This window comes from Triturus cristatus, chromosome 4_1, assembly GCF_964204655.1.
Source record: "Triturus cristatus chromosome 4_1, aTriCri1.1, whole genome shotgun sequence".
NCBI lineage: Eukaryota > Metazoa > Chordata > Amphibia > Caudata > Salamandridae > Triturus > Triturus cristatus.
Window position 1 is genome coordinate 141,022,101 of NC_140585.1, and position 71,870 is coordinate 141,093,970.

Genomic DNA, 71,870 nt, shown 5'->3' on the forward strand with positions numbered 1-71,870 from the left:
TTGGAGACGGGCCTGAAGTTGTTGAGATTGTTTGGGTCAGCGTCTGCTTTTTTCAGTAAGGGTGTTACTTGACCGATTTTGAGGCAGTCAGGCATGATTCCAGTTTTCAGGGAGCTGTTTATAATCTTTGACCAGAGTGGGGCTAGGGAGAGTTTGAGTTTTTTAGCCAGTTGGGCCGGGAGGGGGTCTTCAACATGTGGAGAGGGTGTGGATCCGGTGGTTAATTCAATAATTTCAGCTTCGGTGATGGGTTCGAAGGTTTCCCAGTTGTTTGCGGATTGACTGAGTGGGTTCATGTCTTCTCTATCGAGGGGCAGACCTTCATTGGGGTGTCGGAGGCGATCCTCTAGAGAGAGCTCAATGTTTAATATTTTTTCATCAAAGAAATTGGCAAATTTGTCACATAGGTCTTTGGAGGCCGGAATTGAGAGGGTGGTGGTTTGGATGTTTTCTGCCTAATGATATTGAAGAGTTCTTGGGGCGATTTTTAGCATTTTTTAGAGCACCACAGAAGAAGGTGGATTTTTCATTTTTGATGTGCTTTTTATATTTGCTACGTTCCTTTTTGAGTTGATCGAGGTGGGATGTCGAAGGGTTGTTGCGCCAAAGTCTTTCTGCGGCTTAGTTTTCTTCTTTCCGAGTTTAGGTCACTGTTGAACCACGATCTTGATGGAATGTTCTTGATTTGTTTTTATTTCAAGGGAGCTATTTGGTCCAGCATGGCGGTCATAGACGCATTGTACTATGAGGTAAGTTATGTTGTGGACCTGTCGCATGTGATAGCGGGGAGTGTACTTAACCTTTCTTCTAGTTCTTCGAGGGGGATCTGGCCCAGATTTCTTCTACAGTGAAAGTGTTCATTCATGTGAGGCAGTTGCTGGGTCTTTTGATTAATATGGAAAAGAATGATATGGTGGTCTGACCAGTCAACAGGTAGGGTACAGTCAATGGTGATTGAGTCTTCGTGAGCTATGATGGCGTCTAGGATTGAGACTTTGTTGTGGGTTTGTTCGGTGCAGTGTTGGGTCAGATTGTTATTGTGAAGGAGCTAATTTAAAGATTGTATCAGCGGGTTGTTTACCTCATTCCAGTGAAGGTTTAGGTCTCCTAGTATTAGGTTGTTCGCTTCTGAGAGTGAGCAGTGTGTTATTAAGTCGGCAAGATGTTCTCCAAATGCAGGAGTGTTGCCTGGTAGATGGTAGAGGAGGTGGCACTGAAGCGTTTTGTTGTCTGATGTCTTGATGGTGGCGGTTAGGTATTTCAATTAGTTGTATTTGAAGGAGTCTGTTTCTGTTATAGAGATGTTACTTTTATGTATGATTGCGGTCCCCCCACCTTGCTGGTTCTTTCTGTCTTTATTAATGATTGAGAACCCTGGGGGACAAGCATATCGAAGATGGGGAGTCAGGATTCGTTCCACCAGGTTTCTGTGATGAACGTGATGTCTATGTCGTGGGTTAGGATGGCTTCTGCCAGTTCTGCTGCGTGTTTGTTTGCAGATCTGCAGTTAATGAGCATGCAGTTAGTCGTCCTCTTGTTGTTGAGTTTCTCATTAGGGGGAGCCATGGGAATATTGGAGAGATGAGCTGGAGGTCTCACCGTTCGTGGGGCGGTATTGTCTCTACCGAATCCAGTGATTACTTGGATCACGGAGCTGGGGGCGACAGTAGGAGTTGTTTCATAGGATTCTGCGAGATCCCTTGCCTCTTTCATGGGCATTACGGCGCTAGTTCTTTTGGGTCTGTGCGGCTGGTCCCTGAGGGGGGTTGTGTTCCAACTGAGTCGTTGGGTATGTGTGTTTTTGAGGATGCCTGCGTGTGTGAGGGGTGGGCATTGGGAAGTGTGAGTGGTGCAGTTAGATAAGATGTTATTGATGCCCTGTATTACTATTTCTAGCTGGTATTCCAGTTGTGCCAATCTATGGGCTGTATTAATGGTGGAAGGTGTAGGGTAGTTAGTTCCCGGTGTGTCCAGAGCTTGGCCATCTATGGATGGGGGGCGCTTGACTGTGTTCCGGGATGGGAAGATCTTATCTGTGTGGGTGTGGCTCCTTGTGCTTCTGATATCTATGAGGTTCTTGGGGGAGAGTGTGGGGGTGAGTTGTGGCAGATTGTTTCGGGAATTGTGTGTCGACTTCAATGGGTTTAGTGCAGTTAGGGGGTTCGTAGCTGTTGTCTGCGGGCCGGTGTCCTTGGTTACAAGCTGGGAGTAGTGTCGAGTGGGGGGAGGGGAGGGGAGACGCTTGAAGAGGACTGAAGTGTATCATCTTGGACGAGCCATGTGTTTGCCGTGGCTAATAGGGATGGGTTGTACGTGTTGGGGGAGGAGTTGGAGGGGATGGTGGGGCTGGGGGAGATCGTTTGGTGGGTTGGGTTTAGTTCGAAGGATTGTTTTGATAGTTTATAAATAAGGCGCAGCCCCTATCGCCACCACAACGTCGATAAAAGTGACATAGTGGTGGAGATAGGGGCTCGTACATATGGCTCAAAATGCATCCGAACTGAAGCCTTCTCCATGCGTGTCCTTGGGAGGCTTTGGGATAAGTACTGGACTTCAGTCTTTGGAAGCTCCCACACATGAGCTGGAAACCCACTCTCAGGGGCATACGTACAACAGAATGTAGGAGCGCGGTGTTACGTCACAATTGATAACGCCGTGCTCCGACATTCTGGAAATGCAGAGATGTGCCATATTAACACTAATGCGGTGCACCCCTGCGTTTCCCCTAGCGCTGGTGCTAAAATAACCTGTCTAGTGCAAAGTCAGACACCCTTGCAATATAACGCAGGTACACTTGCACCATAGTGCAAGGGTGCCTGCGTTGCAGGGAATGATTGTTTATGTGCAGGAAGGAAAACCTTCCTGCACATGAACAATCACTAAGGACGATTTGTGACTTCTATATGTGCTGCATAATGCAGCACATATAGAAGTTGCAACTCGTCATTTTCTAATGATTGTTTATGTGCAGAAAGGGACACCTTCCTGCACATGAACAATCTCTTATGGTGATTTGTTCTTTCTTTGTGCGCTGCAGAATGCAGCACACATAGACACAGCAAAAAGAAGGAGAAATTAATCATTTCTCCTCGTTGTGCCAGGTTAAGTCCAGGTATTCCCTGGTCGTGGAACTTCTACTGCAACACCCATTGCTCTCCCCTTTCACGCTAAGTGCTGCGTGAAAGGGGGCCTTATTCACAAGGCAGCGTTAAGCCACATTAAGTGGTTTAATGCTGCATTGTAAATAAGGCAAAGGGGCTATCGCCACCAGAACCTCAAAAAAGTGACATTTTGGTGGCGATAAGCCCTTGAAAATAAGTGCCTCAGTGTTTCAAAACTGGAACTGGGAGCACATTTACGCTCCCAAATATATTTCTTTTGCAGTTAGCACTTGGCCCACTGCCATTAGAGTGCTTTACATAAGGAACAGATTAAATTTAATTTTTTGGCAAAAAGTTTTGGTGAAATTGTCATCACCCTTCATATGTTGGGTCGTTACCAACAAAGAGCAGAAATAAAATAAAAAGGCTTTTTTAATTTGTATCCGTTAACACTTTATTAAAGCCTTTCTTTTACACACTGCTTTCCCGTCTGTGTGTCTCCTTGTAAGTTATATGGTGTGAAGGGCGCGTGGAGTCAGGTCCACACTGTGCGGGTTACTGTTGTGCAGCCACAGGAGAAAGGTGTCCACACAGGCATAGGAATTATAAAACACCTGTGTGTAACGTCACGTGCAGCCCAGCACCACCTAAAGAATAATGTATAGATGTCCGTAGGCCACAGAGACCAGGAGAATGAAAACAGGAAGGGAGGGGTCATCTGAGAGATACAAAGGGCTTCAGTTCTCAAGACAAGACCTAGAATAATATAAAACAAACTTAGTAAATACACCAAGATTTGAACTCGGATCGATGGATTCAGAGTCTAGAGTGCTAACCATTACACCACGGAACTATCCACGCAGAGTACATCTATTCCACCTGATTCTATTGCTTGTCGGCATATGTCAAAATTCTCAAAACAAAGACAGCGCAAATAACTAAGAAATAATTAAGTGTTTAAAATTTTCAAAGAATCTATGACCTTTGATGCTTTAAAAAGTCCGGGGAGGACCTGGCCTGGCAGTTCGGGTTGAACTGTTCCCATTGGGCACAGGGTCAAGACTGATTTGCATATGGCTGGGTCCAAACTGGAATGGAATGGTGATTAAAAAAAATGATGGATTTAGGCCCAGATCTCTGTACTGGGGTGAATGTATGACATTGTTCTGCATTCTGTCCATCAATTATTCTTTTTAAAAAAGTCTGTTTGGCACAGTCCCTTGACTAGCCACAAGAATTGGTACAATGCTAAGAAACTGTGGACACTGGAAAAACAATATCGGGAAAGTGCTAGACACGGCAAACAGCAGCTGCATCCCTCAGACGAGATAAAACACAAACTTCATAAAACTTAACCTCCTAGAAGCCTTCAGCATGAGATTAATGTCATAAAACAGACTCTGAAATCACATCTTCCATAGTGAAGAGAGCCATCCGGGCTCTACTATACATTGTTTCACTCACATGCACTCCTCGGGGCAGGCTCGTCCCGAGGAGATAAATAAACGACGGGAGACTGCTCGGGATCTTCCCGCCACCACCAAGATACGAGGGGGTGTGTCATTATTCCAGCGCTGCGCAGGGCCTCAGTATAGTAGGCTGCGGCGCGCTACATTGGCGATGAGGCCGGTCGAACTCCGGTGCTTCACAAGATGTACCTGCGGTGCAGCTGGCACCATCCCGTGCCTCTCCGACTCCCAAGTGGCAGTGTCGCCCCCCCTCGTGAGCCTGTCGTCGACGTCCTGGGGTTGCCTTTCATGGCCCCCAGCGCTGGTCTCCCCGCCGCACCCTCACGCTGGCACTGTGAAGGAGTGAGACAGCCACTGCCATCGCCGCCTGAGCAGTGAGGAACGTGGAGGAGAGCGCTGCCGCAGGACCACGCCCTGCTCAACTGCCACGTCTGGAGCACTTCCTGCACTCCACAGTACAGTCACACACGCTCCCTGAGGCCATGAGGGAGCGCGCTGAAGACGTCCGTCAGCTGCTGCCACGGTGCAGAGCCACATGTGCAGGTGAGTCACCAGGGAGCTCCTGGGATGATGGGAAACATAAATCTCTTCCACCCACACCTACACTGGGCCTAAAAAAATAAATAAAAGAGGAAAAGTCAAGGGGGAAAAAAACTGCCTCATCCTCCATACCAAGACTCTGGGGAGTCCCAGCACTCCTGAAGGAAGGCCCCATCAACAACTGGCTCCCCAAGCCCTGCCAGGCATATGCCCCCACACTGAGCCACGTCAGACCTCTAGGCCCAGAGTGCAGAGAGTGTGACCTACCTGCCTGGCTCACAAGAGAGACTGTGACATTGCAACTGTGCACACGCGCATTAGAGCCATGAGCACACCGCCCCAGCAGGTGCAGCAGACCCGCAGGCTGATGCGGGTGAACCATGGAGAGGTGCCAACGCCCACCTCAAGAGCACAGCCACGTGGCCGTCTCCCCAAGGCCTTCCTTCAGTGAAACTGCTGACACCACCACAGCGGGCTGCATTGGAAGGCATTGATAGGACGCCTGAACCATTACTTTAAAGGTATGAGGAAAACAGATGGGACAGTGAAAAGGTCGCTGCTCATATACTATGGTGGCGCTGAACTCTATGACCTGTTTGAAACGCCCGACACTGGGGATGATGATGACTATGAAGCAGTTGTCGCTGCGCTCAACAGGCATTTTTTCTCCCAGCTCAACCCCGACTTTGAGTGATTCAAGCTACGACAGGTGAAGCTGGCGGACACTGAGTCAGTGGACATGTTTTACGCACGGCTGCAAAGGCTAGCGAGCAAGTGCACCTTTGTCGATCAGAGAGAAGAGATACACGCTCAAGTGATCCAAGGGTGCTGCTTAGTGCTACTGCGAAAATTAATTTTACGACAACCCGGAATATCCTTAGACGAGATCCTTCTCCTGGCCAAATCCCACGAGCTCTCAGATGCTCGAGCTGACGAAAAGGAGGCTGCCCTGTACAGAAGCGCCACCGCGTCCCAAACTCCCAGGTTTGCACCCATCAAAGAAGAGTGGGTCGAAGCCATACAACGGTGCCCGGATACCATATGCCCCTCTTCGTGGCCACCACCGAGCGGAATGTGTGGCAACTGTGGCACAGAACACCCACCTGCAGGAGACCTGCTCCTGATGTGGAAAGCCTAAAAACTTTGCCAAGGTGTGTCGGAGCAGCCAAACTCAGCAAGCCTATGCCAGACCTCAGGGAGCGACGCAACAGTTGCGACAGTTGTCACTCGGCAACTCACAGGCACAAGAGGACAGCCCTCCACAAGAGCGCAGCTTCGCCCTGGAATACGACGACGATAATGTGTTCATCATATCGTTCGTCAGCCGGTCGGATAAGCACAGACTACATCCACCGATGTGCTCCATCAAAGTAGAAGGATCCACCTTTCAAGCGTTAATTGACACGGGTGCATCCGTAAACGTTATGGATTCAGATCAATATGAGCACCTGTCTCCATGACCCCCGCTCGCACCTACGAAAGCCAGGATATACACGTATGGAGGGACTCATCCACTTCCCCTCAGAGGGGTAATCGAAGCAACAGTCACTAGTGACAAACACACCACAGCGACCCGTTTTCACATTACAGAAGGGAAGAAAGGAACCCTTCTCAGCTGCCACACAGTGGAAGACCTGGGCCCGGTTTTCTTTGCCAATTAGGTACATGACTCTCACGCCAAAACCATCCTGCAAGAGTTCCCTAAGCTGTTCAAGGGTTTGGGAAAGCTGAAAGGGAAGCAGTTCAAACTCCACATCGACACCACGGTCAGACTGACCGCCCTGAGACATCGGAGAGTGCCGTTCAATCTCCATCCCCAGGTGGAAGTGGAGTTGAAGAAACTGGATGACCTCGACATCATAGAGACGGTGTCTGGCCCAACTCCGTGGGTGTCTCCGCTGGTCGTTGCACCGAAACCAAAACAACCAGGAGCCATCAGACTATGCGTGGACATGAGGCTTCCGAATCAAGCGGTCAACAGGGAGTATCATCTCACGCCCATTGTGAGACCTGGCACCATTGTCATGGGTCTCCCTTCCATTTTTTGCTGTTGCCTCCTGTGTTTTTGCTATATGTTTTGCTGGTCTAGATGCTTTGGGTACTGTGCCACTGCTATTCAGTGCCACAGGGCAAGTCCTCCCTATGTTAAAGTGATGTCATGGATTAGTGACTCCATGATTGGCTAATTTGGTTTACTTGTCAGACCCTTGTCCAGTGCACCATGTGTTCCCAGGGCCTGTAAATCAAATGCTGCTGATGGGCTTGCAGCACTGATTGTGCCACCCACCGGAGCAGCTTGTAAACTATGGCTCAGGCCTTGCAACGCAAAGCCTGTGTGCAGTCCAGTACTGCCATGTTGACTTGGTAAGTGCACCCTTTACCAGTCCCTAAACCTTCCCTTTTCTACATGTTAGCCCACACTAAGGTAGGCCCAAGGGCAGGGTGCATTGTATGTAAAAGGTAGGACATGCCCTGATGTGTGTGGCATGTCCTGATAGTGAATTACAGCCATTTTTGTTTTTCACTATTGCAAGGCTACCTGTCCCCATGTTCTGCATTCTGTCCATCAACTGTTGTTTTTGCATTTGTCACCCCGAGTGGGAAGGGTATGCCCAGACATGGGTCCCTTGCTCTCCATGCCACTGGAATCAAGCTATCCTGGCTGAAGAGGGGTGAAATCCCGAAACCGGTCCTAGGATGCTTGTTTCTAGTCCAGGGAGGACCTGGCTTGGCAGTTCGGGCTGGACTGTACCCATGAGGCACAGGGTCAAGACTGATTTGCATATGGCTGGGTTCAAACTGGAACGGCATGGTGAGCAAAAAAACGATGGATTTAGGCCCAGATCTCTGTACCGGGGTGAATGTATGACATTGTTCTGCATTCTGTCCATCAACTGTTGTTTTTGCATTTGTCACCCCGAGTGGGAAGGGTATGCCCAGACATGTGTCCCTTGCTCTTCATGCCACTGGAATCAAGCTATCCTGGCTGAAGAGGGGTGAAACCCCGAAACCGGTCCTAGGATGCTTGTTTCCAGTCCAGGGAGGATCTGGCTTGGCAGTTTGGGCTGGACTGTACCCATGAGGCACAGAGTCAAGACTGATTTGCATAAGGCTGGGTTCAAACTGAAACGGCATGGTGAGCAAAAAAAGATGGATTTAGGCCCAGATCTCTGTACTGGGGTGAATGTATGACATTGTTCTGCATTCTGTCCATCAACTGTTATTTTTGCATTTGTCACCCCGAGTGGAAAGGGTATGCCCAGACGTGGGTCCCTTGCTCTCCATGCCACTGGAATCAAGCTATCCTGGCTGAAGAGGGGTGAAACCCCGAAACAGGTCCTAGGATGCTTGTTTCCAGTCCAGAGAGGACCTGGCTTGGCAGTTCGGGCTGGACTGTACCCATGAGGCACAGGGTCAAGACTGATTTGCATATGGCTGGGTTCAAACTGGAACGGCATGGTGAGCAAAAAAACGATGGATTTAGGCCCAGATCTCTGTACTGGGGTGAATGTATGACATTGTTCTGCATTCTGTACATCAACTGTTGTTTTTGCACCTGTCCCCATAGGCCAGAATGAGAAGAATGATCATAACATCTTATAATCCTAACTGACCCAGGGAACATGTTAGAAAAACGAGTTTAGTATGCCTGAACTCAGAATGATAAAATACATTTTTTAGTAAAGTTGGTTTTAAAATTCTGTGTTTGAAAATACCACTTTTAGAAAGTAGGTATTTTCTTACCTAACCATCCAGCCGGCCTCTGCTAAGTTGTGTATTGCATGTCTGGTTTGTGAGTGACAGGGACTAGGGTGACACCAGGAGACAGGGTGAGTCAGCACTAGGCTGAATAGACCTATCTGCATTGGGAGTGGTGGGAGGAATAGCACCTGGGCCTGAATAGGGCTGCACCTGCCTTCCACAATGCTGGCTCCACCTCCTGTGGTGCGTCTGATGACCCTGGCCCACACTGACAAAGGAAGAAGTTGTGCACTGACAGAATGCACCCAGAACTGGTTTGGACTGGGTACAGACACTCTCTGCCTTCAGAGACAAAGGATTTGTGTGTATAAAAAGGGGGACCCAGACCCCAGAACTTTAGATGACTTCTGGGAATCAAGACAAGCCTTTGCTGAGAAGAGCAAGAAAGCTGAAGGAGGAGACTACCCCTGTGCTGTGTGTTTGGGGGTTGGCCTGCAGTGGTTGCTTCGTTGCCAAAGAAAGGAGAAAAGGACTGAGTGTGCTTTCATCATCTTGAGCAAGATTGCCAAGGGCTTGAACTGTGCTTGCCTCCTGCCTGAAGTCTCAGGGATACAAGACTTCACCCCCAGCTCCCCCCTGAATTGCTTGCTGGGAATAGAATTGCCTGCTGTTGTGCTGGGCCTTCTAAGAGACTGCGTGTTGCTGGGAGCTGGAAGCGCAACTCAACGAAGAAGAAGCGTGTCGCCACTGCCGCAGTTGTCATCGCATCGCCGCATAAGCGTGCCGCCGCTGCCGCAGTCACCATCGCATTGCGAAGCGCATTGCATCACTGGAGAAGGGTGCCGCGCTGCAGAGGTCGTCGTTGCATCACCTGAGAATCATGTCGCAGGGCCTGTCATGGCTCAGAAGTTCACCAAGTCGCCGCACGGCCATCGGGCGTGCACGCATCGCATCTACGTTGTTGCACCATAACCAAGATGCCATTTTGTCGCATCGCACCGGAGTGTCATCGCATCTGATCGCAGTAAGAAACCGGCGTGTCCACTCCCCACACAGTAAGGAAGTAAGCCTCAACTCCCCTGTGCAGCGGTAAGGAACCAACGTATCCACTCCCCTGAGTGTAAGGAACGGCACATCGCCTTCCTTCGACCCTTTTGTTTGTTTGCGTTACGCATCCCAGGTACTTTGAGAGTAAAGTGTCGCATTTACAATCTAAAGTCAACTAAGCTATTTCTACCATTTTAAATACTTATTTTGAATACTGTATTGTGGATTTTTGTCATTTGGTCTTGTGTTAAGTCTAGTAAAGATTACTTATTTCTGTAAACCTGTGTGGTGTCCATCTGTAGTGTTTTCACTGTATTACTGTATGTGTTCACAAATGCTTTACACACTGCCTCTGAGATAAGCCTGCCTACTCGTGCCAAGCTACCAAGGGGGTGAACAGGGGTTATTTTAGGAGTGTAGCCCCTTACCCTGACTAGACGCAAGGGTCCCTATTTGGACAAAGGTGCCGAACATTGCCAACTAGAGACCCCTAAATCTAACATTGGTGGTCAGCGGTGAGGATTTGGACTTCCATTTGTGACTCGTATACAGTGATTGGTGTACACTACTAGTGAGTGCAGACCATAATGCGAGCACATACATTTTGGTAGATTTTTTTCCTTGGAACTTCTTTTCCATTTTTGATTCTTGAGAACTGCCAGTCTTTTTACCATGAGTAAGCCAACGTCCATTGCGTCTGTAGACATTGAATTGGAAGAAGAGAGGATTGATACCTACACTGCGCCAAACCTCAAGGCTCTGTGCAAGAAATTTAAAATCTCTTTGAAAGGCCTCATCAGGAAAGAGGAATACCAAAAGACGCTGAGGGCATGGGTAGAATCTAGGAATGTCAGTGAGCATCCTGAAGAGCCTGTGGAGGAGGCAGAGAATTTAGATGGGCAGCTTGAGGGGCCATTGCGCCCAACCGCGGAGAAAGTACCTTCCACGGTGGGCAGCAGTGTTTCTTCCAAAGTTTTCACAAGTCCCCAGCACACGTAAATATAAAATTATGACGTTTTAGATTTGTATAGTGACAAACACAATAGGCCAAACAATTCGAAGGGTCATGAGTCAGATCTTCTTCTTTTCTTTATTCAAGAAGCCTTCTTAAGAAACTTCACAGCCAACACGTGTTTCGTCGTATAGGGAAAATAATGGTCCCACGACTTCCTCAAGGCTAGTTCCTCGTATCCTTTGTATTTGATATGTGGTCCGGACCACACAGGGTTCTATTCACGGACGGTGTAAACTAAAAAACTCTCGTTGCATTTTCACGCAAGACGTCGACTCCAAAATTGAACTTTCGGTACGAGTCCCTATTGTCGGTACACCGTCCTCCCAAGTGAAAAAGCGTGACTAAGCCGAGTGCAGCCGTCCGTATTCTGAGTGTAACCATCTGTGATGCATCCTGGGCACTGGAGCGTGGACCGGGCAGTGGGAAGAAGCGGCATGGAACGGCGGAGGGTCTAAGAATAGATGCATCACAGACGGTTACACTCGGAATACGGACGGCTGCACTCGGCTTAGTCACGCTTTTTCACTTGGGAGGACGGAGTACCGACAATAGGGACTCGTACCGAAAGTTCAATTTTGGAGTCGACGTCTTGCGTGAAAATGCAACGAGAGTTTTTTAGTTTACACCGTCCGTGAATAGAACCCTGTGTGGTCCGGAATTTGTACCACATATCAAATACAAAGGATACGAGGAACTAGCCTTGAGGAAGTCGTGGGACCATTATTTTCCCTATACGACGAAACACGTGTTGGCTGTGAAGTTTCTTAAGAAGGCTTCTTGAATAAAGAAAAGAAGAAGATCTGACTCATGACCCTTCGAATTGTTTGGCCTATTGTGTTTGTCACTAAACAAATCTAAAACGTCATCATTTTATATTTACGTGTGCTGGGGATTTGTGAAAATTTATGCTGGTTTTTTTCCTCCCTTTGTAGAGTGTGTGGTTCTCTACACCCTTCAGCACCGTCGTAGGAATAGAGAACAAAAGACTAGTGTTAATCTTTTGCGGCGCCAAAACACCTATGACTAATACCACGTAGCTAAGTGTTTCTTCCAAAGGCCTGTCCCCAAGAGAGATGGCAGACAGGGAGAGAGAGAGAGTGCATAAGTTGGAGCTAGGCAAGCTCAAAATAGATGGTCAGAAGGACATGGAGAGCAAGAAAATAGAGGTTGGGATGGAATTAGAGACGAAGAAGAAAATGCATTTTGAACATGAGAGAGTGTTGAGGAAATTGGAACTCAAAGCCAAACGTTTGAAGGGTCCTCCCTCTGGTGGCAGTGCCCTACCAGTGCCTGTAGAAGCAAGGGCCTACATCCTCAAATAAGTAGTTAAGGATTTTCACAAACAAGAGGATATTGGTCAATGGTTTAGGGCTTATGAAGCTGCAATGTTGGCCCACCGGTTCCCTGATAAGGATTGGGGAGTGGGGTTGTGGGACCGCTTTGTTAGTGATGGGCGGGACACCTTGTTAGATTTACCTACAGAGGAGCAGGTGTCCTATGCCCACATGAAGTGAGCCCTAATGTCCAGATATGGTTTGACCACAGAGTTGTACAGACAAAGGTTTAGGAATTGCAAGAAACTGGAGTCTACCACATGGGTGGAATATGTGTTGACATTTTTTATTACGTTTTACAATAAAATACATGGTAAAACAAAATAGATAAAAGCAATGAATTGTTAATAAATACTTAAGAAATATTATAGGAGTAAAAGGTAAAATTGAATACATAGTAATTGTGGTACATACGGACGTATAAATACGGAATATATAAGTAGTCATATTGTATATTAATAATTAAATAAATAGATAAATAGTGAAAAATGAAAAGAATAAGAAATTGATATAGCATATATTATTAATAGATAAAATATAAATGAATCAAGTATAAGTATGAGACAGTGACTTTATATAAGCTCATCATAATAATAATAGGGAAAAGTCCTATTATAGAAATACTCACCTTTCAAGAGTTTAGGACACAATAGTTTGGAAAAGCATAGTGAGATAATATAAGAAAGGAAAAGGAGAAAAAGAAAATAAGAGGAAGATAGCAAACTTGAAGAATAATTGTGGAGGAGCGGAGCCAGAGTAAGGAGAGGGAGGGAAGAGGAATAGAAGGGAAGGGAGGGATTGGTAAAGGAATATGGAAAGATGAAAGGAAGAAGAAATAAAGCAAGTAATGATGGGAAAAACTTAATGTACAAAGATGTAAAACAGTGAATTAGCCTACTTGACTGGTTGCGTTAGGAGAAACAGAGGAGTTAGCAGTATCATCAACTTCAGCTTTTAGGAAAGGAGACCAGGTCTGGAGAAAGATATCAGCTTGATCCTGGAGGTTATAGATCGTGCGTTCATGTAAAGCCGTCTGTATCATTGCCACTAACCATTCTTCCTGTGAGGGTGGGGATGATGACTTCCAATGGCGCAGAACAAAAATTTTAGCTGTAGCCAACGCAATATGGAAGAGACAGATTTGTGGTTTAGAGAGCTTTGGAGAATGACGTAAATCATGTAAAAGAATGTTGGCAGGTGTGAATGGTAGATGTAATGGTATTGTGGAATGCAAGGTTTTACTAACAAAGGTCCACAAAACCCTTATCCTTGGGCATTCACAAATAATATGAGTTGTGTCACAACCAGAGGCGGAACAACTCCAACAATCGGTATGCGAAAGTAAACCAGCTTTATGCAATTTAACCGGTGACCAGTGCCAGTCATGGAGAATTTTAAATATACAAGCCTTGCTTCACGGACTCCTTTATGTAAACCCTCCAATATCTGTTCCAATTCAGTAGCTGTATAAGAATTAGATCAACGGGATAGCCATTTAATTTGAAGCTTATGAGAGAGGGTTTGTGAAAATAGGTGAAGCGTAAAGGTTTTATAAAGGCCAGAAGTCACTCCTTTATGTATCCCCCATATATTTAAGTAGGATAATATTGGAGATACTTGAAGCAACCAAGGGGGAGATCCCAAATGTTTCTTCAAACATTGTTGGAGTAGAAGGTATTTAGAAGAATGTTGTATAGGAAGATTAAATATCTCCCTTAATTGTGAGAAGAATTTGAAGTCGCCATTATGAAGAAGTATATCTGGGGAGTGGATACCAGCTGCTTGCCACAAAGGGCAAGATAAAGTGTGACCATTAATACGTATACCTGAATTATTCCACAAGGGACTTCTTGACATGGATACGTGAGTTTGAATCTAATAAACGATGTCCTCTTTGCCAGGATTTATTCATAACTGATAAAATCGGGTTTTTGGGATCAGAACGACTAGTGCCATTGCCATACAAAAGAGAGAGACCTGAGTCCACGGATAAAAGATGGCGCTCAATAGAAACCCATTGTGGAATATCTTTGATTCCCGGCAAGAAGTAAGAGAATTGAGAGATGTGCAATGCAAGGGAATAGTGTTCAATAGATGGTAGAACCATTCCTCCATATAATTCGTAGGCCTTTAATTTTGCCATTGCAAGGCGTGGCCTAGCTGAACCCCACAAAAAGATCTTCATTTTGGAATCTATTGATCGAAGCATAGCTAAAGGGATCTGAAGGGGAAGCGTGCCTCAAATATAGATGACATGCGGAAGAGTGACCATTTTGATAGCTTGAACTCTGCCCCAAAGAGATAACCCTAAAGTTTTCCATTTTTCAAAATCACGCTGCATTTGAGAAAGTAGAGGAGCTAAATTGTCTGTAACCATGTTTTCCAAACCCTTATTAACTAAAATCCCTAGGTACTTAAGGCGTGAAGATTGCCAATGAAAAGGAAAGCCGTATACAGCTGCCTTTGTAGTTCCATCAGAGATGGGTAGAGCCTCACTCTTGTCCCAATTAATTTTAAAGCCTGAGAAAGAGCAGAAGTCATTAATGATTTGAAGGCGGGACGGAAGCGATCGAGGAAGATTTGTAAGAGTAAGTAGAATATCATCTGCCTAGATGTAGATTTTAGAAAGTCCAATGGGAGGGGAACACCTATCATTTCAGCAGATTGGCGAATTGCGGCAGCCAGTAGCTCCATTGCTAAAAGAAAAAGAACAAGGGATAGAGGGCAATCCTGGCGCATTCCTCTCCGATTTGGAAATGCATCAGATAGAAAACCACCGCAATTCACCTGAGCAGAGGAATTGTCATATAATAAGCGTACTTTAGTTATGAATTGCTCACCTAATCCAAACTGTTGCATTATTGTGAAAAGGTTTTCCCACTCCATGAGATCAAACGCTTTTTCTGCATCAAGTGAAAGGGCAAATGCATCTTCTGAAAGGTGTTTAGCGGACCACAATGTATGGGCTAACGTATGGAGATGATTCCGAGATGAACGCCCCGGGACAAAGCCCACTTGAGTACGGTGTATTAGAGAACATAAGACTTTGCGGAGACGAGAGGCTAGGATGCTGGCTAATATTTTGATATCACAATTTAATAATGAGATGGGACGATAGCTACTCCATAGCAGAGGATCTTTACCAGGATTAGGTAGCACGGGGATAACTGCCTTGTTAGAAAGAGGTCACAATGAAGATCCATTATCTGCCTCCTGAAATGCAGCATGCAATGTATCAATAATATTGTGTCCTGCCCATCTATAGAATTCAGCAGGGAATCCATCCTCCCCAGGAGCTTTATGGTAAGGTAGGGCAGAGAGGGCTTTAGAGATCTCATTGCTGGTGATTTCACCTTCAAGTAGAGCTCTACCATCATCAGAGAGATGGGTAAGATCCACCCTTGCAAGAAAAGAAGACATCTTATCTAGATCTATTTGGTTGCCTGGGTTATATAGGGATTGATAAAAAGAGGCGAATTCATTGACAATCTCTTGAGGTCTTGTGAGTATGTTACTTTGTGTTGATCGGATAGCTGGGATGGCCATTGCTTCCTTCCTTTGACGCAATTGTTCAGCTAACAACCTCCCGGCCTTTTCCCCCTGTTCGTAATGCTGCCCCTTCATTCTCTGCAAAACATATTCAGCTATAGAGATAAAAAGACTGTTTAGGGACATAGTAATTTAGGATTATGAAAGGTTGGAGTTGATGCGTACAGGCGAGAGTAAGATTGAATATCTTGTTCTAACTTTGTTTGTCGTGCAGCATTCTACGTATTAGCGAGCGCTGCATCACACGTTAACTAGCCCATAATAGTGGCTTTAGCTGCAGCCCAAATAATCCTGCTGGAAGTTACAGAACCCTGGTTAATGGAAAGATAGTCTTGGAGATGGGATTGCAATTGGAGTTTACCCTTGGGTGTCCTATGTCGTTGGATGTTCATACTCCATGGTTTGGCCGAGAGAATCCTTGATCTAAAGATAGAAGGATAGGAGAATGATCAGACAAAGCTGCTTCCAAGATGTGAGACTTCGTGACCAATTGAACCCGTTTATGTGATGTCAAAAAGTAATCTAAGCGAGAAAATGTGCCATGGGTGGGAGAGAAGAATGTGTACTCTGTGTCTGTTGGATGACTAAGACGCCAATGATAAACTAATCCGTTATCTGAAAGTAGATCATTTAATATAGCTCTATCTGCCGCATTTCCTTTGTCTAACAGACCTGTTTTGTCTAGAATAGGGTCTCGTACCAGATTCCAATCCCCACCAATGAGATATTGTGAGGCATCAATCTCTGTTAGTAGGCGGTTCAACTGGAGGAAGAATGATTTTTTAGTGCCTGTCGGTGCTTAAACTGATCCTAAGCAGATGTAAGAATGCCCAATATGCAATTTGGCAAACACATAGCGGCCATCAGAATCCAACCATGTTTTGGAGATCGTAACTGGAAGTGATTTGCGAATAAGGATTGCAACTCCACACTTGCGGATAGGGCTAGTATCTGTGGGTTGACCTTTTCGGATGCTGCTGTGAATGACCTTCCTACCCAATCCCTACAGAGTTTATCAGATTCTAGTGCATCTAGATGTGTTTCTTGTAATAAAGCTATATCTACATGTTTGGATTGGAGATAAGAAAGTACTTTTTTCCTTTTAATGTAGTGGGTGAGGTCATGGACATTCCATGTTATGGTAGATAGAGGGTGAGTGCTCGTCATGCTGAAATACTGTCAAAATGCATTAATAGTTCAGGAATCAATATACTTGTCAAAGTTAAAAGAGCGATAAATTAGTGAGAATACAATGAGAGGATAGAGGGAAGAATAGAAAGGGGGTACTCTGGCTTACAATGAAGACAGCAGTATGTTGATATTAGAAGACAATCAAGAAGAGAGAGAACATAGTCTAGATAAATATTAAAGTAGAAACAATGCAACAAGTTATGTGGGGGTATAGAATGAGGCTGAAATGGAAAGGAGAGTAGGAATGGGACAGGACTGGGGACTCTGAACTTTTAACCGTGGGTCTGGGCTCACTGGAGCAACGCCGTGGGGTGGGCCCCATCAGAAAGTGAGATAATTAGTAGGGTTAATAGTGATTTCAAGAGAGAAGCCTATGATAGCACATTAATCCGTCTGAGAAAGACAAAATAAGATAATATAACGTAAATAATATGACCGTAAATAAAGAGAAAGATATTCATTTCATGGGCTATTCTGAAGGAATGTTCATTATATGTATAAATAGAGATGAGAGAATAGTAAGTCAATATAAGTGAGATATTGTGAATATAAAAATGAATAATTAAATAAAATATAATAGAATATGGCCTAAAGTGGTACAGTATAACATATAATATTAAGAGTAACAAATAAAAGACCTACTAGGGTAGAACATTAGAGGTGCAAAATATAAGCATATAATGAGCTATGGTATATTGAAAAAGGTTTAAGCCTGATTGTCCTGTGGTAGAATGTGAGTTGTATATAGTATTAGATTGGTGAAAGAAGATCCTAAGGTGAACTAAAACCCACTCTTAATCAACAATATAAATATTAGATCGAATATTATAGATTAATACAAGACATTGCAGCCTAGAATAGTAGAATGTACCAGAGCATATTGGAAACAGCAGATAATAAGCCTGAGGAAGAAAAACATTGTGAAAACAGAATTGCATGAATATAAAATAGAGTATTATGATCTACTATGGCATACTAAGTAGGATTTGAACAGTGTTTCATGCAAGAATATGTATGCCGGTTGTTCACAATAACGAGGAAGCAAAACGTTAGTACAAGATATAGAAATACAATCTACTATGGTATACTAATCAAAACTTGAATATCATTCCATGTGAGAGTATACAATATGGTCATAGTACTCATATGATTGAAAAGGATCAAGAGCCAAATCAAGGCCTTGATATAACTGTAGCTGTAGTTGATGACAGGAAATTGAGTGACAAATATTTCAGCACACTAAGTTTCCAAGAGTGGATTAAAAGAAATGTCAACTTTGGAAGAATGTCACAAAGAAAAGCGCTAGTATTTTGGACTTTGATGTGCTCCGGAAGCCCAAATAAATGGATGTTGTCCCTTCTACTGCGATCTTCCAAATCGATTATTTTGCTACGAAGAAATAGGAGATCTTGGTCTCTGTTTTGTAATGAATCAAGACGGTTCTCCATCACCACCATTCGAGAGTCAAGTCCTTCAACTTTAGTATGAAATCCCGCAATGTCTGCTCTAATTGACTTTGTCTCTGCAGCTAAAGATGTAATAGTAATATCCATGCCTTCCAATCGACAGCTGACTCCTGAAATTTCATGCAATATGCGTTCCATGGTCTCTGTTGGTATGCTTTCAGCATCAGGAGGTGCAACCTGTGGCGAGCTAGTTACAGTAGAAGTACTTCCTTTCACAGGCATAGTATTAGATTTTTTGAGGACTTCCGCAAAGAGTGGTTGTTTAGGTAGCTTGTTCCGGTACTTATTAGTAGACATTCGACTTGTACTGCAATCAACACTTGTAGATAATGCAAATGCGGCGTTTTGTGCTCAAATGTGAGTATAAAAGACAGTTTTATGCCCTGTAACAAATTTAAGAGGTATAATTTCAGAGATTTGGTGCTAGTTTCTCACTGAGTAGTTTAAAATTACAGTTTTTAGTTTGGATTCACATAACTGCTGGCGTAGTTCACTGTAAAAATGAGGATTAGTAAACAAATACTGAAGAAAGACAGTGGGTCCTGTTTATGAAGGGCAGGGAGCAAAAAGGACCTTTGTAACACATTAAATAGTTACACACCCATTGTATGCGAGGATTAGCTGTATACACCTGTCATTAATAACCTTGTCGCAATTTCATGAGGAAAAACATCAGGTTATATTTTCATCTCATAAATAAATAATATCAGGAGAGTGGTATATATCCTGAAGAGTGAATAAATAAATAATACGTTGCTTACCTCTTCCTAGAGCCCTGGGCACTGTAGTAAAACATAAGCACAAGTATAGTAAAAGCGCAGGACTTTTGAAAAGGAATGAGGCAAGTTTAAGTTGAAAGAGCTGATTTACAAGAGAAGAATATTCCTGTCGTGGACACAGATATGGTAAAGTTCCCCGTCCTGAAGCAAAATTATGAAAATGCCGGTAATAGAGAACTGAAATTTCCACAGGGAACATGGAATTGAAAAGGGTAAATCATTATTAATATCGTTGCTTCCCTCCTCCTATATTTCCAAGCGCTAAACTTTATAATGTATTCTGTGTGAGAAACAGCGCGGGTTTTTCAGGAGGAGTGAGGCAAGTTTGAAGTTAGCACATATTTTAAATTATCCGCCGAATTAATACTGTGGAGAAACGGGAACTTTGGACTCCAATTCCCATGAGGAGCGTTGTTTTATGCCAGTAGGTGGTGCGGCCTCGGCTGAGATGGGAGGCGCAGCCTCGACAAAGGCAGGATGCGCGGCTTCGGCAAGCGCGGTACGTGAGGAGCCGGGAATGATCAAGGCCGCCGGAGGCTCACCGTTGGTGCAGGATTACGGTGAGAATCTTCAGTGATAGTTGTCGGAAAGCCACCTAAAGTTGCTACCGCGACTTCATAACCTGGTTGGCACGAAAGAAGGAACCCTCTTAATACAGGGAAGCAAGCTTCTTTCTTCAGGGGCCTCCCCCACAGCGGAGCTCGCCCTTCATGCGGCCATCTTCCTTGGTGGCCAGACCACGCCCTCCACCCCCCCTCCCCCCCCCATGGGTGGAATATGTGTCTCTCTTTTGCAGAGCATTGGATGGTTGGGTGAAGTGTAGCAAAGTGGATAATTTTGAGGTGCTCTATGATTTGTTTGCATGGTAGCACCTGTCCAATAATTGTTTTCCAGAGCTACGCCAGCACCTGATTGATAGTAAGCTTGCTGAGGAGGCGGACCAATGGGTGAGCACCTGGGTCCACAAGGGTCATGTGGAAGACTTTGCAAAAGGTAGGCAGGGTCACCAGCAGAGGAGTGGGGGGGACAAGGGTAAACAGAGGGAGTTCCAGAAAGGGCCCCAAAGTAATCCCCATGGGAACCAAGGGAAGTGTTCCCAGCCTCCCCCTGAGAAGAAGGCAGGGGCCCGACAGATAAGCCTGTTCACATGGGGCCCAAGACCTGTTTTAAGTGTGGTCTAGTGGGCCATGCTCTTATGATGCTAGAAGTCCCCTGTATGGGAAAACCACACCCAGTGGTGCACCACCCCGGCAGATGGCTAGTGTAGCCCTGGGGGAGGAGATGGGTGCCCAAGGTGGGTGGGGTCCCGCAGAGATGTCCCTTGTCTCTTTAAGAGACTCTGCGATGGTCCCCAGGACCCAGCTGCCTGATAACACTATGAAAAACCGACAGTGGGTGACCATCAATGGCCAGAGGGTGGAGACTCTGAGAGACACAGGAGCCACTGTGACAGCTGCCAGTTGTTGGCTGGTGTCTAAGGAGCAGGTAATCCCCCATGTGTACTTCCCTGTAGTTGCCGCAGACAACTCAGAGAGCCACTGTGAGGTGGCCCAGGTTCCCTTTGAGTGGGGGGGTAGGGGGGGGCTCTCAGGTACCCTTCAAGTAGCTGTGAGGCCAGCCATGCCTGTTGACTGTCTGTTGCGCAATGACTTAGAAAGTTCACCTTGGGCTAAGGTGGAGAGAAAATCTCATTTGGAGATGTTGGGTCTGCCTGAGTGGGCGTGCGTGACCACTCGGTCAATGGCAGCCAATAGGGCTGTTCAAGAGGACCTGGAGCCTGAGAGAGTGGCCCAGGTACCTGCCTTAAAGAGAAGAGGTAGGGGGCATGGGACACCGGCCCCTGAAGTTCCCACGGTCCAGGAGGAGGCAGACCTTGAGGGGGATGCCCTGGAACCTACAGGGGAGCAAATTGCTGAACTGGGAGACCTGCCTGAGCTGACCCATTGGCAGCAAGAAGGAGGTCCCTCCCGGGAAGAGTTTTGTGAGAAGTAGAAAAAGTGCTCTTCTCTTCAGGGTTTGCAGCAACAGGCCACAAACCAGGCAGCAGGTGATCAGTCTGGATCATATTGGATTTACTGGGAGAATGCTCTCCTATATAGTGAGCCTAAGGTTGCTGAGCCTGGGTCAGGCCATGTGCTGGTGGTACCCCAGCGCTTCAGAGCCTTCCTACTGGGGCTGGCTCATGATGTGCCTTTAGCAGGACATTTGGGGCAGGTCAAGACCTTTGAAAGGCTTGTCACCCACTTTTATTGACCCCAAATGTGCAAGAGTTCAGGCACTCATTCCAGGACCTGCCAGACTTTCCAGGTAAGTGGAAAGAGTGGGAGGAAGCACAAGGCTCCTCTCCAGCTATTCCCTGTGGTCAGCACCCCCTTTGAAAGGGTGGGCATTGACATCGTGGGGCCTCTGGATCCCAGGACAGCCATGGGCAACAGGTTCCACCATGCCACCCGGTACCCGGAAGCCATTCCTGTCCGGTCGATGACGGCCCCCGCGGTGAGTCGTGCGTTGATGGGGATTTTCTCCTGTGTGGGGTTCGCCAGAGAGGTGGTGTCAGACCGTGGTAAAAACTTCATTTCCAAGTATATGAAGCCCCTGTGGCAGGAGTGCGGTGTAACATACAAGTTCACCACTCCTTACCACCCCTAAGGTAATGGGCTGGTGAGATTCAACCGGACCCTTAAAGGCATGATTATGGGTCTTGAGGAAGGCATAAGTGGGACGTCCTCTTGCCATGCCTTCTCTTTGCTTACCGAGAGGTGCCACAGAAATCCCTAGGGTTCAGCCCCTTTGAACTTCTCTATGGACACCCGGTAAGAGGACCTCTGAGTTTGGTAAAGGAAGGCTGGGAGGAAACTCCCAGGAACCCTCCCCAGGATGTATATAGCTACATGCTGGCCTTCAGAAACCAAACCCGGCGTTTCAGGCAACTCGCTCAGGCAAATCTGGAACCCAGCCAGGAGGAGATGAAGCAGTTGTATGATCAGAATGGCACTCTGATTGGGCTTCAGCCTTGTCAGAAAGTGTGAGTCATGGCCCCTGAGGAGCCCTGTGCGCTCCAAGATAAGTGGACCGGACCCTTTGAGGTGGTGGAGCGCAAGAGTGATATCACCTACTTAGTGGACTTGCAGTCTACTAGGAACCCTTTGCAGGTCCTGCATGTAAACCGTCTGAAGTCCCACTTGGAGAGGTCCAAAGTGGGCATGCTCCTAGCCACAGATGCTGGAATGGAGGAGGAGACTGAGCCTCTTCCTGACATCCTGTGTGTCAAGGAGAAAGATGGGTCAGTGGAGGGTGTGAACCTCTCTCACTTCCTGACCACTGAGCAGCAGGGGGATCGTCGCCAACCGCTGGGACAATTTCCTGACCTGCTCTCTCTGACCCCATCAGTAGGAGGTTACTTCCACGGGAACAGAGGTGGAGTGCGATTGAGCTTGAGGCATTTGCCGTGGTCTGGGCACTGAAGAAGTTGAGACCATACTTGTTTTGTACTCACTTCTGGGTTCAGACAGACCACAGGCCCCTCAGATGGTTGATGCAGATGAGGGGTGAGAATCCAAAGCTGTTGAGGTGGTCCATTTCCCTACAGGAGATGGACTTCACAGTTGAACACCGCCCTGGTACAGAAGACACCAATGCTGATGGTCTGTTCAGATTTTTCCACCTTAGTGATGAGAGCTCCCAAGAGGTAGGGTGGTTCTCCCCACATATCAGCTGGAGGGGACACGTGTTAGACCTGGAACCATTGGCGTGGGTCTCCCTTCCATTTTTTGCTGTTGCCTCCTGTGTTTTTGCTATATGTTTTGCTGGTCCAGATTCTTTGGGCACTGTGCCACTGCTATTCAGTGCCACATTGCAAGTGCTCCCTATGTTAAAGTGATGTAATGGATTAGTGACTCCATGATTGGCTTATTTGGTTTACTTGTCAGACCCTAGTCCAGTACACCATATGTGCCCAGGGCCTGTAAATCAAATGCTGCTGGTGGGCTTGCAGCACTGATGGTGCCACACACCGGAGCAGCTTGTGAATTTTGGCTCAGGCCTGCCATCGCAGAGCCTGTGTGTAGTCCAGTACTGCCATGTTGACTTGGTAAGTGCACCCACTTACCAGTCCCTTAACCTTCTCTTTTCTACATGTTAGCCACCTGTAAGTTAGGCACAAGGGTAGGGTGCATTGTATGTAAAAAGGTAGGACATGCCCTGATGTGTATGGCATGTCCTGATGGTGAATTACAGCCATTTTCGTTTTTCACTATTGCAAAGCTACCTGTCCCCATAGGCCAGAATGGGCAGTTTGATTATAACATCTTATAATCCTAACTGACCCAGGGAACATAGTAGAAAAATGAATTTAGTATGCCTGAACTCAGAATGATAAAATACATATTTTAGTAAAGTTGGTTTTAACATTCTGTGTTTGAAAATACCACTTTTAGAAAGTAGGTATTTTCTTACCTTACCATCCAGCCTGCCTCTGCTAGGTTGTGTATTGCATGTCTGGTTTGTGAGTGACAGGGGCTGGGGTGGCTCCAGGAGACAGGGTGAGTCAGCACCAGGCTGCATAGACCTATCTGCATTGGGAGTGGTGGGAGGAGTAGCACCTGGGCCTGAATAGGGCTGCGCCTGCCTTCCACAATGCTGGCTCCACCTCCTGCGGTGCGTCTGATGACCCTGGCCCACACTGACAAAAGAAGAAGTTGTGCACTGGCAGAATGCTCCCAGAATTGGTTTGGACTAGGTAAAGAGACTCTCTGGCTTGAGAGACCAAGGATTGGTGTGTATAAATAGGGGGACCCAGACCCCAGAACTTTAGATCACTTCTGGGAACCAAGACAAACCTTTGCTGAGGAGAAGAACCAGGAAGCTGAAGGAGGAGACTATCCCTGTGCTGTGTGTTTGGGGGTTCACCTGCAGTGCCTGCTTCATTGCCAAAGAAAGGAGAAAATGACTGAGTGTGCTTTAATCATCTTGAATAAGTTCTCAAGGGCTTGAACTGTGCTTGCCTCCTGCCTGAAGTCTCAGGGATACAAGACTTCACCCCCAGCTCCCCCCTGAATTCTCTTGCTGGGATTGAAGTGCCTGCTATTGTGCTAGGCCTTCTAAGAGACTGTGTGTCACTGGGAGCTGGAAGCACGTCTCAACGAAAAAGAAGCATGTCGCCGCTGCAGCAGTTGTTGTCGCATCACCACATAAGCGTGCTGCCGCTGTCACCATCGCATCGCCGAACCGTGTCGCATCACCGGAGAAGCGTGCCGCCGCCACAGAGTTCGTTGTCACATCACCAGAGAAGCGTGTCGCAGGGCCTGCCGCCGCTCACAAGTTCACCGACTCGCCGCACGGCCGTTGGGCATGCACGCATCGCATCTACGTTATCGCACCGTAACCAAGACGCCATATTGTCACATCGCACCGTCGCGTTATCGCATCAGATTGCAGTAAGAAACTGGCGCATCAACTCCCCACTCAGTAAGGAAGCGAGCCTCAACTCCCTTGTGCAGCATTAAGGAACCAACGCATCCACTCCCCTGAGTGCAAGGAACGGCGCATCACCTTCCCTGCGACCCTTTTGTTTCTTTTGCGTTACGCATCCCAGGCACTTTGAGAGTAAAGTGTCACATTTACAATCTAAAGTGAACTAAGCTATTTCTACCATTTTAAAGACGTATTTTGATTACCGTATTGTGGATTTTTGTCGTTTGGTCTTGTGTTAAGTCTAGTAAAGATTACTTATTTTTGTAAACCTGTGTGGTGTCCATCTGTAGTGTTTCCAGTGTATTACTGTATGTGTTCACAAATGCTTTACACACTGCCTCTGAGATAAGCCTGCCTGCTTGTGCCAAGCTACCAAGGGGGTGAACAGGGGTTATTTTAGGCGTGTAGCCCTTTACCCTGACTAGACGCAAGGGTCTCTATTTGGACAAAGGTGCCAACCATTGCCAACTAGAGACCCCCAAATCTAACACCCACCATTGATGACATAGTGGCTGACCTAAACGTCGCCATGTGGTTTTCAAAACTGGACTTGAGCGCTGGATACTACCAGCTCGAACTAGAGCCGGAGAGTAGGTACATTACCACGTTCTCTACCCACGTGGGCCTCCGGAGATATAAGAGGCTGAGCTTCAGGATTTCATCAGCTACAGATGTTTTCCAAAACGCTATCAAAGAAGCTTTGTCTGACCTACAGGGCATAATCAATCTAAGTGACAACATCCTAGTGTTTTCGAACACCCTGTTAGATCACCACACTCACCTCCGAGCCACCCTTCAACGACTAGAAGACTGCGGCCTGACTCTCCACAAGGCAATGTGTTCCTTCTATCAGGAGTCCATAGACTTTTTCGGTTACATCTTCACACGCGAAGGGCTGAAGGTGGACCCCAAGAAAGCGATGGCCATCTGGGTAGCCAGCACACCAAAGACACCCACAGAAGACCGCAGCTCCCTTGGAATGGCCACCTAATGTGGCAGATTCATACCGAATCTGGCCTCCCTGTTTGAACCCCTCCACGCCCTCACTCATAGTGACCACCCCTGGGAGTGTACCACGGCGGTAAATATAGTGTTCAACACCATCAAGTCAGCGCTGATGGACAAAACAGCAATGGCGTCCTTCCACCCAGGGCGACGCACAGAATTGGTTGTGGATGCCAGCCCCGTTGGCCTGGGGGCGGTCCTCCTCCTGGAGCACAACCGGGAGACATGGGTGCCGGTTGCCTATGCCAGTCAGGCCTTATCAGACACTGAAACAAGGTATGCCCAGATAGAAAGAGAAGCCCTTGCAATAAAGTGGGCATGCCAGCATTTCCAGCTGTGCCTTTACAGACAAGAGTTCCAAGTGGTAACGGACCACAAGCCATTGCTTCCACTATTTGTGGGGTCATCGAGATTGGCACCCCCCAGGATCGAAAGGTGGGCCATACAGCTGCAAGCGTACAACTTCAAGGTTTCAATCCACCCAGGGGCACAAAATCCAATGAACTATCTCTCCAGACATACAGAGACAACGGCCGCCCAATGCCCAACCCCTGATGTCGCCTATTCGGAAGCCTTCGTCAAAATGAACACCTATGAAGCGTGTCCCAAAGCAATGGCACTGGAAGAAATCGGGCTGGCAATTGCCAACGATGAAACACTAGCAAGAGTCAAAAGCGCTCTGATGGACAATGGGTGGGCACTCTTCCTGGATGGTGCCCAGGCGCTCATTGCCGAAGAAAGCCATGCCCGACGTGTCATTCTCATCCCAAAAGCGCTGCAAGAAAGGATCATAATGTTAGCACTTGTTGGGCACCAGGGGATGGCGAAAACCAAAGCACACCTGCGAAACAAGGTATGGTTCCCAGGCATGTATACCACGGTGCAGGACAAGATATGGCATTGTCATTCATGCACAATCACCGGCAGTGACCCCGCACCTGCACCAGTCATCACTGAAGAGGCGAGCGAAATCACCTGGTCCAAAATTAGCATCGATTTTGGAAGCTTCCCGGATGGTCGTACTTCGCTGGTGTTAGTGGGCTCATTTTCAAAGTTCCTGATTGTAGAAGTGGTCGCATCGACGGCGTTCACACATGTGAAAAGGTCGCTAGACAGAATCTTTGCATTCATGGACCTACTGGATGAGGTCCAGTCCAACAATGAACGGGAGTTCCAGGAGTACCTTGAGAAGAAGGTAATTCGACACCAGAGGATCACTCCACTGTAGCCACAGGCAAACGGAGAGGCAGAACGTTTCATGCGGACCCTCAACCGGGCCCTGCACATTGCTGTGGATCAAGGAGAAGATGCCGTGCTGAACCAGTTCTTGGATGCTTACAGACAGACCCCTCACAGCACCACCCCCTGTGCACCATCCCATCTGCTCTGTAAGAGATCCCCACGGGATAGCATTCCGACGGATCCGGTGTAGGAGCCTCTGGAGTGCGACAGCGCGGCCATTCAAGCCAGGAGGACAGAGACGAATCAGAACACAAGAGGAGCCAGAGGAGCTAAAGCGCCACAGGTGAAGGTGGGAGATCGTGTGGTGGTCAAAGACAGATACCCTGGTTGGAAGTTCCGGACGTCATACGAACCGGAAGTGTGGACTGTGGTTCACGTTCAAGGAACAATGATCCCCGCACAAAGAGGACAACAGGTAGTTACCCGGAACGTCACCTGTTTTAAAAAAGCGTATGGGTCAAATACCAACCCAGAAGATTTTGACGAGTCAGGCGAGACCACGAGTCACACTGACATCAGTTCACCAAGCCCAACAGCCTTCCCACAGGAATGCCATAGAGCGGGATATGGTGTGACTGCCCCGTCTCGGAGAGGTCCAACCAGGGCCTCGTGACTGTGCCATCAGAAAATGTTCCGGCTGAAGCAGAGACTAGTTCCAACTCCCGGAACCACAAGTATGGTCTCCGGCTGAACCCTGTGCCAAGCCAGAAGTTCAAGGATTTTGTGTGCTCGTCCCAGTGAGCATGCAGACCATGATGGACAAGTGATAAAGAAATGGAGGGATGTAGAGAGCCGTCCTGGCTCTACTATACATTGCTTCACTCCCATGAACTCCTTGGGGCGGGCTCGTCCCGAGGAAATAAATAAATGACAGGAGACCGCTCGGGGTCTCTCCACCGCCACCAAGATACGAAGTGGTGCGTCTTTATTCCAGCGCTGGTCAGGGCCTCAGTATAGTACACTGCTCCGTGCTACACATAGCATGGGCATAGCAGGAATTAAAATGAGTATTTTCCACGGTGAGACCACTGTAAACTGGTGCCTTCTTTTTATGCACCAAGTTACTTATACAATCTGTACATTTTGTTGTGCATTAAAAGACAAACAATGAATACCCCTTCATAGTATTAATCTGTTTGTTTCTCCAGGTCGTTAATACTACAGCAGCTGTGCAGCAAGGGCTGGGGTGGGAACATGAGCTGTGGGGTCGGTGTAAACCTCAAAGGGCTTTAGACTGATGGAAGTAGAAGACGAAGCAAGGGAGATTTACGAGGCCTTTGGGCGCATTTAGGTTTAGAAGGGAAAAAAAAAGCAAAAAATGTCAGAGTACTGAAAAAAGTATCTTCCCAAACCGGGAGTCGAACCCGGGCCGCCTGGGTGAAAACCAGGAATCCTAACCGCTAGACCATATGGGAAACTGTCTGTAACAGGCACAGCTCAATGTCTTTGCGAGGTGTCTGTCCAGTCTGTACACTTCAAGTCACACTGCCACCTTCAGGCTCTGACCATCAATGGGGTAACGGACACCCCACTTCTGACAAACCAGAAGGAATGAGAGGTCATGATTTGTGCACAACCTGCTCATATCTCATTATTTACAACTCTGGAACTTCTCCAGACACAGAGCCCGGGGCCAGAGGACAGCAGCAGCCCCAGCATTGCCTCTTACCGCCCCCCCCCTCCCTCCCAGCAAGACAAAGCCACGCCCTCGTCCAGGACACCCCTCCACTCCTGTGTCTCCTCACCAGGCTGAGGGCCCCACAGACCCCTCTCCAGTTACCTTCCAGCTTCTTCCTGGATTCACACCCCCCTGCACCTTTCACAGGCCCCAGGCTACCTCCAGGGGGTCTAGTTACATCCCACTCCCCTCTGCACCTGTTCAGGCCTCAGGCTGCCCTCCAGGGGCTCTAGTCACACCCTCTCCTCGTACTATCAGCACCGACCCCAGTCCTGACACTCGATTGGTTCACACAGAGGACCAGCTCAGGTGCACCCTGGCTTTTTCCCATGTATCTTCAAATGCACAGGGTGACCGCCAGGGGGCAGCACCACCACAGCTCTCACAGCCCACTGGGCCCAAGTGGATGAAATGGAACACGAAGAGGTTTCCGGTTTCCAAAGAGGTTCTTGGGAACTTATATCAACAAGGGCTTTATCTCTGCTTTTTTGGCTTTAAAAGCCAAAAAAGCAGAGATAAAACTAGCACCCTATCAACAACAGGGTGCTAACACGCAAATTTGCATGTTAGCACCCTTTTACTCTACGCTTCCCCTTGCATCTCTAATGAGATGCAAAGGGGGCGTTCCAGAGTAAAATAATAGGAGAAATGTCGCTAAGCGACATTTCTCCTATTATCAAGAATGTCGCTAACCCTGTTAGAGACAAAAAAAGCAGCGCTAACCGCGGTTAACGCTGCTTTTTTACGTCTGGTATTTTTCTGACTTAGCCATGATATCCTATGGAAGGAGGATATCATGGCTAAGTTTGTCTGTCCCTATCAACAAGGTAACGTGAGATTATCGCTGGGTTTCCAGCGATAATCTCACGTTAGCCTGTTAGCGTGAGAATTTTTATCGCTATTGAGATAAGCGTTGCTAATAGCACGCTATCTCAGCGATAAAAGTTCACGCTAGCCGGCGATAATTATCCTAGCGCTAAGTGCGCTTAGAGATAATTATCGCCGGTTGTTGTTGATATGCCCCTCAGTTATTTATAGCCGTCCCAAAAAGTCTCCGATGCTAGATTGAGTCCTTCAGCCAGCAGCCCTCTCACCAGAGGGACAGAAACAGAATAATTCAGAGAGTATTTTCGGATTGCGCAGGGAGGAGCAAGTGCAGAGCTGAAGTGGTTCTGCTGTTTCCCCCCTAATCAGACATACGTTGTTTAAGGCAGTAAACACACATTGTAGGCAGTCGCTGTCGTGTTTTCCGTTTCTGACTTCATGCCAATTTAAAACACCCAAGTGGAGGAAACTCTAAAAATAATGTACAGTGAGACTGCACCGGGGGCAGGCAAGTGAGACAGCAAAATCTGTAACTTCTGATTGCCCATGGGCTCCACAGACTGGATGTGTGGCGCGTGCGTCATCACGCTGGGCCCGCAGCATTATCATACATATCCACACCAGGTCCCGCTCCAGGATTTGTTCGCTGGATGGGCCATGAAGAAGCATGGGTGGGCGATGAAGAGGAAGGGGTAGGCAGGGCTTAAAGTGGGCCGGGACCTGGCGGTGCTCAGCACTGACAGTTCTAAAAAGCAGGTGCTGCTGAGACGAGTCTCTATCGGGCTCTCCATTTTTACCCTCACCCTCGGACTGAGTGAAAAAATAGAAATCTTAACCCTTCAGCAGTGCCACCCTTCACTGCCTTTGAGGTAACTTCAAAGAGACTCGTTCTAGTTCTTTCACAGTCTCATCATTTCAGAACTGAAGCCTTTTCAATATTCTAAACGACATAGTTGTTGCTTATTTATCTTATGCGACAATCATTGACAAAGTCAATAGTGCTGGCTTATTGTAGGTGTATTGTTACTTGTTGTAGTATATATCTGGATGCAATGACAGATTTTTAGCTTATGCGTTTTTAAGCCACACTATTAACTGCTTCGGCCACGCCCCTTGGAGAGACCCCCAGTGTTTTCATTCCACTTAGAGCCCTGGGGGTAGCAGTACGTATTTCAGAGATTTTATATTTTAGGTGTTGCATAAGTGCTCTTTCGACATTCTTAACACAATAACCACCAACCAAAGAACTGCATGCTTGGTTTTCTCAGAGGCGATTCTGGCTTTGGGAAGGGGCGGGACTTTGACATGCAGGTGAGAATGCTAAGACTGAAGCCTGCTCCTGGTCAAGTGCAGGAAAATAAACTTTTCTGCTGCTTCACAGGGTCACTTTACAACTTTGCATGTTTTTAACAACGTTGGCAGCTTTATACGTTGAAAAGCATTGAAGTTTAACAAATACAATAAATCAGCCCAGATCATAACTTTGCTGTATATCTATATCAATATCATGTTTTGGCGCTTTTATTGCACAACGTACAATAGTATAACATTTCAGAGAACTGTGAAATATGAAAATATTTCATAGTGACCTGTGAAATATGTTTTTTGTTATCATCATGGCATTTTCCAAAGAACTTGGTAGAGCTTCAGCATTATCAGGGTAACTAGGTGTAAGGAGCTTGGAGGACAGTCGCGGCTCGCATGACTTGCGGGTGGCGTGGTTGGTGAGGGGGTCGCGCGTGGGTTTGCTCGGGGGGAGGAGGGGGATTTAAAAATAAATGTAAAAAAATTACTTACCGGGTCCCGCGCCGCCTCCGCTGCTGGCCGAGTCCTGCTGCAGTGCTGGAACAGGAACAAGGCAGCCTCCCTCACCTCCCCTAAGCCAATCACAACACTGCAATGGCAGTGTTGTGATTGCCGTGGCCTCTAGGGAGGCCATTTTCTCTATGTAGGCTGCATGCAAATAGTGTCTTGGTATACTGCTGTGTGGAAGGGACACTGTGCAGCCCTGCAGTGAGGGTCAGGCTCTACAGTTCCGCAGTGAGGTCTCTACAGTGCAGTAATAATGGCCGTCGGTCTGTGCAGTGCTGCTATCATGAGGGTGTCTTGGTATACTGCTGTTTGGAGTGACACTGTGCAGCCCTGCAGTGAGGGTCAGGCTCTACAGTTCCGCAGTGAGGTCTCTACAGTGCAGTAATAATGGCCGTCGGTCTGTGCAGTGCTGCTATCATGAGGGTGTCTTGGTATACTGCTGTTTGGAGTGACACTGTGCAGCCCTGCAGTGAGGGTCAGGCTCTACAGTTCCGCAGTGAGGTCTCTACAGTGCAGTAATAATGGCCGTCGGTCTGTGCAGTGCTGCTATCATGAGGGTGTCTTGGTATACTGCTGTTTGGAGTGACACTGTGCAGCCCTGCAGTGAGGGTCAGGCTCTACAGTTCCGCAGTGAGGTCTCTACAGTGCAGTAATAATGGCCGTCGGTCTGTGCAGTGCTGCTATCATGAGGGTGTCTTGGTATACTGCTGTTTGGAGTGACACTGTGCAGCCCTGCAGTGAGGGTCAGGCTCTACAGTTCCGCAGTGAGGTCTCTACAGTGCAGTAATAATGGCCGTCGGTCTGTGCAGTGCTGCTATCATGAGGGTGTCTTGGTATACTGCTGTTTGGAGTGACACTGTGCAGCCCTGCAGTGAGGGTCAGGCTCTACAGTTCCGCAGTGAGGTCTCTACAGTGCAGTAATAATGGCCGTCGGTCTGTGCAGTGCTGCTATCATGAGGGTGTCTTGGTATACTGCTGTTTGGAGTGACACTGTGCAGCCCTGCAGTGAGGGTCAGGCTCTACAGTTCCGCAGTGAGGTCTCTACAGTGCAGTAACAATGGCCGTCGGTCTGTGCAGTGCTGCTGCAAGGGTGTCTTGGTACGCTGCTGTGTGGAGGGACACTGTGCAGCCCTGCAGTGAGGGTCAGGCTCTACAGTTCCGCAGTGAGGTCTCTCCAGTGCAGTAACAATGACTCTCAGTCTGTCCAGTGCTGCTGCAAGGGTGTCTTGGTACGCTGCTGTGTGGAGGGACACTGTGCAGCACTGCAGTGAGGGTCAGGCTATACAGTTCTGCTAATGGTCTCTCCAGTGCAGTAATAATGACTGTCACTCTGTGCAGTGATGCTGTGACGGTGTCTTGGTATACTGCTGTGTGAAGGGACACTGTGCAGCCCTGCAGTGAGGGTCAGGCTCTACAGTTCCGCAGTGAGGTCTCTACAGTGCAGTAATAATGGCCGTCGGTCTGTGCAGTGCTGCTATCATGAGGGTGTCTTGGTATACTGCTGTTTGGAGTGACACTGTGCAGCCCTGCAGTGAGGGTCAGGCTCTACAGTTCCGCAGTGAGGTCTCTCCAGTGCAGTAACAATGACCGTCAGTCTGTCCAGTGCTGCTGCAAGGGTGTCTTGGTACACTGCTGTGTGGAGGGACACTGTACAGCCCTGCAGTGAGCGTCAGGTTCTACAGTTCCGCAGTGAGGTCTCTGCAGTGCAGTAATAATGGCCGTCAGTCTGTCCAGTGCTGCTGCAAGGGTGTCTTGGTACACTGCTGTGTGGAGGGACACTGTGCAGCACTGCAGTGAGGGTCAGGCTCTACAGTTCTGCTAATGGTCTCTCCAGTGCAGTAATAATGACTGTCACTCTGTGCAGTGATGCTGTGACGGTGTCTTGGTATACTGCTGTGAGGAAGGACCCTGTGCAGCCCTGCAGTGAGGGTCAGGCTCAACAGTTCTGCAGTGAGGTCTCTGCAGTGCAGTAATAATGGCCGTCAGTCTGTCCAGTGTTGCTGTGAGGGTGTCTTGGTACACTGCTGTGTGGAGGGACGCTGTGCAGCCCTGCAGTGAGGGTCAAGCTCTACAGTTGTGCAGTAAACATTTGCAGTGCTGTGCTGAAGCCTGTGTGCTTTGCAGTAATGAGGGTCACTGCAGTTCTGCAGTGAGTGCCTCAGTCAGTGCAATGCTGGTATGAGGTTATCTCAATGAAGTCTAACAGTGAAGCTCACTCTATGCAATGACCCGGTGCAGCGCTGCAGTGATGTTGTCCGTGTGATATGTAGTGCTGTCTGTTTTCACAGTGAAATGTTCCTCTATCACCTTCAGAAATAGCCTGAGACCTTCTATGTTGTAAAGAATGATGGGAAGGGACCAGGCTGTGAGATAGGAATGATCCGGTTCCATATTAGAGTAAAGTTTGTCCCCTCATTTCATGTCTTTCCTTCTCCACTCAATCACACACGAGTAGCTCACTGAAGGTTGGAGAAGGCACTGACAGGCGAGAAGCCTCTGTTTGTATAAAGAACTGTGCACGTGACAGACTGGATCCCATATGGTCTAGCGGTTAGGATTCCTGGTTTTCACCCAGGCGGCCTGGGTTTGACTCTCGGTATGGGAAGGAAGCACTTTTTATAGCCAACAAACATTTATTCATCCTTCTTTCCACCGCAACGCTTACAAGACGTCACCACACATCTCCTGCTTCTGCGTCTCTTCACTGAGAGGAATACCCCCCAACCCCCAGTCTCCGCTCTCACCTCCACCTCTGCAGGTCTTCCAAGTATTATAGAACAGCGGCTTCAACAAGGGAAACCTTTCAATTCAGGGACAAATATGTGGAAACCCACTCTTTACCCCACTCTAAAATGTAATGATATGTTCTGCTCATTCCACGGGGGGGGGGGGGGTTACTGAAGTATCTCAAGGAACAGGGCACCCGTTTCATCACAAGAACCTTCAAAAGGTTTCTAAGCACTAGAAGTGTGCAGCAATGAAAGGATTTGGGTCAGAGGACGTTTTAAAACCGGATGTGACGAGTACGAGAACTCTTAAAAAGAACACAGGCAGGAGCTCTGGATGTCTGTAGGGATCCTTGTAAAAGCCCCTTTTTACGTACACCTCGAGCTTTGTTTTAAATGCGAGAGTAAAAATGTTAAGAAGACTCTCGGTGACTGGAAAGACCTACACTGAAAACGGGTGTTGACGCAGACGGTGATAGCATCACACGGGTGGTTCCATGGTGTAATGGTTAGCACTCTGGACTCTGAATCCAGCGATCCGAGTTCAAATCTCGGTGGGACCTGAATGTTTTTTTGACACTCTACAAACTTGCAATAATCTATTACATTATTAATGTTATGGTGAATTAACATTTGCGCCTGAGACAGTCTCTGTACAGAGGACTCACCATCCTGCTGCCAATGTTTCTGAACATATAACACTTCAGACAGATCTATTTAAATCCGTCCTTCTCTAGCGCCAACATGCAGGGGTTGTCACTTCATACATCGGACCAAACGGATAATTTACAAACTAATAACATACATGGAACATTATTGTGGAAAACGAGGAGAAGTTCTTGGAACAGCATCCGTATATGTATATATTGTCTGTGATATTTTGAGAAGTAAATTCACTATTTGCTCTCTGCCCACGTCTGCAGGGTGATTTGTTCTGCCCACATATGGATGGTGATTTGTTCTGCCCACATATGGATGGTGATTTGTTCTGCCCACATATGGACAGTGATTTGTTCTCTGCCCATGTGTGAACGGTGATTTGTTCTCTGCCCATGTCTGCACGGTGATTTGTTCTGCACACATATGGATGGTGATTTGTTCTGCCCACATATGGATGGTGATTTGTTCTGCCCACATATGGACAGTGATTTGTTCTCTGCCCATGTGTGAACGGTGATTTGCTCTCTGCCCACGTCTGCACGGTGATATGTTCTGCACACATATGGATGGTGATTTGTTCTGCCCACATATGGATGGTGATTTGTTCTGCCCACATATGGATGGTGATTTGTTCTCTGCCCACGTGTGAACGGTGATTTGTTCTCTGCCCATTTCTGGATGGTGATTTGTTCCGCCATGTCTGGACGGTGATTTGTTCTGCCCACGCCTGGACGGTGATTTGTTCTGCCCACGTCTGGAAAGTCATTTGTTCTGCCCACGTCTGGACGTGGACGGTGATTTGTTCTGCCCAAGTCTGAACGGTGATTTGTTCCACTCACGTTTGGATGGTGATTGTTCTGCCCACGTCTGGACGGTGATTTGTTCTACTCACGTCTGGACAGTGATTTGTTCTGCCCACGTGTGGCGGTGCTTTGCTCTCTGCCCACGTCTGGACAGTGATTTGTTCTATGCCCACGTCTGGACGGTGATTTGTTCTCTGCCCACGTCTGAACAGTGATTTGTTCTCTGCCCACGTCTGGACGTTGATTTGTTCTGCCCACGTCTGGACGGTGATTTGTTCTACCCACATCTGGATGGTGATTTGTTCTGCCCACGTCTGGGCGGTGATTTGTTCTACCCACATCTGGATGGTGATTTGTTCTGCCCACAACTGGAAGGTGATTTGTTCTCTGCCCACGTCTCAACGGTGATTTGTTCTACTCACGTCTGGACGGTGATTGTTCTGCCCACGTCTGGACGGTGATTTGTTCTACTCACGTCTGGACGGTGATTTGTTCTGCTCACGTCTGGGTGGTGATTTGCTCTCTGCACCGGTCTGACCGGTGATTTGTTCTGCCCACGCCTGGACGGTGATTTGTTCTACCCACATCTGGATGGTGATTTGTTCTGCCCACGCCTGGACGGTGATTTGTTCTACCCACATCTGGATGGTGATTTGTTCTGCCCACAACTGGAAGGTGATTTGTTCTCTGCCCACGTCTGGACGGTGATTTGTTCTACTCACGTCTGGACGGTGATTTGTTCTGCCCACGTCTGGACGGTGATTTGTTCTACCCACATCTGGATGGTGATTTGTTCTGCCCACGTCTGGGCGGTGATTTGTTCTACCCACATCTGGATGGTGATTTGTTCTGCCCACAACTGGAAGGTGATTTGTTCTCTGCCCACGTCTCAACGGTGATTTGTTCTACTCACGTCTGGACGGTGATTGTTCTGCCCACGTCTGGACGGTGATTTGTTCTACTCACGTCTGGACGGTGATTTGTTCTGCTCACGTCTGGGTGGTGATTTGCTCTCTGCACCGGTCTGACCGGTGATTTGTTCTGCCCACGCCTGGACGGTGATTTGTTCTACCCACATCTGGATGGTGATTTGTTCTGCCCACGCCTGGACGGTGATTTGTTCTACCCACATCTGGATGGTGATTTGTTCTGCCCACAACTGGAAGGTGATTTGTTCTCTGCCCACGTCTGGACGGTGATTTGTTCTACTCACGTCTGGACGGTGATTGCTCTGCCCACGTCTGGACGGTGATTTGTTCTACTCACGTCTGGACGGTGATTTGTTCTGCTCACGTGTGGCGGTGCTTTGTTCTCTGCCCACGTCTCGACAGTGATTTGTTCTCTGCCCACGTCTGGGCGGTGATTTGCTCTCTGCACCCGTCTGGACGGTGATTTGTTCTGCCCACATCTGGATGGTGATTTGTTCTGCCCACAACTGGAAGGTGATCTGTTCGACTCACGTCTGGACGGTGATTTGTTCTGCCCACGTGTGGCGGTGCTTTGTTCTCTGCCCACGTCTCGACGGTGATTTGTTCTCTGCCCATGTCTGGGCGGTGATTTGCTCTCTGCACCCGTCTGGGCGGTGATTTGTTCTGCCCACGCCTGGACTTCAATTTCACCCAAATTGTATCAAATGCATTTATTAGTCAAGGACGAGATAAATGAGCTTCTGGACATTGAAGAACTCACAGCATCATAGTGACGTCAATGTACATTATGGCGCCACTTATCAGCTGGGAGCAGGGCCGGGACCACTGTAGAATGGGGCAGCCCTTGTTATTGTCTGCTCCCCCCACCCCCCTGGAATGATTCGTTAGCTGGTTGCGTTTTTTGCGAAAGCGGCCTTAATTTAAATGAACTGTATTCACCTTGCATCGCAAAAAAAGCGCACACAAAGAGGCAAGGGCCGCTCTGCACTGCAGTGGGGGCTTCCCCTAATTACAACAACGGAGTTTGAGCCCCTTCACTTTTTAGGTCTCGCCTGACCCAGCGCATGCGCTGGTCTGGCGAGACTTATTGAGAGGGCTCCAAAAAGTGCTACCAGGCCAGCCTAGAGCTACAGTGCATGAGCGCGGGCGCGCGTGCCGCGCTTTACCGCGATTACTTTCGGTTTGATGTTTGATCGTGATCCAATCGCGATCACTTTCACTTTCACTGCCGCTTTGCATAGCCAATAGGTCACGCTTTTGGGACCTTATAAGTATTTAGTTATGCAACTGTTGCATGGCTAAACACTTATAATGTCCCAAAGGCGAGACCTATTGGCTATGCACAGCGGCAGTGAAAGTGAAAGTGATCGCGATTGGATCACGATCAAACATCAAACCGAAAGTAATCGCGGTAAAGCGCGGCTTGTAATGGTTCCTATTTTGCGGATCCCAACCATAATCCTGTGTTTTTTGATGCAAACATTTTATCTCTCCTGCTGTACTTGAAGTTTTGTGGAAGCGAGGTATGTGAGCTCCTCTGGTGTCCAGCTGAGAAGACACAGATGCGCGGATAACGCAAAAAGGAAGAGGGGATGTGCGCATTATCAGAATAACAAGTGTTGACACAACCATTTGTTGGCATTGTTTGATCCTTTGTAAGTCACATTATCCCTGTGTATATATATATATATCAATTCCTAGATCTGACAAAATAAAGGTCTGGGTCACAAATTGCGTGGAGCGGTGTCCTCGTGGGCAGAAACCCCCAAAATGACTCATAGTTGAACCGGTGCAGACCAACCCCTCCTGTCTCCCCTTCTGTTCCTTCCCAGATATAATGGGGCATATCGGCGAGGCGATAGAATTATCGCCGCTTTTACGGCCGTTTTCGGCCGAAACGCGGCGATAATTTTATTGCCTAATTAGCAAGCTCACGCTAACACGTGAAAACTTGCGTTAGCGTAGGAATTCCTAACGCCCAGCTTTGCATCTCTAATGAGATGCAAAGTGGGCGTTCCTGACCTGACATGACAGGAGAAATGTCGTTAAGCGACATTTCTCCTATCATCAAGCCCCACGCCATGAAACATAGCGGCAAGAAAAGTAGCGATAACCCCTCTTATCGCTACTTTCTTTACGCCTGCTTCAGGACTGACTTAGCCATGATATCCTATGGAAGGTGGATATCATGGCTAAATTTGTGAGTCCCTATCATCAAGCGAACGCCACATTTAAGTGAGATTATCGCTGGGTTTCCAGCGATAATCTCACGTTAGGCAGTTAGCGTGAGGATTTTTATCGCGTTTGAGATAAGCGTTGCTAATAGCATGCTATCTCAGCGATAAAAATCCACGCTAGCCGGCGATAATTATCCTAGCGCTAAATGCGCTTAGCGATAATTATCGCCGGTTGTTGCTGATGTGCCCCGATATTCCTTGAAGTTAAAGCAGCAGGCAACTGAGCCCAGAATCACACTACAAATGCTGTGAAGGCCTGGCCATGTCACTCCCAATTCCAAGCCTAAACAGTAGGTGCGTGGAGTAGGGATAGATTTACAATCTTGAACTGGTGCTTCTGGCCCCGGTCATTTTGTGACCCTCCACACCTAGATTTGTAATCAGGGGCATAGAGTTCTTAGCATCATGCTGCTGTGAATTGCTTCCTACACAACTGACCATTTATAATACTTCATAGCAGTGTCCATTCTAGACACTCGGGGCATATTATCAAGACAGGCGATAAAATTATCGCCGCTTTAGCGGCAGAAAACTGCCGCTAAAGCGGCGATAATGGGCTTGATAATATGCTCTATGGAATTCCAATTGAAACCCATGTTAAATGTGAAGGACGTCTAACATGGGCTTCAATTGGAATTCCATAGAGCATATTATCAAGCCCATTATCGCCGCTTTAGCAGCAGTTTTCTGCCGCTAAAGCGGCGATAATTTTATCGCCTGTGTTGATAATATGCCCCCAAGGATTGCACACTCAGCGTCTTCATCCCACTTTACATTCCTGATAGGTCTGAGGCACACTGCTGACTGCTGGGAGAAGCACTTTTTGTGTGTTTGATGTACCACCTTTAAGTGGCAAGGGTGAGCCCAGACGTGGGTCTTGTGCCCATTGGGCCACTACACCCAGTGACGAGCCCCAATTAAAGACTGATTTGCATATGACCGAGCCCAAACTGCGGTGTGACTTATAGGAAGAATTCATGCCATCCCCTTGTATGTGTTTAGTGTGCCGCCCTGAGGAGCATGGGTATGCCGAGACATGGGTCCCATTCTCACTGTGCCACTGGAACCAAGATACACGGTGATTACAATCCCACCCACCCTCACTCCTTAGCCTTGAGAGAGCATGGATATTACAGGAGCGTTCTAGGAATGCAAGTGTCCTTATAGCGCCCACAAAGGAGAGAGGGTGGGGCCCCATTTTAGAATTCTCCTGTATTTTATCTGTCCTCAAGGTGGGCTCACTTTAAAAATTAATAACTACGTCTAGCGGACTACTACGAAGAAGACGAGAACTTAGAGCAGTGGCGGTCACTACTTAACTGGGCTGGCGGGGAAGGTGAAAAAAAAAGAATTAAAAAAACACTTATCTGTAGGTTGGCTGCTGCCTGTCGGTCTTTTTCGGCTCCTCGGTCGACTCCAGGACCAAAAACCGGAACCAGGAAGTACACAGGCTCCCAGACTCTCCTGGCCAATCATAACACTGCCTTACAGCACCGTTATGAATGGTCTGAGCGCTGTGGTTTGGTGCTCAGAGAGAGACTGGGAGGCTGTGCGTGTCCTCCACAAAGGCTGTGCAATACAGCCGGCGAAAAACGTGCAAAGAGTGCATGACTGTTTGACCAACATTACGCGGCCAGCCAAAACTGCCCAGACTGTCATGCGCACTTAGAGTATCCTTACCACTCCTCTCCCTGGCCCCTGTTCTAGCTATCCCAGCCCCGCTCTGCCCACCCCTCACCCAAGCAGGAATGGAAAAATAAAATACTAATAACATTGCATTATTATCATTTTATATTTCCTTTTTGAACTGGTCGCAGAGCACTGGGGCGACGAGCCGCCGCTGACTAAGAGTAATGAAAATTTCCAGTAAGTAACTGGGGCATCACTTTTACTCTGGCCCTACAGTAACATGCCTCCAGGCACAGGCGTACCACGGTGTTATCTCTTCATATAAATTGAACTACCTTTGATTAAAATGTACTCTCCGGTGTTCATCAAGCAGCAGTGTGAGCCATTAACATATATGAGATGTTTTCTTGAATTAACTAATCTTCCACCTGAATGAATACTCATACCTGTCCGCTCTACTTCATCCTTATGACCTGGGATTGTTTCTTTGACTCCCACCTGAGTCAGACTCCGATTCATGACAAGCATTGTCAGCGACAAGATGCAGGCTTTGCATTTTTCAGCACCAGCCCTAGCTTGCACTAATGTCTGGAGCACATCGGGGCACACTGGAGCACCCTGGAGCACATTGGGGCACACTGGAGCCCATTGGGGCACATTGTGGCACACTGGAGCACATTGGGGCACATTGTGGTGCACTGGAGCACATTGGGGCACATTGGAGCACCCTGGAGCACATCGGGCACATTGGAGCACCCTGGAACACATCGGGGCACATTGTGGCACACTGGAGCACATCGGAGCACATTGTGGCACACTGGAGCACATCGGGGTACATTGGAGCACCCTGGAGCACATCGGGGCACATTGTGGCACACTGGAGCACATTGGGGCACATTGTGGCACACTGGAGCACATCGGGGCGAATTGGAGCACCCTAGAGCACATCGGGGCACATTGTGGCACACTGGAGCACATCGGGGCACATTGGAGGACTCTGGAGCACATCGGGGCACATTGTGGCACACTGGTGCACATCGGGGCACATTGGAGGACCCTGAAGCACATCGGGGCACATTGTGGCACACTGGAGCACATCGGGGCACATTGGAGGACACTGGAGCACATCGGGGCACATTGTGGCACACTGGAGCACATCGGGGCACATTGGAGGACCCTGGAGCACATCAGGGCACATTGTGGCACACTGGAGCACATTGGGGCACATTAGAGGACCCTGGAGCACATCGGGGCACATTGGGGCACACTGGAGCACATTGGGGCACATTGGTTGTGTGTGCTGGCTGGAGGTGTGTCATCTTCATAGGTGCAGCAACACATTCATATGCAACTCAATCAAGTTCTCTGCTGCCCTCAGTCACCAAGCAAATCCGAGCCATAGGTTAAGGACAAAATACTCATGGAATTAAACTAAACAAACTCTCAACCCTGCAGAATGATGGCTCACTCAAAAGAAATCTGAAGTATGCATCTTCCAAAAGCATTCTTAACAAAAGGGCCTCAGAATTATGAGGGCCAGGCTAGAATGTGGGCTGGTCGGCCCTGTGTAGGGCACCCCATGGCTACGACTCTGGCACCCTGATGGACCATTGGTTAGGGCGTGACTTACAGATGGGACAGTATAAAATGACGTCACAGACTGAGCTGCTTTCAAGATACACAGGAGGCAGGCCGTTGAAATAATTGTCTGTTCTTATCTGACCCATAAACACAAAGGGCCTCATTTATGAAAAGTGACGCATCGCTGCATGAAAACAGCGATGCGTCACTTTTCATTGCGCCCTCCTTGCGACACCAATGATGCGTCATATTTACAATATGACGCATCATGTCACAAGGAGTGACAGATGCGTCACTATTTCTGACGTATCTGTTGGCGCAAAAGTGACACATTGCTGGGGTGTGTCATAAAAGTGACACAACGCCAGCAATGTGTCCTTTCACATGGGGCAAGCCCCATGTGAAATGGCCTGCGTCAGTCTTACACCTGCTGTGAGGCAGGCGTAAGATATTGATGCATTTGCGTCCAAGAAGTGGCACAGTGAAATCTCGAAGATTTCACTGCGTCACTTCTACGAGGCTTACTTGCGTCGGAATGCCAACCCTGCATACATTATACCTGACGCTGGTATACTGTGGCGCAGGGGTTTACAAAGTGACGCATCTACCCAGATGCGTCACTTTGTAAATATGACGCAACATGGTGCATCTTTTACGCTGCTGGTGCGTCACAGAAACGGATGCACCAGCGGCGCAAAAGTGACGCAAGGGCTCATAAGTAAGGCCAAAATTCTTCCGAACTGAAGCCTCCTTCAAGTGTGTCCTCCTGGAGAGGTTTTGAAATCAGTCATGGACTTCAGTCCCTGGAAGCTTCCACACACGAGCTGGGATTCCACCAACTGAAATGTTTTTCAGGTCACATACATGCCAACATTTCGAACCAGAAAAGAGTGAGAAAGTGAAAATAGATTGGTGGAACTTCTTTTCCCCACTGACAAAATTGAAACAGAGTCCATTTAGGCTAAAATAAAGGCATTTTTGGCTTTATGAATTGGGAGTCTCACCCCTGAATTGGATTTTTTGGCTGGTATGAGGTCACCAGGTATCTACTGTGTCATAATCAGGGGTGGTTTCTCCTTTGGGGCATTAGAACATTGCCCCCTATTACGAGCCACAACATAAATAAAATAAGTGTTACTTTTAATAAAATAAAAATGGCTTGCCTTTTGGGGGTGGGGAGGTGCAGAGTCATTCCTGCTGCTTTGTAGGAGGGACAGGTAATGGCCTACAGTTTAATGTGCGCATGTCAGATTGGCCAGCTATCTTGCCATGACCAGCCCGACATGCGCACTTGAAACACCTTCAACCCGCGCAGTGATGGACAGTTGGTGTGGCCGGCTGCAGTCAGTCCTGGCATCACTAGTGTACACAGCATGAGTGCAGCTTCTGGATTGGTTAGCTCAGTTGGCTAGAGTTTGTCTGTGGCCCACACATGAAGCAGTGGGGGGCAGGAGGAAAAGAACATGCCCAATCACTGTGTGGCTTTACTTTGGTACATCTATTTTCAGTCCCCTCCATCTCACATGACAGGAACGCTACTCTCTGAAGTCAAAGAAGCACTCCTAGGCTACCAATAATTTGAAATTGGAACTGTGAATAACTTTAGACACCCACATACTGCTTTAGCCTCAGCTTTCAGTTTTTTGCTGTTCCCGTAAACTTGGCCCTCTGACAGTAGAGTGTTTTACATTGCAAACAGATTCATCGTAACTTTTTTTTGGCAAACAGTTTTGGTGACATAGTCTTTACCGTTCATATGTTCGGTAGTTCCCAACAAATAAAAGTGCAGAAATAAAACAAAGAACACTTTTAAGTTTTTTGTGTTACCAGTTCACTAACATCTTTCTTTTATACAATACTTTTCTGTTTGTTTTTCTCCTCTTGTAAGTTATCCGGTGTGAAGGGAGCTGGAGTCCGGTCCACACAGGAATTATAAACCACCCGTGTGGAGCATCACGTGATGCCCAGCACCGCCTAAAGATAATGGGGCAGATTTACAAGCCCCTTGCGCCACTTTTGCGTCACTTTTAACATGGGAAAGTGGCGCAAGGGGCTTGTAAATCTGCCCCAATGTATATATGTCCACAGAGACCAGGAGGATGAAAACAGGAAGGGAGGGGTCATCTGAGAGAGAGAAATGGGCTCTCTGGTCACTGCTAAATACCTAGAATAATACAAAACAAAGTAAATAACAAAAGCAACTCAGGTCCCACCGAGATTTGAACTCGGATCGCTGGATTCAGAGTCCAGAGTGCTAACCATTACACCATGGAATCGCCTCTGCGCACCACCTGTCACATTTCAATCATCTAAAGACACAGGATGCAGCTGTCGGTCACTTGTAGACTTTCCATTGGTCAGCAGTGTATGTTAAACGCGGCACCAAAGAAGTCTATTTCAAAATTAAACCCTTGAAACTCCATACACCAAACTTTTCTTCACCCAACACACGGAAAAGGACACATTTGGTGCTTTAAACTGTCCTTTTAGGGCAGTACTCTCACTTGCTCTGAGTTGGTGTAAGGCGGAAACTTCCTACATCTTAATCTTCTAGAAATCAACACAGAGGATGTTTAGTGTCATAGAACAAACTCTAAAACACAACAAGGCACGGGATTAATGTCAGAAACAGAGTCTGAAACCGCCTCTTCGGTAGCACGGGCGGAGCAGGAAATAAACAAGCATCTTCCACGGTGAGGGCACAGGAAACTGGTGCTTTGTAATCCACGCGCTATTTATATATAATCTGTACTCTTTGTTGTGCAATAAAAGACAAACAACGAATAACCATTCGTAGTATTAATCTGACGTTTGTTCCTCCGGGTCATTAATATACAGCAGCTGTGCAGCAAGGGCTGGGGCGGGAACAAGAGCTGTGGGGTCGTGCAAACCTCAAAGGGCTTTAGACTGATAGCAGCTTGAAGAGAAGGAAGGGAAATGTATTAATATTTAGGGTATTTTAGGTTTGTAGGAAATAAGAGAAAGTTTAATATGTCCCTGTAGTAAAAGAAGTCCTCTTCCCATACCGGGAGTCGAACCCGGGCCGCCTGGGTGAAAACCAGGAATCCTAACCGCTAGACCATATGGGAGGTTGCATGACACTCTCACAGCTCTGTTTCTGTGAGAGAAGTCTCTCCTGTCAGACTCCATTCTGTACATTTCAAGTTACATTGCTACCCTCAGGGTCTGACAATCAATGGGGTAACATGCACCCCACTCCTGACAAACCAGAAGGAATGAGGTGTCATGATTTTTTCAACAACCTGCTCATGTCTCATTATTTACAACCCTGGAACTTCTCCAGACACAGAGCCCAGGACCAGAGGACAGCAGCAGCCCCCCCCCCCCCTTGCCTCTTACTGCCCCCCCCCAAGCCAGACAAGGCCACGCCCCTCTCCCCAGGACAACCCTTCACTCCTGTGTCTCCTCACCTGGCTGAGGGCCCCACAGACCCCTCTCCCGTTACCTTCCAGCAGATCCTTGAACCACACTCTCTCCCTGCACCTGTCACAGGCCCCAGGCTGCCATTCAGGGGCTCCAGTCACACCCCCTCTCCCCCTACTAACAGCACTGACCCCAGTCCTGACACTCGATTGGTTCACACAGAGGAGGACCAGCTCAGGTGCACCCTGGCTTCTTCCCAGGTATCTTCAGATGCACAGGGGGACCGCCAGGGGGCAGCACCGCCACAGCCAAAAGGGCCATGGAGCAGCAATGGGACATCAGCAGCCTTGAGGGGCGCAGACCCCAAAGAATCCCGCACAGCATTCTCGGAGGGAGGAGCCTCGGCGGTGTGTTTTTACAAAAGTAGACATTTGAGGTTAAAAATAAGTAAAGACACATTTGCAGTCATTCTCTGCTGTGTTGTTCCTCTCTAAAATTCAAATCAATTTAAAAGACTCGAATGGAGAAAACTTTAAAAATAGCTAGGCCTGGGCAGGCAGATTAAACATTCTGAAGTACAAATGTTTCCAAATGTATTCATGTAAAATGTAAACAAGTTCATCAAAATATGTATCTATGTTTACAGTGGATGTAACAAGTGTGCGCTAATAGGGTCAGAGTGCACTTTATTGTCCCCATTTGTTCCTTTCATACATGTGGCCCCAAGTAAGCTTTTGGCTGCTCTGTCTTCTTATTCTGAGAGTCAGTTGCTAAAAGGAGGGCTTGGTCCCTAGTTTGGGGCCCCAGAGTACGGAGGCCCTGGGGCACCGGAAGTAAACACCCCTCCTTGATACAACTATGGCCCAGTAACCTCTGATTGCCCTCTGACCCCCACAGACTGGATTTCTGGCAGACATCTTTTATAGAGGAGGTGACACTGACGTTGCGACGATGCTGCCGAGGGGCAAAGGGCTGAAAATGGCTCAGCATTTCAACTCAGTCTCCTCCTATTACCATCTTTGTTTCACCCACAGCATATAAGAGCTCTGATAGGTCAGAGGGAACATCACCTTCTGGTGGTTAAACAGATCCTATTACAAGGACCAGCACCTGTACACATGCATACATGGGGGGGGGGGGCTGGGTAACAGGAACGGGCCGACCTAGTGAAGGAGGAGGCCATGTGTGAGGCCGGTGACACCCGGGAGGTGACGCCTGAATCATCCGGTGATTGAGGTCTGATGGGTCAGACACCGAACAGACCCTGAGGAGAAGCGGGCGGTGTGGAGGGACTGATTGAGGTCTGACGGGTCAGACACCGAACAGACCCTGAGGAGAAGCGGGCGGTGTGGAGGGACTGATTGAGGTCTGACAGGTCAGACACAAACAGACCCTGATGAGAAGGGAGTTGTGTGAAAGGACTGATTGAGATCTGACGAGTCAGACACCGAACAGACCCTGTTGAGAAGGAGGTCGGTTTGGAAGGACTGATTGAGGTCTGACGTGTCAGACACCGAACAGACCCTGATAAGACGGGGGTTGTGTGAAAGGACTGATTGATGTCTCTCAGAGGGGCACCGGGAAGGTAATAGGTGTGGAGTGAGTGATTGACGTCTCTCTGAGGCAGTAGCGTAACAAAAAGTGAGGGGACCCCCTTGCAAGAAATGCTGAAGGACCCCCTCCAGTATGGGTAAGACTTTGTTACGCCCCTGCTCTGAGGGGCACCAGGATTGGAAAGGGGGTCAGTGCGGAGGGAGTGATTGAGGTCTCTCTGAGAGGCACCAGGGAGGGAGGGGCTGGGATTAGGGTGGGTGCAGTTTTACCTGCTTGGATTTAGTTACTGTGAGAAGTTGGTCTGGTATATGATGTTCACTAATTAAAGTGACCACCTTGTACCATGCCAAGCCACCCTTATGGTGTGGTTGTAAGTCAACCTTTTCGGACCAGCTGCCCTAGTGGTAGCGTAGGCTAAGCAGTCTTTTAGGCTAAACTCGTTTAGGCATGTTAAGCAAGCTGTTTTACCATATGTAACCCCCTTTTATACCAATGAAAGGACACCACACAGATATATATTCAAAATATATATGTATTTATTACTCAAAGTATCCCCTAGACTCTTTATGAGCACAGGAGCACAAATCGTTAAACAAGAAAGTATCACAATATACGAAAGTTGCACTTTATATGGATAGGCCCTGGTGGCCGCTCAAACCATATACTAAAATAGTGGTATGAGTACCACGAACAGGAAAGGGGGAAGGCCTAGGGCCTCTAGAATCGCTGGGCCTACAAGGAGCTAACTTTAGTTAGTGACCAGGAGGTCCACAGGTCGCGTGTGCAGTGAGGAAAGTTACGCGCGGGCGCCCATAGGTTTTCAATGGGTGCGTAATTGTTCAAAAGTTACTGCTAGGAGGGTCTTCTGGGTGGACTACGAATTCAAGACTTCAAACCTAGACATTAGAGATGTTACTCTACACTTGTGCACCGGAGTGCCAGCTTTACCTCACCCACAGGGAGCGGGTGCATAGGGCTCGAAGTGCGTCGGGTTTCGTCTATCTGTTCAATGGAGCCTGATGACAAAGATGCTGCAGGCGGTCGGTCCAGAAGAGATGCAGTGGATCCAAGGATGGATCGGAAGTGTAGAAGACCTGTAAGCAGAGGGGACAGTGTTCACAGTCACTAGCCAGTGACCGCGTGGCACCAGGTAGGTAGCAGGCGATGTCGGGTGCAAACAGGTGAAGAGATGTAGCTTGTCTCTGCAGCCCCGTGGTCCCTGAAGGTCGACGACGTCCAGGAGTCGGTTCACGAGCTGTCCCACCTAGGCTCTTGCTGTCGGCGACTCAGAAGAAGCAAACAAGCCTTGGCAAAAGCAGGAGTCGCAGGAAGTGAAGAAAGCTGTTAGCTCTGACCAGCAAGGTCAGAGGGGCTGCTCCTTTGGAGGGAAGCAGGGGCCAGTCTGGAGCAACCAGACCAGTGTCGTAGTTTTTCAAGATGGTCGCCAAGATGGCCACTAGTCAACGGACCAGTAACCGGTTAGGCGCGTCAAGTCGCGAAGTGCAGAAGGGCCCCACGCAGATCGTGGAGATGCTGGAGGGCTCACCTTTGATGCAGATGCTGCTCGGATGTTGGGCTTCTCAGGACCCAAAGCACAACTCGGAGGGAGCCTCTGTTGTCGCGCTTTCAGCTAGTCGAGTGTCTTCCAAGATGGCTGGCTCCACGGGTCTCGGTGCCTCCATGGGTTCCTTCTTTGCAGGAACTGTGGATCGGGCGGTGAGAGGTCTGGAGGACCAGTCCTTGTCAGTCTCTGGGCTCCGGCTCCGGCAGGAGGCGGCGGCAAAGCAGACGTCGATTCGCTGGATGGTGCTTGCGTTAGCAAGATGGTCACTTCCTGACCATAGGGGAGATTTCCTTCAGTCTTCTGTGCAGCAGAACGTCGAAGTTCCCGTCTTCTTCTTAGTTGTAAGTTGATTCCAGGATGTCTAAAGTCTTAGGACACAGCTCCTACCTTTAAGCGGATTCTAGGGGCCGGACTACCTGCTAGGTCCCTCCCTAAGGGTGGGACCAGGAAGGGGGGTGGTTACACCCCCAATCCTTTGTCCAGCTCGCCCCAGGTCTGGGGCTGGTGTGCCCCAAGACCGGATTGAACTGGCATATGCACCGAGGCTCCTTGTGAGCCTCAGGCATGTCTGTTTCCTTTCAAGCCCTACCTGACCAATACACAAAATCCTGTCTGGGGTGGTGCTCGCACCACCCCTGGCAGGAAACCCTTTGTCCACATCTCCCAAGCTGGAAGGACTCCCAGCAGCAGGAGGGCAGACTTGTGTCTGTGGTGGCAGCGTCCATTTTGTGGAGCTGAGGCTATGTCTGATTTTACCCAGGTTTCAGGCTCTGTACATGTCGTGTTCCTCTAGGAGGGTGGAATGCTAACCCCGTCGCCAGAATTGGCGAGGGGTTAGTATTCCAATTTGTATGACACCTTACTCGACATGTTTAGATAAAGCCAAACCAAAGATAGCATTTAACCGCGAGGTTCATAATGCACTTAAGAGTATATGGTATGGCGATATCTGGAAACGGTAGAAGGAAGTTGTTCCGACTACTGCAGACAGGCTCAGCTCATGCCAGAGCACCATCTCACATGAAACCAAGCACTCTGCCTTCAGGATTGTTAAGGCCTGCCATAGGAGTGACTTATAGGTTAACATGTGTCCCATTTAAGGTTAGGTATAGGCATACTACATCTAAGTAAGAGGTGGATACACCAACTTACCCCAGCTGAGTGATCAGCCAGTTGTTTCAAATTGCTAGGCCAGGCCAGGCCAGGGGTGGCACAATACATGATTCAGCCCCTGGTAGGCCTTAGATACACCATTGCCCTGGGTACCTAGGGTACCCTAGTACAGGGGCTCACAGGGTGATCCAGTTCCAATGGGTCATGCACCTAAAGTGCATAGTGTCAATTTAACAGAGAGAACAGCAGGCTGGGGGTCTGATTAGCAGGCCCACAGCCTCAATATGTCAAAAACCAGTGAAGCAAAAAGCAAAAATTTGGGGTGACCATAGGATAGCAGACCCTACTCTCCTACAGTTACGCTTTGGGAAGGGTCACGGTGTCGATGACGTCACTGCTTAAAATGTCAGCTGTGTGTCTGGACTTCACTCTTGGGAGGAGAGCAGCGACCCCCAGCGAGGCCTCTGTCAGTGTAAGGGTGGAGGTGATGGTGGCGAATGAGACTTTTGAACCTAGCGATGAGACCTGTGAACCTGGGATGAGACCTGTTAACCTGGGATGCGTCCTATGAACCTGGCGATGAGACCTGTGAACCTGGCAATGAGACCCGTGAACCTGGGATGACACCCATGAACCTGGGGAGGAGTACTCTAAGCTCTTCAGGGATGTATAAGACTTCTTCCATGGTGCCTTCACGAGAATTAGTCACATGATGATTTCCAATGAGGCCGAAATAGCGCAGTTGGGAGAATGTTAGACTGAAGATCTAAAGGTCCCTGGTTCAATCCCGGGTTTTGGCAGATGCCTTTTGTTATCGATTATAAATTGTATGAAATTAACATTAGTGAGTGTTATTATAATTTATATTTTTTAGTTCAGAAATAAAAAATAGCTAATGAAAGCAGATCAAAGTGGATCAAAGAAACCAATGGAAAATAAAGAGAGGCAGACATAAAGAGCAATGATGGAGTGGGAGGCAGAGTGAAAGATGAAAGGAGGGAGAAGAGGAAGGAAGGGGAAAAGAAGGATGTAAGAATAAAGCTAGCAAGGGCAGAGGGAGAGGGGAGGAGGAGTATGTAACAGAGGAAACAAGGGTGAAGGAAGGGAAAATAACAAACATGACCATGAAAGGAAAAGAGGCCAATGAAGAAATGTAAGAAACAATGCAGAAACAATGACTGCTGAGGTCTTTAACACATCAATAAACGGGAGCCATATTTATTTTTGTCTGCTTAGAAAAAATAAGATTTGTAGGTAGATTTAAAAATGGAGGACCCAAATCAACAAAGAAATTGTAAATCTACACCTGTAGGTTTGCACCTATGTTTGGGTCTATATTTAGGAATAGTTTGGATTCTCAAAGAATTCCACGATTACTCACTAGAAGCTGTGAGGGTTTCAGCTTCCTAAAGTACTCACACACTTAAGTTCCAACACACTTTCCTAATTGTGCTTACCAAAAAGTACATTTGCATTTCCTAATATGCTATTTTTCTCCTCCATGTTGAAAATATTTAACCCCTTCCTCTACAATCCCATCAAAGTTTGGGGTGTTCCCCTCTTTTTACTACTATAGATGAGGTTTATTCCAGCCCTTGGAAGATTAAATCACAAGCTATTTCCTGGGTGAGGACAAATTCTGAAAAAGTCTGGGAATAGCAGCAATGTCACAAGTTTGTTGGAGGACACAAACTTTCCATGGCATTAGAGCCCTTTGACATAGACCCGCCCATGAAGCATGTTTACCCCCATATTATTTTGCACCATACTGGTGTAATTTTACTTGCAAAGGTGATTCAATCGGAATGTTTAGTAATTTGTTTGTTATGGAGTAGATAATTCATACAAATATTTTTTCATGGGGTTTACATGTTATGTGATTGTAATATATACATCTTTATAATTTATAGATACTCCTGAGGAAGGTTTTGCTAAAACCGAAATGCACTGAGTAAAGGAAATGTACCGAATCTGGTGGATATTTGGAAATTCGATATATATTCATGTTTACGCCTGGATGGGCAATACACTGAGTTTAAAAACCAAAAATGCCACGAATTTCATCTTTTGACTTGGAAAGGAAGGAAATAAATATGATAAATATTGGACTACTATGGTGGAAGAGTATTCATTTGAAAATACCAATGTGCATACGCTGTGCAACCCGCGCGTGACCTGCTAACACAGCGGGCCACCACTTCTTAGAACATTATACCTGCGCCAGGTGTAATGTATGCAGGGGGGCGCTCCAATGTGAGCGGAATTTAATTTTGTGTGCAGGAAGTTTGTAAAGGACAGATTCATACGTCATGAGTGCCCCGTCTATCTCCAGTTGGGTCATGTCATGATATGTCATTGGTAATAATGGATGCTTCCTTCAATCCTGGTAGGAGTATCGCCGGTAGTATAAAGCTTTGATACGTCAGCCTGTTCCTTGGACACACATGGTAAATGATTATTTACAAGCCCCTTGTTAAAAGTGACGCACCGACGGCGCAGGGGGTCTAGTAAATTAGCCTCTTGTCTCTTTCCGTTGGGTGTAGTATCCTCCATGGGTCACTAGGGGACGGTCAGTCTTGACATCTCCAGACAGTGTCTCTCTTTGGTGATGGGGAAGTCTGGTCCACCTGATCCGTCCATCAGGGGCCCAGGGCCATTATCCAGTGAAAAGATTGCTTTAGACGCATCTTCTATATTTTTTTTGCGGTTAGCGTAAACATTGGCCCACTGCGCTTTACGTGAGGAACAGATTCACTTTCAGTTTTTTGGCCAACAGTTTTGGTGAACTTGTCATCACCCTTCATATGTTGAATAGTTACCAAGAAAGTGCAGAAATAAAAGAAAGAACATTTCAAATGTATATCTGCTTTGCTGTCTGTGTGTCTCCTTGTGAGTTATGCAGCGTGGAGGGTGCGTGGAGTCAAGTCCACACTGTGCGTGTTACTGCTGTGCAGCCACAGGACAAAGGTGTCCACACACCAGACACAGGGGGGCTTATTTACAAGCCCCTTGCGCTACTTTTGCGTCACTTTTAACATGGGAAAATTGACGCAAAAGTGATGCAAGGGGCTTGTAAATCTGCCCCAGGAATGATAAAACACCTGTGTGGAGCATCACGTGACGCTCAGCACCACCTAAAGATAATGGGGCAGATTTACAAGAAAGTGACGCATCTGTGAAGATGCGTCACTTTCCCTGCGCCACTTTGAGAAACCCTTGCGCCACTATAGATGCGCCGTATTTGCAATACGGCGCACCATGGCGCAAGGATTGACAGATGCGTCAGATATTCCGATGCATCTGTTGACGCAAAAGTCACGCATTGCTGGAGTCGTGTCGCAAGCATGACGCAACTCCAGCAATGCAGGAGGATGCCTATCTTCATTGTGCCGCGTCACTCCTTATGCCTTCAAGCAGGTGTAAGAATGTTACGCAGTGGCGTCCTAGAAGTGGCGCAGTGAAATGTTCTAGATTTCACTGCATCACTTCTACGAGGCTTTTTTGCGTTGGAACGCCCACCCTGCATACATTATACCTGACACAGGTATAATGTGACGCAGGGCTCCCTAGATGCGTCACGTTGTAAATGGGCCGCATTTTTACGCTGCTGCTGCATCACAAAAAGTGACACAACTGCGGCGCAAAAATGTCACAAGGGGCTTGTAAATCTGCCCCACAGAGACCAGGAGGATGAAAACAGGAAGGGAGGGGTCATCTGAGAGAGAGAAATGGCCTCACTGGTCACTGCTCAATACCTTGAATAATATAAAACAAATTAAGTAAATAGTAAAGAAAACTCAGGTCCCACCGAGATTTGAACTCGGATCGCTGGATTCAGAGTCCAGAGTGCTAACCATTACACCATGGAACCGCCTGTCAATGTTCAATCATCTGAAGAGACAGCCTGTCGCTAGTGGTCACCTGTAGACTTTCTATTGCTCAGCAGTGTATGTGAAACGCGCCACTAAAGAAGTCTATTTCACAATTAGGCCCTTAAAACAAGATACACCAAACTTTTGTTTACCCAAACACACGGAAAAGGACACATTTGGGGCTTTAAACTGTCCTTTTAGGGCAGTACTCTCACTTGCTCTGAGTTGGTGGAAGGCGGAAACTTCCTACATCTTAATCTTCTAGAAATCAACACAGAGCAGGTTTAATATCATAAAACAGACTCTAAAACACAAGCACAGGATTAATGTCAGAAAACAGAGTCTGAAACCGCCTCTTCAGTAGCACGGGCGGAGCAGGAAATAAACACGCATTTTCCACGGTGAGAGCACAGGAAACTGGTGCTTTGTAATCCACGCGCTATTTATATATAATCTGTACTCTTTGTTGTGTAATAAAAGACAAACAACGAATAACCCTTCGTACTATTAATCTGAAGTTTGTTCCTCCGGGTCATTAATATACAGCAGCTGTGCAGCGAGGGCTGGGGCGGGAACAGGAGGTGTCGGGTCGTGCAAACCTCAAAGGGCTTGAGACTGATAGCAGCGGAGGAGAAGAAAGTGAAATGTATTAATATTTAGGGGCTTTTGGGTTTGTAGGAAATAAGTGAAGTTTAATATGTCCCTATAGTAAAATATGTGATCTTCCCATACCGGGAGTCGAACACGGGCCGCCTGGGTGAAAACCAGGAATCCTAACCGCTAGACCATATGGGAGACTGTTTTTTGGAAGAACAGCTGTGTATGTGTGACGTGCCCATCCTGTCGTACTCCACTCTATATATTTCACCTCACACTGCCACTCTCTGGATCTGACCAAGACGGGTAACGGACACCCCACTCCTGACAAACCAGAAGGAATGAGGGGTCATGGTTTGTGCAACAACCTGCTCATGTCTCATCATTTACAACCCTGGAACTTCTCCAGACACAGAGCCCAGGACCAGAGGACAGCAGCAGCCCCCCCCCCATTGCCTCTTACTGACCCCCCCCCCAGGAGCCAGCCAAAACCACACCCCTCTCCCCAGAACACCCCTTCACTCCTGAGTGTCCTCACCGGGCTGAGGGCCCCACAGGCCCCTCCCCAGTTACCTTCCAGCAGCTCCTTGAACCACACCCCCTGCACCTGTCAAAGGCCCCAGGCTGCCATTCAGGGGCTCCAGTCACACACCCTCTCCCCCTACTAACAGCACCGACCCCAGTCCTGACACTCGATTGGTCCATACAGAGGAGGACCAGCTCAGGTGCACCCTGGCTTCTTCCCAGGTATCTTCAGATGCACAGGGTGACCGCCAGGGGGAAGCACCGCCACAGCACTCACAGCCCACGGGGCGCAAGTGGATGAAATGGAACACGAAGAGGTTTTTGGTATCCGACCGTTAACACTTTATTAAAGGTGTTCTTTTACACACTGCTTTCCCGTCTGTGTGTCTCCTTGTGAGTAATCCGGTGTGAAGGGAGTTGGAGTCAATTGCACACAGTGCGTGCTACTGTTGTGCAGACACAGGAGAAAGGCGTAGACACAGGAATTATAAAACACCTGTTTGGAGCATCACGTGCCGCCCAGCACCGCCTGAAGATTATCTATAGATGTCCGGAGAGACCAAGAGGATGAAAAGAGGAAGAGGAGGCGTATGTCAGAGATAAACATGGCTTCTCTGCCCACTGCTCAAGACCCATAATAATTATAAACAAATTAAGTAAATAATAAAACATTAAGGTCCCACCGAGATTTGAACTCGGATCGCTGGATTCAGAGTCCAGAGTGCTAACCATTACACCATGAAACCATAGCTGTTCCTAAATGGTCCAACCTCAATCTTAAAAGGAGATGCAGCATGGTCAACCCAAACACAGCACAATTGAAGAGGTGTATTTCACAATTAACTTCTCAAAAACAGAAACATACTTTTGTTTAAGCGGAACAATGGAAACAACACATCTGATGGATAAATATGTCCTTTTAGGGCAGTCACGTGACTAGCCTCAGGAGTTGTTGCTCTGCTGAGAAGCTTTGTAAAAGAGTCCCTGGGTCACTGTGAAGGCAGTGCACCGCTCTCTCTCTCACACAGCAGAGTTTTATTCCAGGTACAGGAGGCCGCTCTGGTGTCTGATGCTACAGGCGGCCTCCAGCCCTCCCTTTAACAGACCAGCAGTGAGTGCAGAAACCCGAATGGTTGGAAACTGTGGACACTGCAAACAGTATCCTCAAGCTCACAGCTGGTAGAAAACACTTACGCCCATGTTAACGAAACTTACACACAACACAGCACAGCACCCAAAAATGCTGTGCTGCATTGCGTAAGAACGAGAAAGGACAGTGCCATATCTACAGGGATATGCCACTCTCCTCCATTCTCCCTAGCGCCGGCGCACAATCAGGTATCCAAGCATCGCGCACACTCAGGTATCCAAGCGCCGACCACACTCAGGTATCCAAGCGCCATGCACAATCCTTTGCACCATAGTGCAAGGTGTCTGCGTGAGTCTAGCATAGGTTTTTTACCGGAAGGGCACCCTTTCAGTGCAAAATGCTATGTTGAGACTAGTTTTAAAGAGCTTCCCGTGTTGGATGTGTTCTGTACAGTGCAGCGCACATGCGAAGTGGGAATAAAAGCATTTCTCATTTTTCAATGCCTGCTTCAAAGCAGCTTTATTTTTTGGCACAAAACCCTGTCTACTAATGTTAGTCGATAGGGCTTTGGGTCAAAAAGAATGGGTGGCCGAATGTGAACGCCCTTGTACCACCCATGTAATGGCCCTTTGATGCTAAGGCGCTGCTTTGCTTTACTTTTAGGCAACTTTCCCCATTTAGCGATGATTTGCCCCACTTTTATGCTGCAAACACAACACAAAATGTTTGTAAATCTGGGCCCCTATCTTCCCAAGTCTTAAACTTCTAGAAACACAGCGCAGCACGTGAGTAATGCCATAAAGCAATCGCTGAACCCGCTTCTTATGTGGTACGTCGGTTCAGGAAAAAAAAGACTATTTTCCATGGTGAGACTACAATAAAATGGTGCTTTGATTTTTATGCCCGTGATATTTATATAATCTGTATTTTTTGGTGCACCCATAGCTGCCAAATACAGTCAATGCCTGATCCTTGGTGATTTTAATATCCGCATGGATAACCCCGTGGAACCTGAGCCTATGAGATTGCGTGAATCCCTCGACATACTTAATCTAACTCCCTATGTCTATGTTCCCACTCACGAAAAAGGGCACACTTTGGATCAGATCTTCTCATCGAATCGGATCGAAATAGATGTCCCCCTTGCACTAACTTGGTCGGATCATTATTTGATAGACTTTAAAGTATGCAGGGAGCCAGATAGACCCCAACTACAGGGACAAACTCGCACTAGCAGTTTCAGGCCTTTTCACTTGATCTCGCCAGAGGCAACTCAGTGTGCTCTGAGTCGCCTCCCTGTTTCCCTTAGCGGCAATCTCGAGAGGGATGTGCACGCCCTAGGGCATTGGCTACAACTTCGGGCCCTAGTACTGCCCCCCCCACTTCGAGGGCTGCTAAATCAAACCAAGTATCTGCCCCTTGGTTTACAGATGCCCTAAGGAAAAGGAAAAGTGTGTGTAAACACCTTGAAAGAGTGTGGTGGAAGAATGATAGACCCACTGAAAAATCCATTTACAAGCAGACGTTGAAAGACCATTACAGGCAAGTCTGCGAGGGTAAGAAACTCTTCTTTTCCACGAAAATCGATCAAGCAGGCAATAAAAGTAGAGAACTTTTCAATATTGTAAAAAGTTTCTCCTCTCCTACGGCAATTGGCTGCCCGTTTGTTCCCAAGCGATTGGACTAGTCGAATGGCCTGTTTTTTCTATGACAAAATCAAAATCATCCAGGACTCTTTCGAAGTTCAGTCGCCAGCGCTAGAGCCAGAAATTGGCCTGCCCCTGATACCTGTTGTAAGACGGATTCCTCTCTTCTGATGTTTCCTGCTATCACTTTGGAGCAATTCCTGGCACTTATGAAATCTCTCAAGTCCGGCTCACCCTCAGATCCCGTCCCAGCAAAAGTGATCTCTAATCTCCTTTAAAAGTGCAGACAGGTTGCCGCCTGCACTGTGAAAACATGGAGCAGTTGCAAGCAGCCGCTCCATGTTTTCACATGAATGCACTGCGAGTTCGCGGCTGCCCTGGGGGCAGTGCATTCACCATAATGGGGTGCATTGCCATTGTTTGCACCGTGCGCCAGGCGCAAACAATGACAATGCATAATGCGGCACCAGGAATCCTATCCGCTCAATCATATGGGTGGCTGTTTGCAAAATGCACAGCTCAGTGTCTGTGAGTTTAGAGGTGTCTCTCCTGTCAGACTCCACTCTGTACACTTCAAGTCACACTGCCACTCTCAGGGTCTCACCATCAATGGGGTAACAGACAAACCAGAAGGAATAAGGGGTCATATTTTGTGCAACAACTTGCCCATGTCTCATTATTTACAACTCTGGAACTTCTCCAGACAGGGAGCCAAGGACCAGAGGACCGTACCAGCCCCCGCATTGCCTCTTACTGTCCCCCCTTGAGCCAGACAAAGCCACGCCCCTCTCCCCTGGACACCCCTTCACTCCTTTGTCTCCTCGCCAGGCTGATGGCCCCACAGACCCCTCCCCAGTTACCGTCCAGATCCTTCCTTGAACCGCACCACCTGCACTTGTCACAGGCACCAAGCTACCCTCCAGGGGGCCCCAGTCACATCCCTTCTCCATCTACTAACAGCAGCACTGACTCCAGTCCTGACACTCGATTGGTTCACACAGAGGAGGACCAGCTCAGATGCAACTTGGCTTCTTTCTAGGTATCTTCACATGCACAGGGTGGCCGCCAGGGGGCAGCACAGACACCGTAATCACAGCCCACAAAGGCACCAGTCATCAATAGGACAGGCCTTTAAATTGAAGGAGGTAACAAATGGCTGAAAAGGAGGGTGGAAACTTTTCCGGATTTCAATGAGAAACTTGGGGAGTTATTTCTTCATAGCTGTCCCAAATATTCGTAGCGGGTGGTAGATCACCTTAATAAACTTCTTAAGAGAGGCACAGAAACATAGTTCCACGCAGTATTTTAAGACGGCAGAATGCTGGGCTAAAGCGGGCTCAGCTGTCCACTATTTTCTTCTTCAAAACTTGGAATTCAGCCCTGTCAAGTGCCACACACCAGGCGTTAGACTAACGCATTTCAGTGTGGTGGTCCGCATCACCGCACCAACATGCATTGTCGAGCATTAATAACACCTCCTCAGCAGGGGGCCGGAGTGCTGCTAATTAGCACTACACTAAGCAAGGCTTTGGAAAAGTGCAGGGAAGCGTCATACTTATGACAATACGACGCATCCCTGTGCTTCGCTGGCACACGATAGGCTGCCTAGCGCCAGCACAGGCACCCCGGCACTATTGTGCAGGGTGCCTGCATTGCAGGGATGATTGTTTTTGTGCAGGAAGGGACAACTTACTGCACAAAAAACAATCATTGATGACGTTTTCCTTCTTCTGTGTGTGCTGCAGAATATAGCACACATAGGAAGCGCAAAAGCGAGGAGAAATAAAGGTATTTCTCTTTGATGCACCACTTTTACGCCTACCCTAGCAAGGTGTTAGAATCTGGCATGTTTTCGAAACCTTGTAAATCTGGTAATGCGTGAGATTCCAACACGCATGAAACGCCTCTTCACGCAGAGTATGCTTGAAAGGGGGTCATATTTACAAGGACATGAAAAGCCACGCAGGGCGGATTGTGTGGCCTTGTAAATATGGGCCAGGACACTGCGCCATCGGAGCATCAAAAAAAGTGACGCTCCGATGGTACAAGGGGCTTGTAGATATGCCCCTAAGTCTCTTACATTTAGTCATTAAATGTCAGTCATAAGTACACTAAAAATATGAAAATGTCACACGTAAGCAATCTGACACCTTAGCAGCTATGGTGCCAAATTGTTTAGGGTGCAGAGGGCGGTGTTGGTGCATGGCGGCAGAGCGTGAGGGCAGATGAGAAGAGTTAATGGGGTGTAAAAAGGCACAGCAGCAAGTAAAATAAAAGCAGTTTGCACTGAATCATTGGGACCAGGGGGCATATTTACAAGCTGGCGATAAAAAATTATCGCCGCTTTTGCGGCCGTTTTCAGCCGAAAAGCGGCGATAATTTTATCGCCTAATTAGCAAGGCCACGCTAACGCGTGAAACCTTGCTTTAGCGTGGGGATTCCTAACGCCCAGCTTTGCTTCTCTAATGAGATGCAAAGTGGCCGTTCCTGACCTAGCATGACAGGAGAAATGTCGCTAAGCGACATTTCTCCTTTCAGCAAGCCTAACGCTATGAAGCATAGCGGCAGGAAAAGTAGAGATAACCCCTGTTATCGCTACTTTCCTTACGCCTGCTTCAGGACTGACTTAGCCATGATATCCTATGGAAGGTGGATTTCATGTCTAAGTTTGTGAGTCCCTATCAACAAGCTAACGCCACACTGCGTGAGATTATCGCTGGGTTTCCAGCGATAATCTCACGTTAGGCAGTCAGCGTGAGGATTTTTATCGCTGAGGGGATAAGCGTTGCTAATAGCACACTATCTCAGCGCTAAAAATCCACGTTACCCGGCGATAATTATCCTCACGCTAAGAGTGCTGAGCGATAATTTTCGCCGGGTGTTGCTGATATGCCCCCAAGTACGAGAGACGCTGCTGTCTGCAGGAGGTTAATAAAAGACAGCTCCGTGTGCCCCTCTGAAGATTGATGCCATGGCCTGGGCCTAGCCTACTCTCACCAAAAGCCAGCCCTGTGCATAGATGTCCGCAGACCACGAGAATGAAAACAGGAAAAGATAGGATAATGTCAAAGAAATAAATGGCCTCCCTGTTCACGGTTCAAACCCTATTATAATTTTAAAGAACGCTATTAAAAAATTAAAAAGCACAATCAAGTCCCACTGAGATTTCTGCTCGCCGGAGTCAGAGTCCAGAGTGCCAACCATTACACCATGGAACCACATATGAACAGATACACTCGTGGTCTGTTTTAAATCAAGAGAAGCGTTGTTGAGCTGTGTCATTGTGTTTTGGTTTTTATTGCTTGTCTGTGTACTTTAAACTTTATAAAAAATACCAGGTGCATGTAAAGTTCTGCATTTCACAATTCAGTCCTTAAAACGCCAATCACACTTTTGTTACGTAGACACAAGGAAAACGACACATCTGATGGGTAAATATGTCCTTATAAAGCAGTCACGTAACTAGGCCCAGGAGTTGTATAAAACGAAATAAATAATGAAAACAGTTCAGGTCCCACCGAGATTTGAACTCGGATCGCTGGATTCAGAGTCCAGAGTGCTAACCATTACACCATGGAACCGCCCACAGACACGAGGCCTGTCCGTCTATTTTGAATCGTGAAAAAGCAGCTGGTGTGGTAAGTATTGCTGTAGATTTTTTATTGTCTGTGTTCTTTAGACTTTACACAACTAACACCTGTAAGTAAAGTACCGCATTTCACAATCAAACCAATCATACGATTGTTAATGAGGGCACAAGAGAAACGACTCATCTAATAGTTCAATATGTCCTTTTAGCACAGAAGTTTCAAGAGTCCCGAGAGTTGTTGCTCTGCTGCGAAGCTTTGTAAAAGAGTCCCGGGGTCACTGTGAAGGCAGCGCACCCCTCTCTCTCTCACACACACAGCAGAGTTTTACACCAGTTGCAGAAGTCCCCTCTGGTGTCTGATGCTACAAGAGGCCTCCAGCCCCCCCTTTAACAGACCCACAGTGAGTGCACAAACCGCACTGGGGGAAACTGTGGACACTGCAGACAGCGGCTGCGATCTCACAGCGGGTGGAAAACACTCGGACTCCTCAAGTCTTAAACTCCTGGAAACCAACAGAGCGCGAGACTAATGTCCTCATGAAACAAACAACGGAGCGCGAGACTAATGTCCTCATGAAACAAACAACGGAGCGCGAGACTAATGTCCTCATGAAACAAACAACGGAGCGCGAGACTAATGTCCTCATGAAGCAAACAACGTAGCGCGAGACTAATGTCACGAATCAGACAAACAGGACAACACAGCGCGAAATTAATGTCATTAAACAAACAACACAGCAAGCGATTAATGTCATAAAACAGACACTGAAACACAACACAAAACAGGTTTAGTGTCAAAACAAACACTGAAAGCGCCTCTTCCATACTAGGGGCGAGCTGGACATAGAATGTGCGTTTTCCATGGTGAGAGCACAGGAAACCGGTGCTTTAGTTTGTATTCCCCGAGATATTGATAAAATCAGTACTTTTTGTTGTGCAATAAAAGGAAAACAACGAATAAACCTTCGTGGTATTAATCTGTTGTTTGCTCCTCCGGGTCATTAATACTACGTAGCTGTGCAGTAAGGGCTGGGGCGGGAACAGGAGTGTGGCGTTGCTGTAATCCTCAAAGGGGAAGATGAAGCAGGTGACATTTAATAGGACTTTAGGTGCATTTAGGTCTGGAAGGAATAAAATAAATTTTAAAATGTCGAGTAATAAAAGATGTTTTCTTCCCATACCGGGAGTCGAACCCGGGCCGCCTGGGTGAAAACCAGGAATCCTAACCGCTAGACCATATGGGAGGCTGTGATTTTCTGCACAGCTCAATGTATTTAAGAGGTGTCTGTTCTGTCAGTTTCCATTCGGTACACTCAACTCATACTGTTACCCTCGGGGTCTGACCATCAATGAGGTAACAGACCCCCCCCCCCCACTCCCGACAAACCAGAAGGAATGAGGGGTCATGATTTGGGCAACAACTTGCTCATGTCTCATTATTTACAACCCTGGAACTTCTCCAGACACAGAGCCCAGGGCCAGGGGACAGCAGCAGCCCCCCCCCCGCCATTGCCTCTTACTGTTCCCCCTTGAGCCAGACAAAGCCACGCCCCTCTCCCCAGGGCACCCCTTCACTCCTTTGTCTCCTCACCTGGCTGAGGGCCCCACAGACCCCTCCCCAGTTACCGTCCAGCTGCTTCCTTGATCCACACACCCGCACCTGCCACAGGCCCAGGATGCCCTCCAAGGGAAACTCGTTCACCCCCTCTGACCCTGCAGCTGTAAAAGGCCCCAGGCTGCCCCCAGGAGGCTCTAGTTACACCCCCTCTCCTCCTGCATCTGTCACAGGTCCCACAGGCTGCCCTCCAGGTGGCCCCAGTTACACCCCCTAACTCCCTGCACCCGTCACAGGCCTCAGGCTCCTGCCAGGGGGCTCCAGTTAAAGCCCCTCACCCCCTACTAACAGCAACCACCCCAATCCTGACACTCGATTGGTTCACACGGAGGGCTTCTTCACAGGTATCTTCACATGCACAGTGTGACCGCCAGGGGGCAGCACCACCCCACCACTCACAGCCCACGGGCGCAAGTGGATGAAATGGGAGCGGAGAGATTTTGGTTTCCAAAGAGGGATTTTGGGATTCAGTTATTTGTAACATTCTCACAAAGTCTCAGGTTTTAGATTGAGTGCTTCAGCTACAACCCTCTCACCAGAGGAATAGTGCAGGGAGGAGCAAGTGCATACCTGAAGTGGTCTCTACGTTTTGTTTCTCAATACTAGCCACGTTATTAAAAGCAGTAAACGCACATTTTAGGTGTTCTCTATGGTGTTGCCCCTTTCTGACATCATGCCAATTTAAAACACGCCAAAGGAGAAAATGTAAAATACGGTACGACGAGCAGGCAAATTAAACATTTTGAAGTACAAATATTTCCATATTTAATCATGTAAAATGTAAAGAAATGATATATCAAAACATGTGTCTATGTTTACAAATGTTACAAGCATTGGCAAAGCCAATAGGTCTTGCCTAGGCAACGGCTATGTGGAGTGGCACAGAGTGGAGACAAGTGTCGTAGAGTGGAGTGTCATGGAGTGTAGTGTCATGGAGTAGAGTGACGTGTGGAAGAGCGGAGTGTCATAGAGTGGAGTGTCGTGAAGTACAATTAAGTGTTGCGGAGTACAGTAGTGTGGAGTGGAGTAGAGTGGTGGAGTGGAGGGGCATAGAGTGGGGTAGAGTGTTGTAGAGGGGAGTGGCATAGAGTGGTGTGAAGGGGAGCAATGTATCATAGAGTGGAGGGGAGTAGAGTGCAGGGGCATAGAGAGTAATAGAGTGTCGTAGAGTGGAATGGAGTGTCGCAGAGTGGTATGTCATAGCTGGAGTGTCATAAAATGGAGTAGAGTGGTCTAGAGAGACGAAGAGTGGCATGTCGTAGAGTGGAGTAAAGTGGCATGAAGTGGCATATTGTGGAGCACAGTGTCATAGCGTGAAGTGTCGTAGAGTGCAGTGCAGTGTCGTAGAGTGGAGCAGAGTAGTGTGTCTCAGAGTAGAGTGTCAGAGAGTTGAGTGGCATAGAGAGGAGTGGTGTGGAGTGGCATAGAAAGGGGTGGAGGGGCGTAGATTGCATAGAGTGGCATAGAGTGTTGTGGCGTTGAGTGGAGGGGTGTAGAGTGACAAAGAGTAGAACAGAGTGTCATAGCGTGGAGTGCCGTAGAGTGGAGTATGCATGGTGTGGTAGTGCATTGCCATTACAGACAGCATATTTTCAATTGAAATGACCATTACGTTTGTACAGGCATACAGTTTTACTGATAAAACTATACAGCGCACAAACAACAATGTATTTAGATAGTTTTTATCATATTAAAATATTTGTTTCCAGCACACTTCAGAATTTCAAAAACATGTGCTTAGATTGGGCTTTCCAATTCATGATACATTCTGAAATATTTGCACTGCTGATTTACAGACATTTAAATGTTATTGTGTGCTGGAAAAATGCCTTTCCTTTCACACACCCAGATTGTCAGATAAATCCTCTCATTTTAAAGTCAGAGAAGAAAAGTGAACACCAAGCTCCCTCAGAAGACAGAGCCTGACATTTGACCTCTGTCTTTCAATACACAGTAAATGTGACAAGATCAGAACAAAATGTAAAGGGCTGTTTACAGAAAGCGAGCACTTGCGGTAGAATACAGTAAACAGGCTGTGCTCCACAGGATAGACACAGACATACAAGACAGCCTAAAACAAATAAAGCCAGCAAATAGAAAGCAAGGAAATGCAAGTTACACAAATCGCAAAGCCAATGGTTAGCAATGAGCAGAGTGCATTCTTAATTCAGCTTTCAGAATCGCCCCAATAAGTCTTTAGCAAACAGACAGCTGCACTGTCTGAAAGGCTTTGACCTGAAATGTGTGCTAATAGGGTTAGATTGACGTTTCTTTCTCCCACTTAAACTATTGGCTGCTTGGTCTTGTTAGTCTGAGAGTCAGGTGCTAAAAGGGACTTTATCCTTATTTTGAAAGCCCAGAGTACGAAGGCCCCAGGACATCAGAGGTAAATAGCCCTCATTGATACCATTATGACCCAGTAATTTCTGATTTCCCTCAGCAACCACACACTGGATCTCTGGCACATGTCATTAGGCGAGGACCCACAGCATCATGATACATATGCACACATGTGCATGTACACTTCAGCAAGTGTTTTTATTATTTTAATTGCTAATGCTGTTCACCATCATCAAAGAAGCATTTTTTCTTTGTCCAATGTGCAATAGCATGGGCAAAACAGCTTTAATAAAGTCATAGAGAGTAAGACTGGCCTATTAATAATAATATTGAATTCTTATATATCACATGGCTACCCAGAGGGTTTCAGAGGACTTGAAGTTCAGCTAGAGCAGCTTTAATGAGCTAAAAAAGCCATTTTTTAATTTGTTGCAGAAGACAGGTAGGGAGGCACAAAGGCTCAGGAACCGAGGAAGGGAGATCCATAACCTCGGACCCGGGTAGGAAAAAGAGTGCCACCCATCCGGGTGCATGTGACCCTCGGAACTGCAAAATGGTGTTGGTTGCTTGAGCGCAGGGTGGGAGCGGGAATGTGAGGGAGCATCAAATTTTGCAGGTGCTGTTACCCCATACTGGCATTATCCATGTAGCAGAGTGCTTTGACATTATATGCTTATTCACTGGAAGCCAGTGGAGTTGGTGAAGAAGGTGGGACACTGAGGAGTATTTGAGGAGGTGAAACAAGAGCCTGGCGGCTGAATTTTGCACCACCTGAAGGCATCTTATCACTGCCTTATCTGCTCCTAGAAACAAGATGTTGCCATTATCAAGCCTAGAGAGTATCAATGCTTGAATTACAGTTCTTTGAGCAGCAAAAGAGAGCATCCGCAGAATCTTCTTAAGCCATTCCATGGTGGCGAAGCTTGTAGAGGCAGCTTTGGCTGCCTGTGACTTCATGGACAAGGAAGAGTCCAGCCAGAAGCCAAGGTCTTCACTTTCTCAGTGGGTGTGGAGGCGTACCCAACATGGCAGACCAGCGGTGAGGCCCCCAAAGCTGGGGATTCTTACCCAGGGCCATCACCTCACTCTTGTCACCATTTCATTTCAGGGAGTAGGTGTTCTTCCAAGTGGAGACAAGACCGAGGCAGGAGTTAAGATCCTCTGAATTGACAGACAACAGAGAAAAGATAATTAGGGTGTCGTCCGTGTAGGAAGACAGGGTCAGTCCGCAACTGTCCACCAGGTCCACCACGGGGCGAATGTAGACATTAAAAAGCACAGGGCAGATTGTGGATCCCTGTGTAGCTGCTGAGGTGAGTGGTGGTGATCCAGACACTACGTTTGTCGAAAAGTCTTGGAAACTATGATCCAACAAGAAGGAGGGTATCCATGCGAGTGCTGTGCCTTGGAGGCCCTATTCGGTAAGTCTTTTAGCAAGAATATAATGGGCCACAGTATCGAAGGCGGCGCTGAGATCTAATAGAATCAGTGCTGGAGTTCCGCCCATATCTAGGAGCCACCTTAGATGTTCTGTGACTCCAAGAAGGGCGGAATCGGTGCTGTGAACAGCTCTGAAACCTGACTGAGAAGAATCAAGAGCGTCCTGGATCTCAATCTAAAGTAAGCTGGGTGTTTACATGTTTTTCCAGTATCTTAGAAAAAACGTGTAGCTGAGAGATGGGTCGAAAGTTGGACCAATTGTCCCTGGCCAAGTGGGGTTTCTTTAATAGAGGGAGAACCAAGGCGTGCTTCCATGCTTTTCGCAGAATCCCCTTGTGTAAAGAAGAATTTAGGAGTTCAACCACCAGTTGCATAAGAAGCGAGCTTAAGATGCTCAGTTTGGCTGAGGGGAGGGGATCTAATGGAGAAGCTGATTTGATTGATGGGGGTAGCCTGCAGGGACTGCAGTCTAGCAGGTAAATCGCCTGTCACTGAGGGGCTTCCTTCCCTAATGGGGATAGACCAGAGTTAGAACTAGGTCTATCACGCCTAAGCTGGATGTTCTCATATTTAGTCGTGATCAGAGTAAGATGAATGTCTGCCACCTTCTTAACATAAAAAGTCAGCAAGCTCCTCACATTGGGTTTGTGACAGTGAGGGAGGCGGAGCACTGTTGCTGGGGCCAGAGAGGTCTTGCACGACTTTAAAAAAGTGTTTTGGGGCAATTTTGCACATGAGAGGTTTTTTCTGAGTAAAAAAGGCATGTGCATTACTGCAGTGCTAGTGGTACAGGTTTAGAGCTCAAACCAATTGTTAGATTTACATCATATACATGTCTCCATGCCCTTTTTAATTTCTTTGCAGATTTTCTTTTCAGCTTGTAAGGACTCATTAAAGCAGGGAGCGGGGGTGTGGGGGTGCCAACCAATTGAAGCTTGATTAAGATTGACCAGATGTGCTAGTTGCAGTATGGTCCTTTGCAGGCATGCATTGAAGGTGGACGTATCAACTTTGGCCCAGATTCTGGCCATAACTTTGGGCCTGCCTTCTGTCGAGGTAGGTGAGGAGTGAAAAGGTACAGAGAAAGATACTGCAAAGTGGTCAGACCACAATGGCGAAATAGGCGGAGCAATAATGTTACTTGTGATGTTAGAAAAGATTGGGTCTAGCAAATGACCTGCTTTATGAGTGGGAGAAAAGTTTATTAGGTTAAGATACAGGTCCTCTATGAGCGTTTGGCTAAGAGTAGCATCTTCTAACTGCAAATTAAAGGTTCCGAGCAAAATGAAGTTGGCCTTTTTAAATAAAGGGAGAGATTGAATCGAGAATTGAGGAGCATCAATTCCCAGCGTGGCCAGGGGGGCGGTAAATGAGGCCACCAGAGAGCGTAAATGTAGGCGTAAGTCCAAGTGAAAAACCAAGGCTTCGCAGGCCAGAAAAAGTGGCTCCTCTACCTCACACAAAAGATATCTTTAAAAATAATGCTATGCCACCTCCTGTCTTATCTTTACGATCCCTGCCGAGGATACAGTGGTTAGGCGAGAGGGCGGCAATGACATCTGGCAGAGATGCCTCCTGGAGCCACGTCTCTGTTAGAAACAAGGCACCTGGGGCCAGGTCCACCAGAAGACCGCGAATGTGCTGCTGATGGCTAACCAGGGAGCACCAATTTATGCTAAACCAGCGGAAGCCATATTTGATCAGGACATTTCTTGCCAAGTCTGCCTATTCTTGGTCTCCGGATGCATGTAGCGTTAATAATGTCAGCACCAACAGCATAGTCCATGAGCGTTCATGAGAAGAGGCAGTGTTTGCAATGATCCTCCTGAGCCAGGGTATTGATTGATGACTTGGGGCCTCATGTAGGTAAAAAATTTTTACCGGTTCTTAAATACCGAGCCGTACCGAATCGGTAAATTAGAATCGGTAAGTTATATGTAGGTAAAAATTCGGTAACAGTTACCGATTCGGTAACATTCGGTAAATACGAATCGGAATTCACCGAATCGGTAAATACCGAGGTGATAATTACCGATTCGGAAAATACCGAGGTGGAATCAACCGAATCGGAAAATACCGAGGTGGTATCTACCGAATCGGAAAATACCGAATCGGTACGTACGGATTCGGTAAATAACATCACATGACTTGACGAAACAGCTAATCCTGTGCAACGACAGCCCACCCAACCAGGAACTGCCCACACCCAGGCAGGTGTACACAATTAGCCGAAGTGGCCACACCCAGGCAGGTGTACATAATTAGCCGACCCTGGAGAGGCTCGGAGTGCAGAGGAGAGGCAGGGAGCAGTTGCATGTGCGAGCGGGAAACGAACAGCATGTCCAGCCAGAGAACACAGAAAGACGGAGGGGAAAGGAGGAGGAAGCTCAAATTCAGCCCCAAGGAACTCCAGGTGCTGGTGGAGGAGGTGGTGAAGCAGCACCAGAAGCTGTTTGGGAGGCAATCCCTGCAAGTGCCTGAGGCCGAAAAGCGCAACATATGGCTGGCCATCCAGGCGCAGGTCAATGCTGTGGGAGTGACCCACAGGGACATTGAGGTCCTCAAAAAGCGCTGGTATGACCTGAGGATTGTGACCAAGAGGAAGATGGGCGACATCCAGAAGGAGGCCAGCCAGACCGGAGGTGGAACCAACAGGGCACCTGCCCTCACCGAACTGGAGGAGCTGGTGGCGGCCACACTCGAGCAAGAGAGCGTCGTGGGTCTTGGGGACGCCGACAGCTCTGCCAGAGCCGCAACACAGCAAGGTAAGACGAAAGCACAGCAATGTAGCCGCCCCTACCCCTATCCCACATCCCCCATTGTGAAACGAGAATCACACTGCAGTCCACACGTGTCAGTGCAGACAGGCAATGCATTCCGGGAGATGTAGTCAGGGCAACACTAACCATGACGTAAATGTCACAGGGCAACAAGGCATGTCACGCACTCGAGGCACAAGGAGACAGAGGACAGATTGGAATGTGAAATGATTTATTGTGACGCTTGCAATGCAGCCCTTCGGGGACACTGAGCCAATGTTGTTTTTCTGTCCACAGATGTGACATCATGCAGTACAGGGCATGCTGCAGGGGAGACGGCACACCGGCCACAAAAATCACCTCTAGCCAGCATGAGTTCAGACCAGGGAGCAGGCCCACTTGCAGCCGCACCACCTACGCAGCCAGCCTCGCCGCACACAGAGCCAGCATCACCTCACCGAGAGCCAGCATCACCACCACCAGAGCCAGCATCGCCACTCATGTTCGATTCACCGGCCACATCTCCGCTTGCAGGTGTGAGAATGAGGAGGCATCCAGCAGCCAGGCTACGAGCCTTAGACACCTCGTCAGACGACAGCATGGGCCCAGAAGACCGCACCGGGCCCCAGGAAGGGAGCCATCCCACTGTGCCCCACACCTCACAGGCAGCACAGACGGGAGCAAGAGGGCGCCGCAGGTCGCGTGTCCAGAGTCCACCAGCACCCACTGACGGCCATGGTGTCTTCTTGGGGCTCGAGGGCCAAATGTTGAAGCAACAGCGCCTGCAATCAAAGGCAGTAATGTCAGTCCAGAGGCACATGCGGGTGATGAGGACAAGCTTAGTCAACATGGACACAAACATTGGCGGCATGGCTGCGGGCATTCGGGACATGTCCCAGTCAATCCAGCAGTTGTGCAGCAAATTAGATGCTGACATCGAAGCACGGCGCCGGGAACGCCAGAGAAGGGACACTACCAGCAGGGCACTCAACCGTCTGGCAACTGCGACTTCCCTACTTTGCCGGCGCTCTGTGACGATGCAGGAGGGCCTAACACAGTGCTGCAGCGACCTGTCTCGGGGGATGGTGCAGGTGACAAGTGCACTAGGGGTGCTATTGACTGGTCAGGCGTCGACAACTGCTGCAGGGGATGCTGCGGAGAGCATCGACACCAGCAGCAGCATCACACCCCCCGTCCCAGAAGCACGCAGGAGCAGCAGGCGGCTTGGGGTTGGCTCTAGTGAGGATGCACAGGCCGTGCAATCCACCACTGCAGCGCGTATGCGCAAACATTGATGTGGCCCTGCTTATCCACTTGCCATTGGGTGACGTAACCCTGGACATACTCATTGTATAGATGGCATATTGCCAGATTGGCCTGTTCATGTGTTCATGGCGTGGTGCCACATTAAACTACGTCATGACTTCTCACAACTCGCTGTGTCCCCTCACTTACTCAGAAATAGTTGCATGTGATCTCTGCCCGTCTCTCTCTCCCATCGATTGCAGTTGGCACTCTAGCTGCGCTGCCCTCTGGCTGGCCTGACTCATCCTCGTTGTCCTCAAAATATGTTAGTTCCACATCTGTACCTTTTTTCGTGGCAAGGTTGTGCAGCATTGCACAAGTGGCAATTATCTTGCAGCAGGTGATGGGTTTGTACTGGCGTGCGCCTCCGCTCTTGTGGAGGCAGCGGAACCTGCTCTTCAGCAGTCCAAACGTGCGCTCCACCACATTGCGTGTAGATTTGTGGGCCACGTTGTATCGTCTCTCACTCTGGGTTGCTGGGTGTAGGTAGGGAGTGAGGATGAATGAACGGCATGCATATGCACTGTCGCCTGGATGAGTAAAAGGGAACCATCAGTTACATGCCTCTATACACTCTGATTTGCAGGTTTCAAGGGGCGTCACTGTTACTTACCCAGCAGGTATCCCTCTCCGAATTCTCCGGCTCTCAGTCGTGTGTAGATCCCACTATTCTGGAAGATGTAAGAGTCGTGGGTGCTCCCAGGAAACTTTGCAACAATATCTGTGATGATGTTCCCTGCATCACAGATCACCTGCACATTGATGGAGTGGGTGGACTTCCTGTTCCTGTAGATGTGCTCTGTCTCAGCTGGTGGACAGATTGGGATGTGTGTACCATCAATACAGCCGATGACATGGGGGAACTGTGCCATGTGATAAAAGTCTGTTTTTGTTTTCTGCAGTGCAGCCTGTGTGTTTGGGAAGCTTATGTAGTGGTGCATTCTCTGCATCATGGCATCCAGGAACTTCCTGAAGAAACGTGACAGGCAACTCTGGGATACACCACCCACCGCAGCTATCACCACCTGATAACTGCCGGATGCCAGTAGATGTAGGCTGCAGAGCACCTGCACATGTGGTGGTATGGCGTGCGCCCTTCTTGTTGGCTGGTCCAGGAGTGGGTGCAGGTCCCTTATCAGGTCCATGATGGTTTCGGGGTGTAGCCTGTACCTCTCATGTATCTCTGCATCAGTCAGCTGTAATAGTGTGATGCGCTGTCTGTAGATTTGTTCCTCCCGTCGCCACACCCTCAGTCCTGCTGCCTGTAGACGTAGGCGCCTTGCAATGACGTACATAGCGGCCATGTTGTCCACGCTGTTGCATTTTGGGATTGCTTATGTGCATTGTTGATGGTTACCACCTGCTTTCCATCCGTGTTAATTACCGACTCTTATTTACCGATTTTCCTGGATTTCTTAATTACCGACTGCTCCTACATGTCATTTTAAAGTTTTACCACTTCATATTTACCACTTCATATTTACCGATTCGTTAATAATGTATTCGGTAAATATGAATCGGTATTTTAGAATTCGGTAACTATGAATCGGTATTTACCGCCTCATATTTACCGAAATGTGGTTTTTGGACTCCTACATCTCACTTGTCTGAATACCGGTCGGTAACGGCATATTTACCGAAAATCGGCCGTTACCGACCGGTATTTGGCTACCTACATGAGGCCC

At 47.9% G+C, this 71,870-nt stretch overlaps 1 protein-coding gene and 6 non-coding genes across 7 annotated transcripts; 2 read left to right on the plus strand and 5 right to left on the minus strand.

Moving 5' to 3' along the window:
* Window positions 1-34,444: 34,444 nt before the first annotated feature.
* TRNAQ-CUG (transfer RNA glutamine (anticodon CUG)) lies at window positions 34,445-34,516 on the plus strand. Its single transcript has one exon. It is a non-coding gene; the product is annotated as a tRNA-Gln (tRNA).
* A 10,293-nt stretch (window positions 34,517-44,809) lies between these two features.
* TRNAE-UUC (transfer RNA glutamic acid (anticodon UUC)) lies at window positions 44,810-44,881 on the minus strand. Its single transcript has one exon. It is a non-coding gene; the product is annotated as a tRNA-Glu (tRNA).
* Window positions 44,882-53,206: 8,325 nt separating this feature from the next.
* Window positions 53,207-53,278, minus strand: TRNAQ-CUG (transfer RNA glutamine (anticodon CUG)). The gene has a single exon. It is a non-coding gene; the product is annotated as a tRNA-Gln (tRNA).
* A 1,797-nt stretch (window positions 53,279-55,075) lies between these two features.
* On the minus strand, window positions 55,076-55,147 carry TRNAQ-CUG (transfer RNA glutamine (anticodon CUG)). The gene has a single exon. It is a non-coding gene; the product is annotated as a tRNA-Gln (tRNA).
* Window positions 55,148-60,646: 5,499 nt separating this feature from the next.
* On the minus strand, window positions 60,647-60,718 carry TRNAQ-CUG (transfer RNA glutamine (anticodon CUG)). The gene has a single exon. It is a non-coding gene; the product is annotated as a tRNA-Gln (tRNA).
* On the plus strand, window positions 60,703-70,309 carry LOC146851297 (uncharacterized). The gene is made up of 2 exons (XM_085650381.1): window positions 60,703-60,775; window positions 69,178-70,309. The coding sequence occupies exon 2, from the start codon at window positions 69,252-69,254 to the stop codon at window positions 70,173-70,175; it is 924 nt and encodes a 307-aa protein (XP_085506507.1). The 5' UTR covers window positions 60,703-60,775; window positions 69,178-69,251; the 3' UTR covers window positions 70,176-70,309.
* Window positions 61,899-61,970, minus strand: TRNAE-UUC (transfer RNA glutamic acid (anticodon UUC)). Its single transcript has one exon. It is a non-coding gene; the product is annotated as a tRNA-Glu (tRNA).
* Window positions 70,310-71,870: the final 1,561 nt, after the last annotated feature.

Excerpts from the sequence above, each read along its gene's own strand:
- LOC146851297 (XM_085650381.1), top strand. The coding sequence starts at position 69,252 with ATGAGTTCAGACCAGGGAGCAGGCCCACTTGCAGCCGCACCACCTACG.